The 72,089-nt window shown below is 36.1% G+C and overlaps 1 protein-coding gene and 1 long non-coding RNA gene across 22 annotated transcripts; one reads left to right on the forward strand and one right to left on the reverse strand.

The window, feature by feature from the left end:
- The first annotated feature begins 13,994 nt into the window (after positions 1–13,994).
- LOC120079637 (uncharacterized) lies at positions 13,995–21,771 on the forward strand. Its single transcript, XR_005482290.2, has 5 exons — positions 13,995–14,417; positions 14,549–15,875; positions 18,020–18,195; positions 18,284–18,372; positions 21,240–21,771. It is a non-coding gene; the product is annotated as an uncharacterized LOC120079637 (long non-coding RNA).
- A 336-nt stretch (positions 21,772–22,107) lies between these two features.
- Positions 22,108–32,073, reverse strand: LOC120080050 (TMV resistance protein N-like). 21 transcript variants are annotated; one of them, XM_090314707.1, is made up of 11 exons: positions 31,894–32,018; positions 31,061–31,277; positions 30,865–30,941; positions 30,130–30,266; positions 29,360–29,884; positions 27,563–28,661; positions 27,181–27,462; positions 26,006–27,073; positions 25,222–25,923; positions 23,837–24,520; positions 22,108–22,813 (listed from the first exon to the last, which is right to left on the reverse strand). In XM_090314707.1, the coding sequence occupies exons 5-11, from the start codon at positions 29,872–29,874 to the stop codon at positions 22,262–22,264; spliced, it is 4,902 nt and encodes a 1,633-aa protein (XP_090170833.1). In that variant the 5' UTR covers positions 29,875–29,884; positions 30,130–30,266; positions 30,865–30,941; positions 31,061–31,277; positions 31,894–32,018; the 3' UTR covers positions 22,108–22,261. The 21 variants fall into 21 exon arrangements, with proteins under 21 accessions (XP_090170833.1, XP_090170830.1, XP_090170839.1 ...); XM_090314704.1 differs by lacking the exon at positions 31,061–31,277 and having other exon boundaries at positions 31,894–32,073; XM_090314713.1 differs by lacking the exon at positions 31,061–31,277 and having other exon boundaries at positions 27,563–28,239; positions 31,894–32,061.
- Positions 32,074–72,089: the final 40,016 nt, after the last annotated feature.

Here is a 72,089-nt window from a genome sequence, read left to right on the forward strand (position 1 = left end):
TATGAAACAGAAATAGAAAGGATAATTAGTACAAACATCGCAAGTTATTAATTGCGTTAAAGATATAACTAAGGTTCTGCTTTCCCTTGGCGTACACCTCTTGGTGATCGGCCGTGTTCCCACATCTCTATGGTGAAACAGGGATGAACGTAATGAACGCGAGGTTGCTTCCATCTCTAGACGTACTTCTCGTTTTAGTTAACGCATTCTTCTAACCTTCTCTCGACAGGAGGAATGGCATCTTCAATTCTGCTCTCACAGGTGAAGATGCCGTCTAGCATGCTTTAGCTAAACATATTTATTTCCTTAGCACAGATTAATTTTCTTGCTTAATTCTTACTAATTACCAGGGGATTAAGAAAACATCATGGAGAAAGCGATTTACGGATGAACGGAAATAGACAGAAAGATGGAGATGGAAATGATCATGACATTCAATACTAAGATTTAGCGTCTGATACATGGTGTGAATGATAGAGATTAAGAAGATGAATACAATTGATGATAAAGAGATAAAAATGTTGGCTTTTTGGCCCTTAATCTCAAATTAATTAATTTTAATTAATAAATTGCTTCTTCTCTAACTCAATATAAAAATTACGGTGTCTTCTCCTCTAACTCTTTCCTTTTTATTTTTACAATTAATTTAAGCAATGTATTGCATGTTTTAGTTTGTTCTTATTTGTTTAATTTGATAGAATTAAATTATCACACTTTTTGTCATCTTATTTGTTGCATAAATTGAATTTTTCTTATTATTTATAAAAAGTGTATTAATTATTTTAATTGGGTTAATTTAGAAAAAAAAGTTTAATTAAACTCTATTCACCCCCCTTCTAGGGTTGTCATATCGATCCAACAATTGGTATCAGAGCGGGTTGCTCTTCTTAAAATATTTATTTTTTGATAAACTTAATTGTTTTTTAGCTATGGTAACTTTAGGTTTTATCCCTTTTACCGATAGTCAATCTATTACAAAGCCTCCTTTCTTTAATGGTACTAATTATAGTTATTGGGAAAATAGAATGAGATTTTTCTTGCTTTCTATTGATTATGATTTATCGGATATTGTTGAGGAAGGTTTTAAAATTCCAAAAAAAGATGTTGATGGTGTTAGCACTATAAAACCTAAGGAAGAATGGTCAATAAATGAAAAGAAAGCATGCTCTTTAAATGCCAAAGCTATTAATTGCTTATTTTGTGCTTTGAATGAAGTTGAGTATAATAGAGTGTCTATTTGCAAAACCGCTAAAGAGATATGGGATAAATTAGAAATTACTCATGAAGGAACTAGTCAAGTAAAAGAAACAAAGATTGACATGTTAGTTCATCAATATGAAATGTTTAAAATTGATGAAAATGAAGCTATTTCCGATATGTTTATTAGATTTACTAACATTGTCAATGCTTTAGAAAGACTTGGGAAAAAGTACTCAAATCTTGAGAAGAAAAAGAAGCTATTGTGGTCTTTGCCTAAACAATGGGAGCCTAAAGTCACCGCCATTCAAGAGGCAAATGATCTCAATTCTCTCTCCATTGATGAACTCATGGGCTCGTTGTTGACGCATGAGATAAAGATCAAGAAAAACATGGAGGATGAGAAGAAAAAGAAAGAAAAGAGTATAGCTTTAAAGACCATCTCTTTAGAAGTTGACTCCCAAGATGAAGATGATGTTACCTATCTTTCACGTAAGTATAAGAACTTCATCAACAGAAAGAAGCAATTCAAGAAGCATCTCTCCAACCAAAAAGGGTCAAAAGGTGAAAAGAGCAAAAAGGACGAGGTAATATGCTATGAATGCAAGAAGACGGGTCACATTAGAACCGATTATCCTTTTCTCAAATCATCCAAGAAATCCAAAAAGAAAGCAATGAAAGCTACTTGGGATGATAGCGATGAAAGCGAAAGTGGGAGTGATAATGAAGAAGTGGCCAATTTTTGCTTCATGGCTCATAGTGACAAAGAGGATGAACAAAATGATGAGGTGACTCTAGAACCTTTTTCTTATAATGAATTGTTTGAAGCTTTTGAAAATATGCAAAATGATTTAAAAAAAACTTAGTTCCAAGTATGTTGTGTTTAAAAAGAAATACAATGTTTTATCTAGTTAAAATAAGTCTTTACTTGAAGAAATTGCTTGCTTAAAAGAGAATGAGCATGATGCTATGCATATTGATGAAATGAATATCTCTTGTGACAAGCATGCTTTTGATTGTGATGAGAAAAATGCCTTGCTTGACAAATTTAAATTTCTCGAGCATGATAGTTGTGAAAAATATAATTTGATTAAATTACTCAAAGAAAAGGAATTTAGTGCTTTGCAAGAACTTGATAAGGCTAAAGAATCTATTAAAAAGTTGACAATAGATGCTCAAAGATTAGACAAGATAATTGAAGTAGGCAAGCCTTTTGGTGATAAAAGAGGTTTAGGCTATATTGATGAATGTTCTACTCCTTCAAGTTCTAAAACTATCTTTGTTAAAGCATCTCATAATATGCCTAAGCTTAATATGCCTAAGGTTGTGTCTAAGCATGTTAAATCTAACTTTGTGCCTATATGTCATTATTGTGGTGTTGAAGGCCGTATCATGCCTAAGTGTTTTAAATTGAAATATGCTCATACTACTTCTCCAAGAAGAAATTTTTCTCAAAGGGCAAAGTTTCACAATGCTCCAAGGAATAATTTCTCCAAGAAAAGTAGAGTGCACAAATTTATTGTAAGAGATAAATCTTTGCATAATGTTGTTTGTTTCTCATGTGGCAAGTTTGGACATACAATTTATTCTTGTTACTTGTCTAAATCCAATGCCTTAAATGTCTATGCAAAAATGAAATGGATTCCCAAGTTTGTCCGTGCTAGCCATCTAGGACCCAAACAAGTGTGGGTACCAAAGAATCAAACTTGAACATTTGTGTTTGTAGGTTTGTTTGAAAGCCTCTAAGAAAAACAAGTGGTACTTAGATAGTAGTTGCTTGAGGCACATGACAGGAGACCCATCCAAGTTTGTCTCTCTCTCCAAAAAGGATGGAGGTCTTGTAACTTTTGGTGACAACAAGAAAGGTAAAATAATTGGTAAAGGTAGTATAGGTAATGAATCTTCTATTTTAATTGAAAATGTACTTTTGGTTGATGGTTTGAAGCATGATTTATTTAGTATTAGTCAATTGTGTGATAAAGGCTTTAAAGTTGTGTTTGATAAAAAGAATTGCATCATTTGAAAGGAATAAAGTTTGGGGGTTAGTCCCTAGGTTCTCTCATGCTTCTATAATTGAAACTAAATGGGTCTTTAGAAATAAAATGGATGAAAATGAAAATATCATTAGAAATAAAGCTAGACTTGTAGCTCAAGGTTATTGTCAAGAGGAAGGAATAGATTATGAAGAAACTTTTGCACCTATTGCTAGATTAGAAGCTATTAGAATGTTGCTTGCTTTTGCTTCTTATAAGAATTTCATTTTGTATCTAATGGATGTGAAAAGTGCATTTTAAATGGTTATATCATGGAGGAAGTTTATGTAAAACAACCTCCGGGGTTTGAAAGTTTTGATTTTCCTAATCATGTTTATAAGTTGAAAAATGCTCTTTATGGCTTAAAACAAGCTCCAAGAGCTTGGTATAATAGACTTAGTAATTTCTTGCTTGAGAATGGATTTAAAATGGGTAAAATTGATACTACTCTTTTTATTAAGACTAAAGAAAATGATATGCTTTTAGTACAAATATATGTGGATGATATTATTTGTGGTTCTACTAATCCATCTTTGTATGAAGAATTTTCTAAGTGTATGCATAGTGAATTTGAGATGAGTATGATGGGAGAACTTAGCTTCTTCCTTGGACTCCAAATCAAACAACTCAAGGATGGTATTTTCATAAGTCAAGAAAAATACACAAAGGATTTGCTCAAAAGGTTCAAATTCAATGAAGGTAAAATTGCAAAAACTCCTATGAGCACATCCACTAAGCTTGACAAGGATGAAAAAGGTAAGTGTGTGGATATAAAAACTTATAGAGGTATAATTGGATCTTTACTTTATTTAGCCGCTAGTAGACCCGATATTATGTTTAGTGTATATCTTTGTGCTAGATTTCAATCTTGTCCTAAGGAATCACATTTACAGGCCGTTAAAAGAATTTTTAAATATTTGCTTAGTACTATTGATTTAGGCTTATGGTATCCTAGAAATGTTGAATTTAATTTGGTAGGATATTCCGATGCGGATTTTGCGGGTAGTTTACTTGACCGTAAGAGTACTAATGGGACTTGTCAATTTCTTGGTAGTTTCTTAGTTTCTTGGTTTAGTAAAAAGCAAAATTCGGTTACCTTATCCACTACCGAAGTGAAATATATTGCAGTTGCTAGTTGTTGTGCTCAAATTCTTTGGATGAAACAAACTCGTTGTGATTTTGGATTAAAGTTTGATAATGTGCCTATATTTTGTGATAATACTAGTGCTATTAATTTGACTAAAAATCCTATACATCATTCTAGAACTAAGCATATTGATATTAGCCATCACTTTATTAGAGAGCATGTGCAAAATGATAATATTACTCTTGAATTTGTAGGCTCTAATAATCAATTAGCGGATATTTTTACCAAGCCTTTGAATGAAGAAAACTTTTGCAAAAATAGGCTTGAGCTCGGTATTATTCGTTGTGATGCCTCTTGATTTTATAATTTTACTTGTTAAATCTTTTGAAGGCATTTTGATAGGGGGAGATATGGAAAGCATGTGTTAATATTCTTAGGGGGAGGTGTGTTTAATTTATGTTCATGTTTTAAGGGAAACATTTATGTAGTTCTAAATTTTTCTTAATTATTCTTTTTGATGATTCCAAAGGGGGAGAAGTTTTAAGAAAAATATGCTATAAATTTGTTATGATTTTGATTGTATTAATTAGGGGGAGAAATTATTTTTTTGAGTGAATTTCAAGAATGATCTTTATGGTGATATGTTGAATTTTATTATGCGCTACATATAGTTTACATGTATTTCAAGCTATTTTTCTTGAATGGTTTGTCATCATAAAAAAGGAGGAGATTGTTGACTTTTTGGCCCTTAATCTCAAATTAATTTATTTTAATTAATTAATTAATCAATGTTTTGATGATAACAAACTCAATTTTTAATTACTGAAAATTTTAGTATTTTAATATGTCTATAACTTAGAGCTCGGAAAAACGATTCCAACACCTCTTGAATCACTCAAATCGGAGCTAAAACGAAGACAATATGATCGAAACAAATCTATAGAGAAAATACCGTGGTGGATAACGTGGCACAACCAGACCATTTGCACAGTGGCAGCATATTGGTTGAATGGTGGATGGACTTTTGATTTTTGGATTGATTTAAAAAAAATAAAATTTAAAAGAAATTTAAAAGGAAAATAAATTTAATATTATTTTATGTTTGTGTCTAACGGTTAGTTTTTTACACATAGTATGTTTTTTTATTTTTGAATTGACTTTAAAAATAATCAATTTAAAAAGAAAATGAATTAAAAGAAAAATAAATTTAATATTATTTTATGTTTGTGTCTAACGGCTAATTTTTTTTACACATGGTATTTTTTTTTTTTTTTTTTGGATTAATTTTAAAAAGAAAATAAATTTCAAAAGAAAAGGAATTTAATATTATATTTTGTTTGTATCTAATGACTAGTGTAGATTAAAATCTCCACCATTCTTTTCCAAAATCCAATGGTCCAAATTAATTGAGGTTTCTAAAAAAAATTTCCATCTCTATATAAATCATCTTCCTCTCCAAATTTGTACTAACAAATTTTACATTTTATAATCTTCCAAAACTCAAAAGTTTCCATTGTTGCTCTCTCTAAGCTCCCAATTTTTTTTTTCATCTTATTCTTGAGATAGTATTATTGTATTGTGAGGATAAATTTGTTGAGTGCTTAAACTTGTAAATCCACTATAGTGAGAGTTGTATTGTGTTCTTCAAAAATTCCAACATTTGTAACGATTTGATCCTAAACTGTGGAAAGGATCGAGTTTGCTCTTGAACCCATAAAAGAAGCGGTGGTGTAACGGTTGGGCTTTAATCCATGGAAAGAGTCGGAAAGATTTTATTCAAATTCCCAATAGGTGCTTGGGGAGTGGAGTAGGTCGAGTTTGACCGAACCACTATAAAAATTACGGTGTCTTCTTCTCTAACTCTTTCCTTTTTATTTTTGCAATTAATTTAAGCAATGTATTGTATGTTTTAGTTTGTTCTTATTTGTTTGCTAAAAATTGATATAATTGAATTATCACACTTTTTGTCATCTTATTTGTTGTATAAATTGAATTTTTCTTATTATTTTTAAAAAGTGTATTAATTAGTTTAATGGGGTTAATTTAGAAAAAAAAAAGGTTTAATTAAACCCTATTCACCCCCCCTAGGGTTTTCATATCGATCCAATAAGAAACAAATACAGAAGAGTGTCGTCTTGACACAGATCTGGATGGTGGATTTGCTTGTCGGCGGAATGGATGAAGAGAAGAGCTTCCCTCTTAGGCTTGCTCGTCCGGTAGAAGTGACCTTGGTACAGATCTTCAACAGCGGGGATTGAAAGGATTTGCCCTGAGACTCACCTTTCAGCCTTGTCTCTTAAATCTTCCCGGATCTTCTCCGATCAGGCTCTTCAGACCAGTCTCTCTCTCAATATACAAATATCAAAATATGCCCGTACCAAGTATATCTTCTCAGTGGAATGGCCGGAGCTATTTATAGGCTCAGCTTTGACTCTCTGACTTGTGGACCCCACTGTATTGTTAAGGCAGTTCAAGAAATGGTGGAGTGAATATTTCTTCTGTTACGCAATCAATCCCTTCAGAAATGCACAACGATTAGCTGTACATGCGTCAGAATCCTCCGCAATTGCATTGCTCTTTACATCTTCGATTGTTTGCCCGCATGCGGTGTTATTTTTTATTACCGCATGCGGTTGAGATTGCGTTGATCGCTTAGCTCTTGATCGATTGTCGCATGCGCCATCATTGTGTTGATCGTCTATTCATTCCTGAATGATGGGCGCAATGCGACGTAGATGCATTGTTCTTTTTATCTTGACCCATGAACGCATACGATAACTTGATTTCCTGCAAAACAGACTTGAAATATTCTTTTCTACCATCGCAATGGTGTCAATGGGTGTATTGACGATAATTTATAATTCTTGCAATTCTTAGCTAATTTCTATACAATTGATGCAACTTTCCTTTCTTTTGGCCGCAATATTTAAATAAAAACAGTATAAATAAATTGTATTTCTACAAGTTATTACACCCCCAAATTTAGATATATACTTGTCCTCAAGCATATCTTCTACTAAGGCAATATTGCTCAATTCCCATCCTAAATTTTGCGTCGATTGGTTGCTCTGAATGCTCCACCTAGGCACATTACTTAACATCGTAATTTCTTTCTATCCTTGAAAATTCATAACAAAGCCCTACTTTATTCTTCTATACTACAAATTTCTGCTTAAAAATGCTTTTCTAGTTTTTTTAAAAAGAATGTTTACCTTTTCTTGTCAAAACAAATTGATGCGTCTGGATGTGGTGGTCAAACTTTGCGTCATTTATTAGAGACTGTTGATCATGGTGACACCCTTCGTTTTGGCTTGTTCCCACAGGTGTCATGCGAACATCCAACTACGGTTGAGTGCCAATCTCAACTTTAACTCATGAATTTCAGAGGAGTTGTCTCTTGTTTCTTTTATTTTTCGTTCTCATTTTTCTCTTTTCATATTGCGTTGTTCTTGGAAACTCACCTTCGTTTCGGCTTGCTCCCACGGGTGTCATGCGAACATCCAACTACGAGCAGGCTCCTTTCACAACTTAACTCTTATCAGGTTGAGATTGTTTTTTAGGTTTCCTTTGCGCTAACATTGGAGTTTATATGAAATTATTATTTTTTTTCGAAATGATGAACGCATTTTTCTTAATGATCGCATCACTTGATCTCATCTACTCAGACCTTCCCCACCCTCAAATTTAGAGATGCGCAAGGTCCTCATTGCGTTGTTTGGACAGAATAGACAAACACTTAGACAAAATTTCAAAAAGAAGGTTTGAGCAGAATTTTGAAGGATAAAAGGTAAAGTTTGCTATAGCTACGAATTAACTAAGTGTTAGTCAGAAAATACAAAGTGTGGAAATGTTACTAAGTGTATGCATATTATACATCATGGCAACGCAATGAATAACACAAAACAAAAGATCAAGAATATCGAAAAATTGATAAAGGATGATAAAGAAGAGACTAAGGCATATGGATAGAATTGTTACTTAATTGTATTGAAAATTAACTAAGTATACAAGGAATTACAATTAATGCAATACAAATTTTTTTTTTGCATGTACGAACAAAGAATCAAAGAATTTAGATAAACCAAGAAAAATAATGAATTGCAGTTATTTGAATTTGATTCAGGCGGGTGCCCAATTAAAAATTGCACCGCACTTCCATTAACGCAAATACATTTTTGCTGAGGACGGGCAACAACGCATGTATTCTCACAACACACTCCTTAACTCAATGCGTTTCTGGAGGACGAGCGCACGGTATTTCTACCAGTGCAACACTTCCTCAACATAGTGCATTTTTGCTAAGGATGGGCTAAGAACACATACGAGCACAACACACCCCTCAACGCGATGCATTTGGGTGTAATGGACGTAAAGTGTACCTGTTATCAAGGAATGCACCCATCATCGCGTTACATACCAATTTTTATTTTATCTTTTTAATTCATCAACGACGCAAGTTGAAAAGACTTTGCGGTGTTCAACGTTTCATCCAATCATTCACAAAAATTCTAAGAACATCGCTACTAATGCATATGAATTAAAGGAATTAACATGACATGGAAAGACACTAATGAATTAAATTGAAGGAAAATACAGAAAGCATTAAAGGCTAATTCTAATAAGCAGTAAATAACGCAATTTAGGAAGCAGTAAAGAAAGCAATTAAACATAGAGATAAGGATGCTGATTGGAAGAAGTTTTCAGAATTACCACAATAGCATCCCCCCACAAGCGATTAATCCTTCTTGCCCAAGTCAATGGTATCCATGTGTCGATCCACGTCACCCCCGTAGTAAGGCTTAATCCGTTGACCATTGACTTTAAATGCGTTGTTTCCGTCTTCAGTTGTCAGTTCCACTGCGCCGTGGGGAAAGATAGTCTTGATTCAGAATGGCCCAGACCAGCAGGACTTCAACTTCCCTAGAAACAATCATAACCGTGCGTTAAACAATAGTACCTGTTGACCTTTGACGAATGTTCGGTTGTTTATGCGGTCTTCATGCCACTTCTTAGTTCTCTCCTTATAGATCTTGGCATTTTTGTAGGCGTCCTTTTGCCATTCGATCAGCTGGTTCAGTTGCAATTTTCGGACTTTCCTCGCACTTGCTAGATCAAAGTTCAGCTTTTTGCATGCCCACATCGCCTTGTGTTCCAACTCGAGAGGCAGATGATAAGCTTTTTCGAAGACCAGGACATATGTGGACATACCAATTGGAGTTTTGTAGGAAGTCCTGTATGCCCACAGTGCTTCGTCGAGCTTGGGTGACCAATCCTTCCTGGAGGTACTGACTACCTTCTCCAAGATAGTTTTGATCTCTCGGTTAGAAATCTCTGCCTACCCATTAGTCTGTGGGTGATAAGCAGTTGCAACTCTATGGCTGACGTTAAATTTAGTCAACAAGTTGGTGATTATGCAGTTGATGAAAAGTGAGCCCTCATCGCTGATTAAGGCCCGTGGCGTTCCATATCGAGCAAAGATATTCTTCTTGAGAAACTTCGCCGCTGTGGCCGCATCATTTTTGGCACATGCGATGGCCTCAACCCACTTCGATATGTAATCAACCACGACAATGATGTAGTGATGACTTTCTGACGGTGGAAATGGGCCCATAAAGTTGATTCCCCATACATCAAATAATTCGACCTCCAAGATTGACATCAAAGGCATTTCATTTCTTTTAGACATATTCCCCATTCTCTAGCATCTATCGTACTGAACAACGTGGGCATGGGCATCCTTAAACAGTGTTGGCCAGAAATAGCCACTCTGTAGGATCTTTGCGGCGGTCTGCTGCCCCCCCAAAGTGTCCTCCGTAATGGGACTCATAATAAAGCTCCAGAATATGCTTGACTTCATGCTCAGGAATGCATCGATGTAAAATGTGATCAGGTCCAAGTCGATATAGGAATGGTTCGTCCCAAAAATAAAATTTGATGTCATGTCTCAACTTCTTCTTCTACTGGTAAGTATGGTCCTCTGGTACTTGGCTGCAAACGATGAAGTTCTCAATGTCCGCATACCAGGGAACATTAATGCCTATCGACATCAGCAGCTCATCGGGGAATCTTTCTTCAATATCTCTTTCTTTCTCTTGAACTTAGCAATTTTCCAATCTTGACAGATGATCAGCGACTTGGTTGTCGGGGCCCTTCCGGTCCTTGATTTCTAGGTCAAACTCTTGCAGAAGCAACACCCACCGTATCAGTCTCGGTTTTGCATCCTTCTTTGTCATCAGATATTTGATTACAGAGTGATCAGTATACACCACAACGTTTGTTCCGATTAAGTACTGTCGGAATTTCTCCAGTGCAAATACCATTGCGAGCATTTCCTTTTCTGTGGTTGTATAATTCTCCTGCGCATCATTCAACGTTTTACTCGCATAGTAGATAGGATGCAAAACCTTGTCCTTGCGCTGACTCAAAACTGCGCCCACAACATACCCACTAGCATCGCACATCAATGCAAATGGTTGCGTCCAATCAGGCGTTCACAACTTATAGACGTTCACAACTCACTCAGGATTAAGGTCATGTTACCTATGGTCATCCTTGTGAAATGAAAGTCTCAATTATGAACGACGTTATATAACGAGACTAAACATTTCGTGTTCCGGTCTTATACAAACTCCTTTGTATAGAATATCCCTGCTCGCATGTCTAATACATGAATGATCAGGATCATATCATTTGTAGCACTTTACAACATTTATAACACCTATAGAATGGGTCACACTCGTGGTGTCATCAGGATAAGATATCCCTCCTTATCCATATACTACAGACCATTTAGGTTATCACTTAAAACACGATCCACTTGTATGTCTCCACATACATGTTTAAGTTACAACAATAACCATGGATCTTAGTTTATTGGTTTGTGGTTAATGCAACTAAAATATCTCATATTTCATAGATTGAAGTGAATAAAATATCATATATTATAAATCGCGAAAAATTTGTTCATACAAGTGTTTATAAAATATAAGATCCTACGAGATTTATGGCATCAACCCCAACACTAGGAACAACGCATGGAATCGATTCCTACGAGAACTACAAAAATAGATATTTTGATGCAAGATAACACATGATATAGGGTTAGCGGGAATTTTTAGTGTTGATCGACGCAAACTCATTTTGCCACATGAATTCTTATCAATATCAACTATATTCTGCCCATCAACCCTCATAATTCTAAGTAAAATGCTATAATAGCTTGTATTTCTACAAGCTATCAAAACCGACAGCTGCAGTCTTCATACTACAGATAAATTTTTGTGTCCATTGGATATAACCAATCAATAGTGTGATGACCCTTCATAAATTGCTCGTAAGTATAGCTGGGCTAAAATTATCGTTTTGCCCCTGTAGTTACATCTAACTTCTTAAGTATCACTAATCTCTCTAATGAACAATAAGTCATAGTCCAACTATGATCAAGTCCCTCTCGGGCCAGGAGAGGGTGTGGCCACTGTGTTCAAGACCCGGAATCAGCCCTTAAAGGAGCAATTTATCTACTTGCCCCTACATCGGGGAAGGAGGGAATTCTGTCTCGTGTAGCTATGTTCCCAGCTCCCCAGCCAGACGAATCCCTAAAATGGTAGACTTATTGAGTTGGCAATCTGGTCACTCTCACCCATACAAATCAAAGAACTGCCTTCATGAGCAGGAGTTCACAACTCATTCAAGATTTAGGTCATGTCACCTATGGTCATCCTAGTGAAAAATAAGTTTCTATTATTAATGGCGTTATATAAAGAGACTAATCATTTCATGGTTCGATTTTATACAAACTCTTTGTATATGATACCCCCGCTCACACGTCTCCACATGAATGATCAGGATTAGATCATTTATAGCAATTTACAAAATTTGTAACACCTACAAAGCAGGTCATATTCGTAGTGTCATTAGGATAAGATACACAGCCTTATCCATCTACTACTGACCGTTTAGGTTATTATTTAAACAAGATCCATTTGTATGTCTCTACATACTTGTTTAAGTTACATGAAATAACCCTAGATCTTAGTTTATTGGATTGAGTATATGCTTATAAAATAACACTTATTTTATTAACAACAATATGTTTATACAAAGTTTACAAACTACGAGATTACAAGAGATTTAGGATACCAATCCCCACATACATTGCTTAACCCAAAGGATTTGTGGATCCTACACATCCTGACCATGTATATAGACTCAACAAGGTTCTTTATGGCCTTAAACAGGCACACAGAGCCTGGTATGAACGGTTAACCGAGTTTCTTATCAACATCGTGTACAGTTGTGGAAGAGATGATAAGACTCTCTTTGTAAAAAAATCTCATGAGAATTTTGTGGTTATTCAAATTTATGTTGACGATATTGTTTTCAGAGGGATGCCACAGAAGATGGTCGAGTTCTTTGTGAGACAAATGTAGAAAGAATACGATATGAGCATGGTAGGAGAACTACCCTATTTTATGAGATTTCAAATAAAGCAACTAAATGAGGGAATCCTTCTACCAAAGTAAATATGCCAAGAGTTTAATGAAGAAGTTCGGCTTGGAAAGTGCTAGTGTCAAAAGAACTCCAGCTCCAACTAATGCAAAAATGTCAAAAGACTGAAGTGGAGCTCAAGTCGATGAAAGCCTATACAAAAGCATCATTGGAAGCTTACTCTATTTAACAACCTCTTATCGTGCTGTGATTCATGGACAGCCCTTGGAAAAACCCTTCATACTTCAAGCCTCGAACGAGTTGAAGTTCTGCCCTATTTATGCCATCAATGATCTCTGTTTTCCTCAACTTGACTGGGCTGCGATGGTGGTGATACAGAGGTCACATTACCATGATTGATGGACAGAAATTTGTGCTTCCATACAAACAAGCCTCTCGATTCATTGCTTTATCAATCCCTTCTTACCGGATAAGGCCTTGCCATGTCTATGACCAGCAAATCTCATCTAAACTCTGTGAACTCACTGATAGCCAAACGTTTGGGATTTTTAGAGTTAAATTCCAGGGGACTGAAATTTTTTCATCCTTCCAAAGTTTCTCGACTCCCTCCTATTGTGGATGGATTGAGATTTTCAACTTACCTCCTATTCTTGGAGCGACAAAACTCGTACTAGACGAACAGGGGAATAAATTTTTTGGTGGCAAAGGTGAAGGTCCAATCAAATGAGGTAAGTTTCATCCCTAATTGTCTTACCCTGCTTGTCGACCTTGCTGGAATTCCATGGACAATTCAGATCACGGGTACCGACGCTGGAAGACGCCATAGCCATCGGCCTGAAAATCTGCCCACTGAATCTTTGAAAATCAAGGAATCATTATTGCCGCAATTTTCAAATAAATGTAAATCTCCAGCCATTTCCATAAATGTAATTGTCGGTTCCTCTCAATTTCCATCTTCGCAGCCATCTTCTATCACTCCAAAATTGGTGGAGCAAAATAACTAGAAGTATCTCTCCTCTAAATTAAGTATACCAAATCAGTTGGCCCACCAACCCCTCATTTCAAACAATTTGGCTGCCACATCATCCTCCCCCTTTAACTTTCCCAATTTTAATCAATGGGCCCACCAATTCCCCATCATCACAGCCGTGACTTTCCAAGATCGACCCACCACCCTTACAGATGGAAATAAATTATTTACTAATCCACAAAGCTTAAACTTACCCAATATGGGTTCAGAAACTGAAGCGCGAAGCCTATTTAACCAGCCCACTTTCACCAAATAAAGACTTCAATTCTTACCCATTGGACCCTGGTGTTTTCGGAGACAATCCTGATCAGTCCCACCAACGACCATTATCCAGTCTTCCCCCACCGTCGGAGGACTTGAACAACCATCAAAATCTACCGCTGAGAAACGAAATAAACTACAAAGCGAGCTCCAAAATCTCCATTCCTCAATACATTATGACAAATCGACCACCTTGGCCATTATGGAGGGCACAGATATTGATCAACGAAAATTATATCATGGAATGTTTGGGGCTTGAAACCCTAAGATTGTTCTGATGTGGATTTTTTTATGATTAAGTCCATCTGGAGTTCTTTTTTCATTGGTTGGGCTGCTCTTGATATCACTGACTCATCAGGAGGTATTTTAATTCTTCGGTGTGCTCCTGATTATGCGATTGATGAGCTAATCACGGGCAATTATTTCATGTCTGTTCACATTTCTCTCACTGACGGACCCTCGGATAATATTTATCATTCAAATTATTGGCAGGAGCTTGATTATCTTGCTGGCTTGGGTGGTGACAGGTGGATTGTTGGTGGTGATTTTAATGTGACCCGATGGTCTTGGGAAAAACCTCATGACCATTACATATCTTCTAGTATGTGGGCTTTTAATAGTTGGATCTCTAATTATCAGTCACATGATCTACCTCTGACAAATGGGAATTTTACTCGGTCAAGCTATGGCAGTCCTTTTTATCTTTCTATACTGCACAGGCTTTTGAGTATTGATACTTACCATGACAAGTTTCGGCCCTTGGTTGAGGATTGGTGGAACAGAAACCCCATCTCTAGATTACCTAGAGACAAAACCAAGATAGCATTGCAATGAAGCTCCCATCTCTTATATCCCAACTCAGTCAACTTGATAAATTGGAAGATGATAGACCGCTTACTAATGAATAGATCTCTTTTCATCGCCCTCTTTGAGAACAAATTGAATGTTTAACTGAATAGGAACATATTTATTGGTGGCAGTGGCAGAGGTGTAAGCTTAAATGGCTTCATGAAGGTGACGAAAATACTCATTTTTTCCATCGTATTGTTGTTGCTCATAAACGTAAGAGCTCGGTCACTAAAATTCTCTCCCGAGATGGTCATAGTCTTGTAATGGCCAATGATATTGAGATTGAATTCCTTGATTGCTCTTCACTAGGGATGGGGTCAAACCGGGAAAATTTTTCGGAGCCCCATCCGAGGACGGGGTGGGGACGGAGATGGTATCCCGGACCTCAATTAATCCCCAACCCCATTTGATATATTTATATTTTTAATATTTTATAAATATATATTTATAATATATAAAATAATTTATTTATATGTATGTTTATAATTTATAGATAGTGTTGTGAGTCCAATATTCAATATATAAATTCTAAATCTAAGCCAAAAATCAAGTTCAAATTTAAAAAATTAAAAGAAAAAAAAACCCTAAATTTTGAAAACACAAACATTGTGTTGCCAACTTGTCGTTCGGTGCGTTGGATGAGCGTGCGTCTCAGCGCCTGCCATCTGTCGTGAGCATTGGTCCGTTTGATTTCGAGTTCGTCTGTCTGCATTCGACTTCATTCAGTCCGTTCGTGAGTGTGAAGTTCAAGCGTCCGTTCGTGACCGTGAAGTTCAGGCGTCCGTTCGAGTTCGACTTCAAGTTCATTCAAGCGTTCGTCCATTCGATTTCGAGTTCGTTCTTCCGAGTTCGAGTTATTCCAAATTCGTTCAGTTCGAGTTTGAGTTCATGAAGACCTTTCAGGCGTCCGTTCGAGTTGGAGTCGCTGCCAAGCTCGCCATTCAACTTCCGAGAGAGGAGATCTGGAAAGGTAATGCTAATACATGATATTAGTTTGAAAAATATTTTGATTGTGTTGTTTTGTTTTTCATTTGAAAAATAGAGACTTGTGCTGCTGTCTTAATCTGTCTGTTCAAGCTGCTGCCGTCTGAGATCTGTTGCCGTTCAAGCCAGTAAAAATTTTATAAAAATTAGTGTTTGTGTATGTTTGAATACTTTGAATTCTAGGCTTGAATATGTTTGAAAAGTATGTTTGAATGCTTTTGATTTTGTGGTTGAATACATTTGAAAATACTTTGAGTCTTTGTGTATGTTTGAATTTTTTAATTTTAGGTTAAAATCTTTGGTAGGTTGTATGCTTTGAAAATTAAGTCCAAGTCTAAAGAGAGTTTTTTTTAATTAAATCTTTGGTAGGTTGAAAACAATGTCTTCATCACCTTCTTCAAATAAAGATTCTCCAAGTCCAATTCCAAGTCCAACCCCAGATTCAACCCCAAATTTAACTCCATGCTCCTCGAATGATGATAATTTGAATGTTGATAATTGTATTATTCTTGGTGAGGATATTGAGAAAGGATCTTTAAAGAGAAGATTGACATCGGTTGTTTGGAACCATTTTAAGAAACAAAAAATAGATGGAGTGACAAGGCAGTTTGTAATTATTGCAAACAAAAATTAGAAGGTGAAAGTAAAAATAGAACCAAACATTTGCATGACCATATTAAGATATGCTCATATAAAGGACAAAAGGACATACGACAATCCCTATTGAATCCCAACAGAGAGAAGAACAATACATAGAGTTTATATAATTTCGATCAAGAAGCTGCAAAAAAAGTATTAGCTAGGATGATAATAAAACATAGATATCCTCTCTCAATAGTTGAGCATGAAGATTTTAGGGAATTTTGTAATGTCATCCAAACATTATTTAAGATGGTATCAAGAAACACGATAAAGAAGGAGATTTTGAAAATTTATGAGACTGAAAAGTTGAAAATCATGACATTGTTGAATGAGATCAAAGGAAAAATTGCCCTTACAACGGACATGTAGACTTCCAACCACCAAACAGAAGATTATATGGCTGTCACATTTTGTTGGTGATAGTTGAGTTTTGCAAAACAAAATAATCAGGTTTATATATGTCCCTTCTCCACACACTTTTGAGATGCTTCATTAAGATGTAATGGAATGTCTGTTAGACTGGAATATTGATTGAAAATTGTCATCTATAACTGTAGATAATTGTAATACAAATGACTCCATGATTAATATGCTTGTTGATAGTTTGTGTGGAAACTTAATATTGGATGGGAGTTTATTTCATATGCGGTATTGTGCTCATATTCTGAACTTAATTGTGAAAGATAGGTTGGCAGTGGTAGGAGATGGGATCGAAAGAGTACGTAGTAGTGTGTCTTTTTGGGTGCATACACAAAAAAAAGAATGAGAAATTTGAGGAAACTGCTCGTCAGTTGAATGTTTAGGATGGTCAGATGTTGAGTCTTGATTGTTGTACTAGGTGGAATTCTACATATTTTATGTTAGCCACTATATTGAAGTACAAGGCTGTTTTTTATCAATTAAAACAACGAGAACTAAAGTATAAGTGTTTGCCTTTGGATCAAGATTGGGTATTAGCAAAAGAGATATGTAAGAAACTGAAAATATTTCATCATGTGACTGAAATATTTTTTGGATCCAAATATCCTACTGTAAATTGAAATTGGTTATTTCTGAATGGACGAATTCTGGCATTCAAGAGATAAGAGACATAACTTCAAATATGATTTCAAAGTTTGATAGGTATTAAAAGAAAATTCATGAGGTAATGGTCATAGCTACAGTTTTAGATCCACGTTACAAATTGAAGTTGATTGAGTTTTACTTCTCTAGAATTTATGAGATAGTTTTTTTCTTGAGGTGGAAAGGATTAAAAAAAATTGTTCAAATTTGGAAACAGAATATCAGCTGAAGCATGAAGGTGAAGGTAATGAATATCGCTCTAAAAATTTAGATGGAACATCACAGAATATAGAATTTGATGATTTTAATGATTATGACTTGTTTGTATCAAATTCTAATGATATGAATAAGAAGCAACAATTTGATGCATATTTGGATGAACCTGCCTTACCTCGATCATCTGATTTTGACATTTTGAGTTTGTAGAAATTGAATGGTGTCAAGTATCCCATTTTACAAGAAATTGCAAAAGACATATTAGCCATTCCGTTATCTGAGTACCTGTGGTAGGATTGTAAGCCCACATCATAACAAACTTCATCCAAAGACGATAGAGGCTTTAATGTGCGCTCAAAATTGGATTGCAACCGAAGATTTAACAGGTTAGTTTTTTTATTTTGTTTTGCCTCTTTTTAGCATTTAATATATTAATAAATATTTTCTTTTATTACAAATATGTGACAATATAAGGTACTAACACGGGAAAAGAAATGGTTAAACATTTAGCAACTGTTTTAGAAGACGCTGACGATTCTGATGAAGATGGCGTGGTGACTAAGGTATGCTCAAGGATTAACATTATTTTCTTATGACACTTTTTATTTTTTGTGGTCTAGCTCACTGAGAAAGAGGTACACAGGGCTATCTCCTCTTTGGGTTCTAGTAAATCTCCTGATCTTGATGGATATACTGTGAAGTTCTTTAAATCGTTATGGCCTATTCTTAAAGGTGACATTATGTATATGACAAATGATATTTTTAACTCTAGTATTATTAATGCTTCGCTTAATGGGACCTTCATTTACCTTATTCCGAAGAAAATTGATTCAAAATTGGTATCTGATTATCGACCTATTAGTCTTATTCCATGCGCATATAAGATCTTAGCCAGAGTTTTATCAAACCATTTGAAGAATATCCTTCCGTCCACCATTATTATTAATCAATTGGCTTTTGTGGCTAATAGACAACATCTTTTTTGGCGAATGAGTTGGTTGATGACTGGTTTCAGAATGATAAAGTTAGGGTAGTTCTTAAACTAGATCTTGCAAAGGCTTTTGACATTGTTGACTGGTATTTTTTGGATGCTATTTTATAGATTAAAGGTTTTGGTCCTATTTGGCCATCTTGGATATATGGTTGTATTTCTAGTGCAAATTTTTCGATTATCATCAATGGACGACTTAGGGGTAAGATCATCCCATCCCGTGGAATTCGACAGGGGATCCTCTTTCACCATTCTTATTTGTTCTTGTTGCTAATTGTTTGAGTCGCGTTATGAATTATAGCTCTTCGTTGGGCCTCCTTACTACTCACTTTATTGGTAGATCATCTTTTATTTTGAATCAATTGCAATTTGCTTATGATACATTGCTTTTTTCCACTGCTGATTGTGTTGCTTTATAACATCTCTTTGATGTGGTTTGAATTTTTGAAAGGGCTTCCGGTCTGGCTATTAATTTTTCAAAGAGTGAAATTTTGGGGATACATATCAATGATGCTGATTTGACATGGTTGTTGAATACCTTTGGCTATAAGCTTGGTATTTGGCCTTCTACGTATCTTGGTTTGCTTTCAGAGGGGGGACTCGCATTCTATTCACTTTTGGCAACCGATTGTTAAATGGATTCAACACAAATTGCATAGTTGGAAATATGCTTACATCTCTAAGGGAGGCCGCCTGGATATATCCAACATTCTTACATACTACCTACCTCTCTTTCATGTCCCGCATGATGTCATCAATATTCTGGAAAATTTATTCTTGATTTATTGTGGGAAAGGATCTCAGGGAGATGGTGGTATGCATAATGTCAAATGGGAGGCTATTCAGAGGCTTAGATTGATGGGTGGTTTGGGTGTTGGAAATTTCGGTTGCATAATTCTGCTTTGTTAGCAAAGTGGATTTAGTGTTTTCTTCATGAGCCTAATGCTTTGTTGCAAGGTTTTATTGTGGCTAAACATTACTCCCCCTTTTGTATCTCTGGCCTTCTACTGTTCGAGGCGGATCCACACGTTCTCCTTAGAAGTTTAATTCACAGACTCTTGGATTGATTTCCTCTCGAACTCGAAATTGTCTTGGTGATGGTACCTCTATCTCTTTCTAGAAAGATCCCTGGCTAGATTGTGGTATTCTCTGTAATATTTTTCCTCGATTATTTCGTCTTGCGTTTTCAACCTGATTTTAAGGTGGCTAATGTCTGAGTCATTGAATTTGAAGCTTGGAAATTAGATCTTCGTCATAATCTTAATGATCTGGAGACTAATGAGTGGGCTTCTTTGCCTCATATTTTATCATCAATCAAGTTGCGTCCTATTCCTGATTCATGGTCCTGGTCTTTGGACTCTTCTCCGTCTTTCTCTGTCAAATTTCTATTAAATGATTTTGTCGAAGTGGTTGAAACTGTCCAGGACCTCTACTTAGTTGGAAAGATTTTTATCCTAAGAAGATTAAGCTCTTCCTTTGGGAGCTTAGTCTTGGCGCTATCAGTACTGTGGATCGTTTATATGTCCATACATGTCCCTTTCTCCTTCTTGGTGTATCATGTGTCGGTGAGATGGGGAATCTCCTACTCACCTGTTTGTGCATTGCCCTTTTGCTTCTCGTTTTCGGCACATTGTTTTGGATGCTTTTGGCTGGTCTCTGATCGGAACTAACAATATCTTTGATATTTTGGCATTCCTTCTGTTGGGACATCCATTTGGTGGTACTAAACGATTGATTTGGATGGCAATTACTCGTGCATTTTTTTGGATCCTTTGGTATGAGCACAATTGTTGTCTGTTCAAGCATTCTTTCTCATATTTTGATAGTTTTCTAGTTACAGTTCTATCTATTGCTTTTTATTGGTGCAAAGATAAGCACCCTTTTAATCATTTCAATTTATCTTACCTAGTCTCCAACTAGACATGTTTCTTATAATTGCCTTTTGGCTTTTAGGGTTTCCCCTATTTCATTAATCAATTAAATGTTTCTCATAAAAAAAAACCAAAAAAAAAAAAATTATGTTTCTCTGTTCTATTTTATGTCACTGATTTAGTTGGGAGATAATAAGGATTTCCATCTTATAGTTTGTAACTAGAGTTTAGTCTCTATAGTTTGTTAAAACTAAATTTATTTTTGAGGATTTTTATTATACTATAGGGACCATTTATGAGGTTTTATCAAACCATAATGGCTAAATTCTAACTTTTAAAACCATATGGACAAAATTCTAACTTTCTCCAAACCATAGAGACCATATTTGTAATTTAACCATAATTTATTCATTATAAAAAGTTAAAATTTTATTCCTAGTCCTTTTTTCTTGTAAATGAAGTCTAACTATATATGATGGTGTCTGATAGCTCCCTGAATGAGCTATCTTAGGGTCTCGATTCTCGTTCGTTTAAAATGATTAGTGAGTTTAAATGTCTATATTTGTAGGAATTCGAGTACTACATACATTTTGGAGTATTATGGACCATTCGGGGATGATTTGGAACTATTAGGAGTTTAACAAAGCATCTGAGGCTTCAAGGGACTCAAAATGAGGAAAATACCTCCAAAGGTCCTAGCATCGTGTGGCACTAGGAGAAGCGTGAAACCCAGAAGGAAAAAAAAGAAAAAAAAAATAGGACAACATCGCGAATACTGCCTTGTGGCACCACAACGTTGTCTGAAGTCCCAACAGATGTGTGCGCACTGCAGAAACTCACCCAACCCATAGAACTACATCGCCGCAATGCTCTCGATGGGGCTTATACCTCATTTTTCATTCTACAATTGAAGGAGATTGTCCGTTCTTTTCAGTATTTCCTTAGTTTTAGATTGTATGTCAGCTCATATTGACGAGTCTTGATTACTTCCTTGCGGTCTGTATTCTTTGCTGGTTATGTTTTTAGTGTAAGGAATTTTGGATGAACCCACTTGTAATTATGTGAGAATTCCAAGTTTAGTGCATATTTCTATCCCTCAACATCTCTATCTTTTGCTTGTATTCTTTACGTTGTTTGAATGATTAAAAGGGACACACCAAATCATTTATGCATGCTAATTGTTAGAAAATTCCACTTACATTGTAATCGTTGTGTTGCTATCAATGTAGCAAGGGTCATCTCATGGATGTGTGACGTTGTAGTGTTTCTGGACTCACATAGTTATCAACTAGTTAATTGACATTACAGTTACTATGATCATGGTTTAGTCTTAGAACTTAATGCATACTTGTGTTTGAATATAAAAGAAAATTAAGGCAAATTTACAGACATATATATATAGAAGAAAACAATATATATATATATAGATATAGATATAGATATAGATATATTTCATTTATAAATATTAATTGTTTTAAAGATGATAGCATCTCACAAAACCACAACTAAGTAAAGAAACAAAAAAGGTTATTGATACAAAACCAAACACTTGAAAGATAAAGTTCACAGTTCATCTTTTGTCCAATGTCATCATTGAATTTGAGGCCCCTTTCCTTTGTGGCTAGTGGAGGATGGAACAGCTGACTCCATTATCATCTTATCAATCATCATCCTTTCATGTTTATGTATCAGATGAAGACTACAATTCTTCACTCCAAATAGCTCATAACAACTAGTTTCAAGTGTAATTTGAAACTGGGTGCAATAATGCCAATTGATATCAAATCCATTAAGGGGAATGTAAGAGAGCCAAATGAACTGTGAAGCATATTCACTCAAGAGTTTTTGTTGAGATACAAAGTGACAGTGCTCTTGCAAAATTTGATATGAGTCAACTTTGAATTTGCATATGAGATCCACAACTTTTGTATACCTCTCTTGTTCTGGAATAATGTCATTTAGTTTTCTTCTTTTCTTGTCCACAACCACAAGAGCACACACAGCAAGACCTACACTGTCACGAAAATTTTCCAAATATTGTGGTAACTTTATTTCAGTCATGTTTCCTCTGCTTTGACTGGTGAAAAATTTTGGGATCTTATCACCACGTAGAAGAAGATCAAACTTACTTCCAAATCTTTCCTGTAATAATATGAAATCAACGAAATAAATGTTATGACAGAAAGAAATTCGAAAAACAGAAAATAAAAAACCAAAAGAAATCAATATAGAGATTTACGTGATTCACTAACAGTGTGTTAGCTATATCCACGAACAGAGGGAGAGAACAATTTATAATTAGAGAGAAATATCAAATAATACAAATTACAAATGTACCAATAAAGTTAGAGGGTTTATATATGACACCTCCATGCTTGGTCATTTGGAGCACCAGATAAAAGATTCAACGCATTGCAACAGTAAATACATAATATCTATGTTTTATGAAGAAAAAAGACAAACTATTTGAGAAAATGAAATCGATAAGAAAAATAAATATTGTAGAAGCAATAATCAAACTCTCAATGTTTGTTAGAAAAAGAGAGGACAATGGAAAGTGAGTAAAATGGATGAATAAACTTCATATTCATGTAGAAACTTTTGATGATACAAACTTTACAAGGAAGTTCACCTTTATATATGTAGTATGTAGCTGGGGATCTCAACTTCCTTTAGGAGATCCTAATTTCAGATCTTCACGTTACATCTATTATAATATTCTAAAACAAATATTGTGTTGACAATAAATCAAGGACTGAATTTTTTTGGTTAAATTACAAATTTGATAAGTTAAAATTTAACATTGTTGGGAATGCAATCAAAGTTACATTGGATATATATGAATTTTTTTGGGTGAAACCAAAAACAAAGTTATAAGGTTTATGCTCAAAGTGGACAATATCATACCAATGTGGAGATATTTGGAGATTCGTTGTCCCTAACAAGTCTCTATAGTTTGATAGAGTTATCAAATCATGAAGACTATTTTTGAAATTTTATCAAACCATAAAAACTAAATTCGAACTTTATCTCCAAATTATAGGGATGAAATTTGTAATTTAAATAGGAGACTGTTCGAGAGTCTAGAGAACATAACATAAAAAATATACTAAAGTTCATAACTCAACAGACATAAAAGACAAAGATATAGAGAGAGAAATAAACCTGGATGGACTTATGGAAGAATGGGTGTGGGAAACTTCCATGTAAAAGGTGCTCAACTGAAAGACTTGAAGCAATACAAGTTGAAGCAGTAGTTGGTTTTTGATTCTTCACAGGGTTATTTCGAGGCAATGAGATTGTATACCAATGTGTATTAATCATTTTCAAATGATATTCCACAATTTGTTGGTTGTAATATTCATAAAGCTCATCCCCACTCTTCACTATGCAATTCACGATTGTGTGAATAAGTCCTTCAACATTTTGCTGATAAACTAAACGAGCTCCACATAACTCAACTCGCATTCTTTCACTATTAGTATTGAAATTAATGTAAACATGGTTGGATGAAGAAGACTTTAGTTCATCATAAGGATACCAATTATACCGTGGTTCAAACACAATAAACAGTATTTGATTTGAATACTCTGCAACCTCCTTAGGGATAGAGTGCCTTTGGGTGGATATAATCTTTTCCTTTGTTTGTATTTCATACTCAAAGCAATAACAAGAAGCTTTCTTGGAAATCGAGAAGACGACGAACATTGCCAACCCCATCCACTTCTTGTCTTTGTCTATATTTACAGGAATCTTCACTGCTACTTTGTCTTTCTTGTTCTGATTTTTGAACCATCCAAAAAATTTTGTTTGTGGGAAGAAGTATTTCATGTAGTAACGCTTTTTTTCCTGCAAGATATACAAAAATTGACAGGGTGATAGGAATATAATGAGTTAAAAGAATATTTTTGGGGCCGTTTGGGGCAATAAGTTGAGTTGTGAAGTACAGGAGTTGTACCTCCTAGGACCCATGGTGTAAAGAGTTAATAAATGTTTTTAGTTGTGGGGCCCATGAACTCCTTAGACCAAATAAAGAGTGGAATTCACAACTACTCTCCCAACACATTGAGCCAAACACCCTCTTAAATTTTACATGTACTTCTTATTAAACAAATAATACGATTTTAATGTTAGGCTTTATAACAAATACTTTTGTACTTTTCCTTTTGTTTCAAAAATACCCCTATAGTTTCAAAAGTTGCAATATTACCCCTCAACATTTCGTAAATATTTCAAAACTGCCCTTAAAATATAAGTGCTTTAAAAGTTCAAACAAAAATCGAGACTTAGCTAGAATTGTGTGGTGATAACTTAAAACGATATGGTGATCCAAAATTTCATCTTAGGTCATCTACCACACCATTTTATATCTCAATTTCCATCTAAAATTCTAAAGAATTTCTATTCCTAGGGTGTTTTTGAAACGTTTATAAAAGCTCAAAAGTAATATTGTCATTTTTAAAAGTATAGGAGTATTTTTTTAAAACAAATGAAAAAGTTTGGTTGTATTTTATATAATTTAACCTTAATATTATTCAAAGGAGACTAACCTCGAACATTATCCCCAGTATTGCTCTGAGGTTCATCCTTAGCAAAAATGTTGAATCATCAGATTCAAATGTATAGGATGAAAAGTCATCCTTTGCAACCTCAAGTTCATCACACCTACATTCACTATTATGATCATTATGTTGTCGAATCATGGTGCAGAAATTGCGTTTAGAGCAATAACGTTTAGCGAACAACTTTGCCAAATACTCTGATACATTTGGCCAGGAGAGTAAAGATGAAACACCACATGCTTTGATTTTGACCTTGCTTGCATCGATATGATCACAAAAATAACTAATTGTAGCCTTGATAGAGCAACATCTTTGAACCATCAAACTATGATGTATAAACATCCAAATCGGTATGTATGCTACCCAAAAGAATCTTGTAGCTTTAAATTGGGACATCTCATAACCCATTGTCCCACCAGAACATTTCCCATCAATTTCAAAGCTAACTGAGAATCTTCCAAGTGCAAGATGATCTAAATTTTGTGGAAATTCAATGTTTGTTGAGAGGAAAACTCCACAAACATTGCTTAGATCAACATCTTCATACATGATATTGAGTGGTTTACTGATTGAGAATTCTTGCTCATACTGGATGTTTATCCAATTCCCTTCATTTATCTGGCCAAACCACTCCAACATGTCGACATCTTTATGGATGATAGTGGATGGTTTCTCTTCTATAATATTTAGCTGCAAAAAGAAGAATAATTAGAAATTAAAGTTTTTTATTTATCCAAAAGGCGGTGGTATATTAGATAGATTTTATGCATACCTCAAACGATCTTCGAGTAAATATCGAATGTTGGAACTCGTTCATGGCACATTCTACATTTGCATCCTTGGAACGAATGATAAAATTAAGGTAAAGTTGGTGTCCAGAACTTGAAGGGATAAGCAAAATTTTGTTATAATATTGTTCTGACATTGATCTGCAGTCTATTCCTCCTACATATTGCAAACTGTCTGGAAGCTTTGGTAAGTCTTTAAGCTCAGTGCAAAAATTCAGGTTCAATGTTTTTAACTTATTGAGGTGGCTAAGACTAACAGGGAGTGTTGTGAAGTTATTATAGCTCAGATCTAGTGTTTCTAATGAGGAAAAGAAATGGAGATCTTCAGGAATGTCCTCATCCATAAGTTTGCAACCCATCAAATTAAGAGTTTTAAGGCACCCCAAACCAGTAGATACTGTTTGATGAATGTTGAATTGGGGGAGCATTGACTTCCAAATTCCACATGATAGTCCTTCACATTCTAATGTTTCTAAATTCTTCAAACAATGAATAATGCTTGATGGTAAATGGGTTATAGAAGTTTCACTAATACAAAGTGTCTCCAAGGATTCTGCATTTGCTAAGCTTTTCGGGATTTGGTCAAGTTTTTCACAATATTTCAAAAGGAGGGTTTTCAAAGACTTCAAGTTACCAATTTCACAAGGAAGACTAGAAAGGCCCAAACAGGAGGATAGGTCCAGCAAAACTAAGCCAGTTAGATGCCCAATTGAAGGATGAAGTTGGGTTATATTAGATTCATCAAGATGAAGATGAGTCAAATGTTCCATATTTCCCCCTATCTCTGGAGAAGTTTCAAGACCTGTACCAGAAAGTTTCAAAGTTTGGAGATTTTTGCATCTTATATTTGGTGGAAAATGTTTAAGATCACCACAACCCTCTAAATCCAGTAAAATGAGTTTGCTGAGAGAATTGATGGAGGGATGAATCTCACACAATTTGACACAGTTACTTAGAACCAATCTCTCAAGATTTGGAACCCCAGAAAAATCAGGTGTCACCCTCAAGTGTTCTGAGTTACTAACATCAATTACTTTCAGCTTTGGAAATCTCTGTTAAGAAAAAAGTGTATATAATAAATAAAACTATAGGAACCAAATTGAAATCAAACACAAACTAAAAAGCACTAAAAACTAAAACTTTTCTGAAAAAAGCTAACCTTTTTTCCATCCCAAAGTCGTAAAATGTGACTATGAGGCAAGAGTAGTTCAAACAAATATCGCGATTGAAACATTGGAGGCAAACTCTTTGAAGGATAACCAGGCCAATTAATTATCCGCAACAATTGAGAGAGATATTCAATGTCTTCAGAGAGCTCCACATTATTGATTTCCAATATTCTTAGTTTGGTCATCTCGGAAAAGGATTCGGCATCCAATTCTATGGATTCTTCCATTTCTTTTTCCAAACTTAAAACTATCCCTTGAATATGCATCAAGTCCTAACACACAAAAATAAAAAAAGAACATTAATAATAGTAACTTTTGAAGGAATAGGAGAATGTTAGGCATAAAAATTACAAAGTAAACTGATTTTCTTACATGTTTTTCAGCAAACTTGCAGTAGAGATCTTCATGAAGCCAAATCCTACTCTGTTTTTCTGGTTGAGTGAGAGACTCCTTACGCACTATTTCTCGACCCATTTCAAGAATTAAATCATGCACCAATATTTTCTTATGTGAAACTTCAATTAAACATCTTTGCATCAATAATTGTATTTCACTCTTAGGGCTATAACCAAAACTCTCCAATATTTCAATTACTCTATCTTCATTTTTTCCATTGAAGAAACATGTAATGTCAAGAAAAACTTGTTGGCTTTCTACTCCCAATCCATCATAACTTATTTTCAATACATGAAAAAAACTTCTTTCATCCACTTTGATGAGCCTCTTCAATGTTTCTCTCCATATTGTAATCTCTTTACCATACAAAAAGGATCCAATCACTCTTAAAGCCAATGGAAGTCTTTTAGCCTTCTCAATCATCTCGTTACTGAGATCCATGAAACTGTCATTGTTTTGATGATTACTACCAAAGGCATGCTTCAAAAAGAGCTGAAGAGCACTATCATGATCTAGTTCCTCAACGTTGTATTCTTTCATTTCATCATAATTATGATGGTTCAATATTCCTTTATTTCTAGTTGTAATGATGATTCTGCTTCCAGGACCAAACCACTCGGCGCTTCCAGCCAACATTTCTAACTGCCTTCTCTCTTCAACACCATCAAGAACAATAAGAACCTTTCTACCACTCAGTCGATTTTTTATCATCTCTACTCCATGATTCTCATGCCATATTCTAAAATCTTCTTTATGAAAAATTTGAGAAAGCATTTCCCTTTGTAATGACACTAAACTTTGCTTTGAATCACCTCCAGGTAATGTTAGAAAGCAGCAATCATCAAACTTTGAAAGAATACAATCAAAAACAACTTGAGCAATAGTTGTTTTACCAATACCACCCATTCCTACTATCGCAACAAAGCGTACGTCATCTAATCCTAAACCAAGATGCATGTTCATATGGAGCAATCGAGATGTCATTCCAACTAGATTCTTATTCAATGCTTCCAACTTAGGACGCCATACATCAAATATTTGATTTGCAATTTTATTTACTATGTCTACCTCAGAACTGCAAGATATAATTATACTTCATGTTAAGTGATTACTGTGTATTAAATTGTAATATTTAATTTTCAAAAATTTGATCAATGCATATATAATATTATGATTTTAATACAAATGATAACTGAAATTTCTTTAACATTTAGTCATCTCATAATTTTATAACTCTCTTTTTAGGATCATGCTAATATGAATCTCTTGGAACAACCAACAAATACACATGCACGATCAAGTTCTTGCTACTTCGCAGTCAACAGAAGGACTTTTAGCAACTAGACAAGCATTCATAGTCAAAGTTTCAATTTAATTATAATCATATGGTAAGGAATAAGAATAAAAATCAGCATAATAGCATATAAGTATGCAAACAAAATAATGATAGACACCTGTGACTAATAGACCTCGAACATAGTCAATATTTTGTCATATTTGCAAATAGTTTAACATTGTGTTAGATTTGCAATTACTTTTGGGTTAGATATCCATATATGCAATTGGCCTAGCTAATTTAACCCATTTTTTTCTTTCTATATTTATCTAATTTATATCCTGATAAGCTAACCAAATACAAATATTCAACATATCTTCCATATACATAAGAATGTAGGAACCAGATTAAAATTGATAAGAGATCAAATTGAAACAATTAAAAGAGATGGCGATAAAAGTTGTTTAAGAAATAAATAATAGATGTTTGAAGTTTACCTATTCTTAGTGATGACAACTCCAGTGTGATTGCCAATTTTCTTCATTGCACTTTTCCAACTTTGGAGTTCCTTCAAGCGCTTCTCCTTCTCTTGATCATCAATTTCCTTTAGAGCATTGGCTTCATGTTCATCAAAACTTTTCTTAAAAGTTCCAGATTGATCCTTAACAACGGATGGATCAATATGATAAAACACAGGAAGAACACGATCCATCGTAGTTCCCATGGAATCCATTATCTTAGTCAACTCTCTCAAACACCATTTAGCAGAAGCATAATCTTCAGAAAGAACGACAATGGCAGATCTCGATTCATCGATTATTTGGAATAAGCCATGAAGATCATCTCCAATTAGAAACCTCTTGTCGTCCAGGAAAGCTTTTATCCCCAAACGATTCAAAGCATCATACAAATATCCTGCAAAAGTGTGACGAACATCTCTACCTCTAAAGCTTATGAACACGTCGTAGTTCATCTTAGGACAATCCAAAGAAGATGATGATGAACTCTGCATTTTGTAAGGTCTGAAGATAGAAAGAAAAACAATGTTGACTAACCAAGTATGTGTTTGGTTTAACTTTTGAAGTATCTATCTTTGGGGTAAAAATAATAATTTCGAAAAAAATTGGAGTGTTTGGCAACAACTCAAAATAATTTTTTAAAAAATGAGTTTATGAATTAAGTTGGTTTGAGAGAAACATTTGAAAAGAGTAATCAATAAAAGATTATAGGAAACAAAAAGAGAGGAACAAAACACATTTTTACCCACAGCAGAGGCAACACAACTACAGCGACGGCAGCACACCCACAGTGGCTTGCTCTGACAACGGCAGCAACGACAACCACTTATCTTCCTCTCTTCCTTGGTTCTTTCTCTTCTGTGAATTGTCAGGGTTTTTTGAAGATCTAAAAGAGCAAGCTTATAAGTTGGGATTTGGTTCTTTCATCTTTTCTCGATGAAAGTCATCATATAATAAAAAGGTAGGAATTTTGTATGAATCAATGTGATAGATGATTGAAAATGAGAGAGTAAGGAAAAGAAATGATACGTACTCAGAGGGAAAATAATAAACTTAATGGTTCATTTGGTTATATATCTCAACATACCTTGCCCCATATTACACCACCAAAAACTTAGAATGTTGGAGAGCTGACAATATATCCTAACTAAACTATAGAATCCATTGCAAACTTATAAAAATTAAAACATTTTTTCAAAAATAGTTGGTGGCTAACAAAAACTTGTTGAAACAGTTCAGAAAAAATATATAAACACTTCCAAAATATTTCATATGCATCACCACACCAGGTGTGTGGCTCACTCCACACTATCCAAATTTTGGTCCAAAAGTCTAGAATCTCGACACAATGTTTTTAATAAGGAAAAAATGTTTATGTCTAACATTACAAACCATCATAAATCTAAAGAAAATATAAAATAATTGAAATGATGCTAGCTAGCCACTCTTAACTATAAAAATAAGCATCAGTTCTACATACATACAGAATAATGTAGAATTTATATGCGATTGGTGGCATATGATCTGGGCTTTGATAGTCTCATTGGACACTCAAATAGACCTGGTAGAAAAATTTAAAAGAAAAGATTTGGGTAAAAAGAAAATGAGTGGTGAGAGGTTATAAGAAAACAATTAAAAGAAAATTATGAATTAACATAAACATTCATAAACGGTTGTTACTTGTTAGTAAACAGGCCCACGTCCAAAGGAACTAGGAAGCGGCATGGAGGACCGTGAGTACCAAAAGGGAAAAAGTTAGACCCTCAAGTGTATTAAGTTCAACACCACATTGATGTGAGTACTCTCATATAGGTCAACTTGAACGAAAAGGTCGGACATGAGGAGCAAGTCGACAGAGCACTCAAGGGCCACATGTGAGTTTTCGACACACCAACATCTATAATGTAATGTAATTAAAACCATGAAAATGATATTATTCAAATTCCCTTTATTTTTGTACTCATCCATGTGACTCCCTTACAACCCACAGTAAAATTTCTCCCTCAGTTTCACTTACTTGGTAGTTGTACAACACATTTCCTTTTGATTCTTTTTACTATAATCATTCCTTTATCTTCTTGCTATCCCATGAAATAAACCCATTTTCTTGATCACTTTCACAAAATTCACACTTGCTGCATCATTTCCTTCTTTCCTTCTTTCCTATTATTCATCCAAACAAAAGCTTGGAATTCCTATTTCCTTTTCTATCTATTACTTTAGACAACCTCAAAAAGAATTCCCCACAAGAATCCACACAATTTCATAGGAAACAAATTCAAACAAAACATTTATGAAAAAGGTAAGAAAATCCAGAAAACTATCATTTAATTTAATTTTTTTTTTTCGTCTCTTTCAAAACAATCTTTAAGCAAATACGCTATCAACAAAATCCATAGAAACTTTTAACCAACAGACAATCAAAGACTTGCATTAAGAAGTGTCGTCCAAATCTTTCTATAATTTTATTGATTCTTCTATATTTAAACTTTAAAGAATAATAGATAGCTTACCGGGTTGGAATATTTTCTTAGCGACTCTCCATTATTCTCTTTCTTCTCTGCCGAATTTGCAATCATATCCCTTTTTCGAGATATTTATTTCTCAATTTCTCTCTCCATTTCCCTTTCTTCTTTTTTTCTTTTTCTTTTTCATTTTTCTTTTGAGTACCTCTCTCTCTCTTTTTTTCTTTTGAAAAGTCCTCCTATTTTAATCCTGCTTCATTTATTTAATTTTAGCCCACCAACTTCGTAAATTTCTTTTTTTGAAATATATTATAATTAAAATGGAGGGTGAGGAAATCGAATCTCAGACCTCGAAATCGATAGTACAAATACTATGTCAATTGAGCTACGCTTTTGGTAGCACCAACTTCATAAATTAGTGTTGAAAATTCCAACTTCATTAGTATTTATTATTGAAGTTTCCATATTTATTGAAAAATTTCATTTAACAACTCTACACCTCAAATACATACTTACTTCCTAACTTTAACATAATAACATTAGAATTCATAACTCAACTCAAACAATAGGTTAATTTTAGTTTCTACCGCTAAAATATATAAATTGAAATTAGACAATAATGAGTACATTAACTAAAATTAAATTATTTTTTAAAAAAAAAAACTAAAATTAAACAATAGATAATTGTTTTAAATGACAAAACTGTAGTAAATATTTTCAAATATAACAAAATGTCACTGTCTATCAGTGAGATAATAATAAATATCTATCAATATCAATAATAGACAGTGACAGATGTCTGTAAATGTCTATCAGACTATTTCTATTTATCACTAATAGATAATGACATATTATTATATTTATAAATAAATTGAATCATCTTCATTATAGAAATTAAAATGGTATTTTGTTATTTCTGGCTTTCTCTTTTCCTCTCTCTCCATTTACTTTTCCTTCTCCATAATTGTGGCTTCCCTCCATCCATATCCACACATTCTTTTCTATTATTTCATTTTTCAAAACAGTCGAAGATTTTTTCCCTTTTTTTCCTTTTCCACAAAGTTTCAAAGTTTCCTTTTATATGGGTGTAATACTTTTAATATTGGTTCAATTTTTGTCCCTATACTTTTAAATATCAATTTTAGTAAAAAAAAATTAAATTTACAAATTGAACAATTGTTTTTCAGAATTTGTAAATATAGTAAAAAAAAAAATAGAAAAGCAGGTTTTTGTTTTTTATTATTCTAAATTTACCCTATTGATGTTTCAACATATATATTAGTAGTGTATCTGATGTATTTTATATCTGGTATATCAATCATTTGATATACTTGATATTTGGTATATTATGTGACTAATAGATCAAAGATAAAGTATATAAGTTATACAATGGATATTCTAAAATTATCATTCATAAATCATATTTATCAGTAAAGAAGTATTTGCTTTACTATTATTCATTTGACTTAATTTCAGTCTTTATTCGTTTGTTATAGAATTTTTTTTTTATTACATTATAATCAACTTATAATGGTTCAATCTGTTATGTAAGTAACCATTTTGAATCATCTAGTAATGGTTCACGTGTGATGCACGTGTTTATTAATTTTAAGTTTATTGGTTTATTTTTTATGTTTTAAAGGTTTTCTATTGAAAATTCATTTATATTTATCAATTATAAATTATGTTGATGAAGTGAAATAGCTTCTACTACTTTATACTTTATAAATATATACGATACAATAAAATCTCTTTCTAAAAACAAAAAAAATTGTAAAATAAGTAATAGATGTAGAGATTCGAAATATAAAATTAGTTATACCCAAATAGTGGTGTTCTGTTGACATAAAATGTACATATTCGACTTCAAAGTTAACTTTCACATATAATAAATCTATTTTGTAAAGTGAAAATGCAAAGGAAAACTTTTATTGCTCTAACATCTCTCAACAAATACCTAAACTCGATAATTTGCCTTTAATATGGAACAATCAATAGACACCTAAACTCGAAGAGTCTTATCCCAAAGATTGAAGAGTATCAACAAACATTTAAATTAGAATAGTCACATTTTTATACATGGACCACATTCATATAGGAATGGATACACTAATTCAATATGTGTAACCACTTGCACTCAATGAGTCTGTTGGCTTTTTGGACCTTAATCTCAAATTAGTTAATTTTAATTAATTTATTTATTGATATTTTGATGATAACAAACATGATTTTTTTTTACTAACAATTATATTATTTTGAATAGTTCATAGCATAAAACTCAGAACAACGATTCTGATGCCTTTTAAATCACCCAATCGGAGTTCAGATGAAAAAGTTATAGTCAAAACATATTTGAAAGCATATTACTCGAGGTGGTGACATGGCGGTCAAATCATCAAATTAGACCAATTAGAGAGTATCACTTGAAGCTATAGAATGACTGACACATGAAGCTTAAATTAGGAATTGGTGGATTTTGATTTTTCTTTAAAAAGAAAAAGAAAAGAAAATGATTCTACAATTATTCAAAAGAGTAATTCTTATAAATAGAGAAAAAAAAAAACCAAAATATTTACAATCTATAGCAAAAATATTGTCAAATGGAAGTCAAGTTTCCTTTTTTTCAAATTTCCTAAAATATCCTTGCAATTTGAACTCCGCGCGTCTTCATCTTCGGCTTCTTCCTCGTCATTCTTCCTCATCTTCTTCCTTAGTGTTTTTCCTCATCAATGACAGCTTCTTCCTCGACGTTCTTTTCCTCATCGATGATGTCTTCTCCCTTGGTTTCTTCCTCATCGACGATGTTCTTCCTCGACCACGGTACGATTTCTTCCTCGATTTTTTTCTTCGATTTTCTACTCATGTAGGTCTATGATTCTTCCTCAATTTTCTTCTTTGATTTTCTGCATGCGTCCGTCTATGGCTTCTTCCTTGTCCACGACGTCATGGCTCCTCGACCATGCTATCCTTCATCTATCGTCGATAAGGGATTCTTTGCTCGCACACGGTAGTGCCTCCAAATCGGTAGTCAGTCATCTGCTATTGTCATCTCTTTCCATTCTCTTGCCCCTTAGTTTCAGCAACCTTTTATTCATAAAAAACGAGTGGGTCGCAAATGACGGTGCGTAAGCATTAAATTCTACAACATTTTCCCTCATCCTCTTGAATTTGAATCGAGTAGTGAACTCGCTGCCGTATTTGATGTCGTAATCAGTGCAAGCATAATGTATCATCACATTTCTTGGCCTCTAATCATTGTATTTTGACTCAATGTAGTGTGGATGATATGTTTGTAATCTGAGTAAGGTATGTTCTTGAATGTGTAATTTCATTAGGGATTCCCACCTGCAATTAAGATTCTTCCATCGTTAAAAACAATCGCTAATAAGTGAAACATTCTTGCTATTTTGGTGGATTTCAGGACTGAGAATCTTCTATTTGCTTGCCGTCGTCACATTACATTGTTTTTCTTCTTCTTCTCTTCTCTTTTCTTCTTCTCCTTTTCCTTTTCTTCTTCTTCTTCTTCTTCATCCCTTCTCACTCTCTTCTATGTTTTTAAATCATCGGTATGATGTAGGCTTTCTTCTTCTTCTTCTTCTTGTCTAAGGTTTTCAGGATCTTAGAATTCTATCAATTTGGTTGTTATATTTGTGTTCTTTTACTTTTTTTTTACTTTTTATTATTTTTTGTTTTTGATTTGTTGTTGTGCAGATAGATAGTTTTTGGTGCGAATATGTATGGATGTGAACATTTCTTTATCATTAATAGACAGTGATAGAAATCTATCACTGTGAATCAGTGGTACACAGTAGAGCCCTATCACCAGTGATAGACTATGATTGAGCTCTATCATTGTCTATCACTTATATAAGGTTATAGAACTATATACATATTAATGTTTTCGTACAGAATCTTTTTTTTCTTTTTTTGTAGTAACTTGATACCATGGTTAATGTTCCTATAATTGAATCTTAGAATTCTATCAATTTTGTTATTGTATTTGTGTTCTTTCCAATCTTTTCTTAATTTTTATTATTCTTTGTTTTTTTTATTTTTTGTGTAGACAGATAGTTTTTGGTGTGTATATGTATTGATATGAACATATCTCTACCACTGATAGACAATGATAGAGCTCTGTCTATCAGTTATATAAAGTGATGGAGCTCTACACTGACAGACAGTGATAGAGCTCTATCACTGTCTATTAGTGATACAAAGTAATAGAGCTTTATCACTCTCGATAATAGTGATTGAACTCTATGACCAGTGATAGACTATGATTGAGCTCTATCATTGTCTATCACTGATAGAAAGTGATGGAGTCCTATCATTCTCTATCAATGATAGACAGTTATAGAGCTCTATCACTCTCTATAACAGTGACTGAGCTCTATTGCTAGTGATATACTGTGATTGAGCTCTATCATTGTCATCACTGATATAAAGCTATCGAGCTATATACATATTAATATTTTCTTATACAATCTTCTCTTCCTTTTTTTATCGTAAATTACTATGGTTAATGTTCCTGTAGTCGTTTTTTTTTTTTTTTTTGTGGTGGATAGTGGACTCATTATAATTCTTATGAGAATTATAGTGTTGTTAGAGTTTTTGTTGATGATTGATAGGCTTCGATGGTTTAGTTAGTTTGATATTGGGTAAAATTCAGTTGGATGTTTCTATAGATTTATCAATACTATTGGATTTTGGTCAAATTAATATTCAATATGTATTCCATATAAAACAAGATAAAGATGTTAGTTGGTATTTGTCTTTGGCTAAAGATTTAGGGACTAGGCATCCTTTAATTGCTCATGTTAGTCATCATTCTGTAGAAGGATCTTGTAGTGGTATTAGTGGTGGAGGTGGTGATAGATTGCTATGTTTAGGTTCTTCTTCTAGTTCTTCAAATGATCAAGTTATACTAGATGTTGGTTTTAATGGTGATTTGAACATATATTTGGAAGTAAATTGAAGTGTTTGCAAGAAGGCTGCCAATGGTATGTTCGGGCATCTCAGTACAAGAAGAGTGAGTTGTGGATGCTTAGAAAGTACATCTCCGACCATAATTGTTCAATGAATACAACTCAAAGTTGTCATAGACAAGTTTCTTCATCTATAATTGAGGACTGCTTGAATGAGGATTTTAGGTTTACCTCTACTGATCACTTCCTTCCTAGAGATATTGTTCATAAGGCTCGTACTAAGCTTGGTATTAATATTAGTTATCAAAAAGCTTGGAGGGCAAAAGAACACATATTAAAATCATTAAATGGTGATGCAGCTGAATCATATAGCTTGATTCCACAATTTTTTGAAAGGTTGAAAGAAATGAATCCAAGTATTATTATAAATGAAGTATTCTTCTTATAAAATTTATATCACTGTCTATTGTAGATAGATTGTGATAGATATATATCACTATATATTAGTGATAGTTGTGCATCACTCACTAATAGATTATGATAGACATCTATCACTTTTTATTAGTGATAGTTATGTACCACTATCTATCACTGATAGACTATGATAGATATCTATCACTATCTATCTACCAATGACATACAATGATAGATTTGTTCCCATCGTCACTAATATAATTATTTTCATGTATTTTTTCAGGAACGTGCATTGCTTTAAAGATTGATGAAAATGACAACGATAGATTTATTACCATTGTCACTAATAGAATTGTTTTCATGTATTTTTTCAAGAACATACACTACTTTAAAGATTGATAAAAATTGACATTTTAAACTCTGTTTCATGGCTACTGGTGATCTATTAAGAGGTGGAGATACTGTAGACCTACCATACTTGTTGATGGCACGTTGTTGAAGTCTATATTTGGTGGTACTCTACTATTAGCTTCAGCACTAGATGATAACAATAATATCTTTTCCCCTGCATTTGCTATCGTAGATTCTGAAAATGATGCATCATGGAAATGGTTTATCCAAAACATACAAACTAATTTAGGGGATAGAGAACATTTAGTCATTGGCTCTGATCGACATTTGAGCATTCCAAAGGGTGTCTTAAGTGTGTTTAGCAGTGTTCAGTACTATGTGTGCATTCAGCATGTTCTGGGAAATTTGAAGAAGTCATTCAAGGATCCTTTGATTGACTAGTTTTACTTTAGTTATGCTAAATATTACACTATTGATGATTCGAGTTTAATATGAGATCTATGGAGTTAACTTCTCCAAATATTCGAAAGTTACCTTATTAATGTAGGATTTGAAAAGTGGTCTCGTGCATATTCTCGAAGAAGTAGGTATGAAATGATGACAATAAATCCTTCAGAGTGTGTAAATTCTGTTTTGAAAGAGAATAGAAACTTATCTGTTTCAAGTTTACTTGATGCAGTTAGAGATTTATTGAAAAATGGTTTCATGATCAAAGGAAAGCTAGTTTATCAATGAAAACAATTTTGACTCATTTGACTGAAAATATATTACGCAATTAATATGAAAAATCAAAAAGTTTCACGGTAAGAGTTCTTTATTCTTTTTTTATTTTTGTTTGGTTTTAAATATATAAAATTGATAGGAGAATGATGGTCAGCGATACATTTCTATCATTATCTATCAGTGATAGATTTCTATCACTGTTTATATTTGGTATGTTAATAATGCTGATTTCTTTTTTCATTTTTATTTATAGCTTCATCCTATTAACAACGTTGAATTCTCAGCAAGTGGTGGTGATAAACAATTCCTAGCAAAGCTTAATTTGGGATTTTGGAGTTACCGAGTATGGGATTTTGATGAAATTTCATGCTCTCATGCGCTTATTGTTCTTCATCTGCTTAACATGGATACTTATTCCTATGTATCTGATTATTATTATTCAAGCACATTGTCATCGACATATATGGGTTGTGTTTGACCTGTTAGAGTCCATTCAAATTGGAGGGTTTTAGATGATGGCATTATAGCATTACCTCCTATTTAAAAATGTTCAACAGGAAGACCTAAAATACAAAAGATCCCGTCCGTAGGTGAAGCTAAAAGTAGTTCATTAAGATGTAGTCGTTGTCATTGTAAAGGTCACAACTCCAGGACTCGAAAACTTCGCCAAAGTAATCAATGATATAATTGTTATAGTTGCATTTTTTCCCTTGTATTGTAGAATGGATTGATATTAGAATTTATGAAAGTTATATTTCCCCTTGATTGGTTCTACTATTGAGTTTGTAAATGAATGGAATAATATCTTTATATGAATAAAATTATTGAATTTCTTTGTTTATATTCCTTTTCTGGATTGGAACATGTGATATACACACTTATGCATATTGATAGCTTTAGAAAAGAGCTATTATTCCTAGCTTAGTTTAGGTTCATTAATGGATTTTATGTATTAATTATCTTATTTTGTAGGAACCGAGCAACCAAAAGGTAGAATCGAGCGTTTGGAGCTAAATGGGGTCAATTTGAAGCAATTTGGATTTGATTTGAGCATCCGGGCTATAAATGAGTGGAAATGACTAAACTGCCTCTGTGGAGAGCATCGCAATGCTCGTTATATGCCTAAGCCTAATGGTCACACAATGTTGAATGGCAGTAGTTGCAGATGCAAGGTAGAGTTGCAATGTTATGGAGTCTTTGACACGATTCCTAGCCATCTGCGCGAGTTCTTCAGGCCATACATAAGGCAGCATTGCAACGCCATTCATACGGTTGCGACACTGCAACTTTTTCTATAAATACTCTCTTCGGTTTTTAGGTTAAAAAGAAGCCTAGAATTTATGGAGGCCGAGGAGAGGCCTAATTTCTTTATTTCTCCTTTGTATTTTCAGTATCAATAGTTTATTTTTATGTTTTATTTCGGGTTGTAATTGATGGATTGGATGATCGTTCTTGATTTGTCTATGGATTAAGAGATAAATCCGTCTAATTTCTTTGAGTAAGAGGTTTGATACAATTTTCTTGAGATTTCTTTGATTGAATTTTACGTTCTTCAATTCCGTGCTTTTTTTGAATCTTGCTATAATTTAGATTTGAATTTATGTGTTAGAGTGAAGAACCCATCATAATCGTATGTCTTAGCTAGTTGATTTCGAGCTTGCATGTTTCCTTTGTGTTTATCTGTGCCTGAAATTACCCTAGTGGCAAAAGATTGAATGTGATTGCATAGATTTATAGGCTGTTTTTGAATTTTGGTAATGCATGTTTAATCTAGATTCGAAGAATATGTTTGTTAATTGAATATGGTTATCCAGTTAGTTAATCACACAATTGAATCCTCATTCTTAATGCATATGATTTTTAATTCTATATGATCATTGAGAAACCAATAGAATTAAAAGCATATAGTTCAATTAGGGTATTGGCTTTCCGACCTTAATTGATAATTAGGACGCTTAATTGATTTTGTTTTAATTAGTTGTTGGCCTTTGTAGAGACTAGTTGAATCATATCAATTTTGTAGTTGTGCACGCACGAATTGGATGTTTGTTTAATTAGCGAGGTCTTGATAGAAATTTTATAGAATTCTCCCTCTTGCTCTAGAAATTAGATGGACTTCATTCCTAAGTTACATTTACCCTTTGCATTTTAATTTCCTACAAGTTTTCAAATTATCCAAAAATCAAGACCCCAGTTTTTACTGCTTTTTCACAGTGAAATTTAGCTTAGGAGAGAATTAATTCTTGGTTTTCCTGTGGTTCAACCCTGCACTTACCACTATTGCTATGTTTTTGTGGTGATGAGAGTTGTTCGATGTATTATAAATTTTCTTTTGTTTTACGACCCTTTTCGGGAATTAAACAACACCATAATGGGTTTTGAACAAAATGGAGCTGTTGTCGGAGAGGCAAGCCAATCAATCTCTTTTGGTTGAATTTGACTTGTAACTCTAAAAACTGAAAAATATTTTTCTTTTCTTGTGGCTTCTTGTTTTATCATGGAAGATGATTTGAATATTTATTATGCGTTTCGTGCGAAACAAGCATCCCAATGAAAAGAACAAGAGGTAAGTGAATTTAATGAGCTTAAATATCAAATATCTGAAATAACCTCTCTTGTTTATGTTTTGGCTACTAGGAAATTGTATGAGCTTGAGACATGTCGAATATGTTCATTTCAATGTCATCCATCCGAAGCATGTCTTCAGCTTTTGTGTGGTCCTAAGCGTGATTACTATTTCCTTTAGGAGATGTCTAGCCCAAACTGGACATCGATTTGCGCTTCTTCTACCAATTTAGGTATGTCTTTAAAAGATTTGGTTAGGGAACTTTCTAACAGATCTGGTGAGTTTGAGTAGGAACTTCTCTATAGTCATCAAGAATCCTCCAGTTTCCAGCAGGATAGCTTCCATTCCAGATTCGAAACCATAACTGAATTCCAAAATCGGAGTGACCTCATTACTCAGATTACTAAATCACTTCGGAAACTTAAAGGATCCTTGATGCATCCATCTTCTGGAAGTACCGAGCTGAGTAGTGACATGACTGACATCAACCATTTCGTTGAGCAGCTAGTTCCTCAGAATGCCAGTCAAGGTAAGACTTTGGATTTTATAATGTGTGAACTTGCTGATAGTTCTTCTCAATATGTGCAGGATTCTATTGAGTCTCACCTAGAGACTCAAGCCCCCTGCTTGTTGAGGTCGGTCCTATTCCTCAACTTATACATCTCGTGCTTATGTTGGAGAACCATCCAAAACTTCCCATCGTTCATACCACTGAGGCGAAGTTCGTGGAGGAATTTTATCATTTCAGTGTTGATGACGATGTTCATTCTCCGCCATGTCTAGAACGAGTTAGTAAGGTTAAGTATGAGCTCGTACCTCACTTCGAGGTGTCTCAAGTAAAAGAGTTAGAGGCTTTCAAGCCTCGATCTATTTTTTCACCTGACATTTCTTATATTTTCAATTATTGCTCATCTTTTCCTTACGAGTCGGAGTCAATTGAATCTGTTGAGTCTTTTCTTTATTTCCACTCTTTAGGGTCATTTGGGTCAATTAATTCTTTCTTTTTACCTTTTTTGTCAAAAAAATACAACTTGACCTGTCTGGATCTCTTCAAAAGGTGAAAAACCTTATAGTCTTATTGGGCTATATTGACTCATCTAAGAAAGGACCAGAGAAATACGAGAATTTCTTTGTGCCTTGACAGGGGACAAGTCACGTCGCGCGACCAACGTTAAAAATTTGTGCTTCCTGGAGGCAACCAGGTAATTAATTTTATTTGCTTTCTTTTCTTCCTTTTCTTTGATTTTCTTTTCTTTTTCTTTTTTGTAGGTCTTTCCTTGGTCCTAAAAAGAAAGAAAATTGATTTAAGAGAGTGGTAGCCTAACCACTAGCCCGTGCGCGATATTGTTTTCAAGGGAGGTTTTCTGTTCCCTTATTCCTTTTTACTTTTGAACTTTACTTAGGATACATTAGGGATAATGTATCATTTTAAGTTTAGGGTGAGGTACCTATTGGGTAGTGTTTACATTTTAGCTTGGGGTCTTTAAGCGCTATGCTCGGACAATGTTGTGTGCTTAATTGTCTTGTCTGCTCTGTTGCTTGGTTGTTATGATGAGTAGTTTATGACGCACTCTTCCTATGATAAATTTGCTTGAAATAATGTTAGGAGAGCATGATCATGATTTTTAGCCAAGTTTTTAAAAAAAATTCTTGTCTCTCATGCATCTTTAAGTTATTGTTCTTGCAAAATTAAAGTCTTGCATGCTTAGAATTGGGTTATCTGGTTTGTATTTCTGTTGTCACTCCGAAGATCCACCTTTGGCTTAGGAGTAACTCTACTTGTTTTAGAGAAAAACTAGACAAAGTGGTTAAAATAGGGTCTAGTGTGAGTAATAAGAAAAAAAAGAAAGAAAGAAAAAGAAAAATTAGTTGCTTGAAAAAAATACATAAGAAAAAAAAAATGAGGCAATAGCTAGTTTTCCTACAATTTTTTTTTTTTAAAAAAAAATAGTGTGTGTGTGCATGGATAGGGGTGAAAAGAGTTACTTCCGTTATGTCTAGTTAGGGCCTCGCGAGAGAAGGGTGGATAGGTTCTCGGCAGTTGAGTGTGAAAGCTAGCCCTTTAGGTAAAATAAATGCCTTCTATGTTTTATGTGTGTGAGTTTAGACACCTTTGTCTTAGTGTTGCCCTCTTTTTTGCAAGTTTGGTACGTCCAAGGTTGTTAACTGAGCTAGAATAGATGGAAAACGAATTGAGGGCCTTTTAAAACTTTTTCAAGTCGTGAAAGCTTAACTAACAAGATTCTAGGCTCACTCATGCATGAATAGATTTAGAATCATTCTTAAAAATGTGCTTCATTGATTGATTGTAATTGAATTTCATTGTTGATTGCAAATTTTATTCTAATTGACTACTGAGACTAGAGTAATAACTTTTGCAACTTGAGAAAGCATGTTTTTGAATGATATTGGTTTGATTGTATTCTTTGACCTTGCTCAGGACGAGCAAGAGTTAAGTTGGGGGTGTTTGATAGCTCTAAAAAAGAGCTATTATTCCTAGATCAATATAGGCTCGTTAATGGATTTTATGTGTTAATTCTATTATTTTGTAGGTACCGAGAAACCAAGAGGTAGAATTGAGCGTTTGGAGCTAAACGGGATCAATTTGAAGCAATTTGGAGTTGATTTTAGCATCAAGATTCCAAAGGAGTAGAAATCACCAAAATGCCCCTGTGGAGAGTGTCGCAACGCTCGTTATATGCCTAAGCCTAGCGCTCATGCAACGCTGAATGGCAGTAGCTATAAATGCAGTGTAGCGATGCAACGCTGTCCCTAGCGTTACAACGCTGTGGATTCTTCGACGTGATTCCCAGACATCTGCGCGCACTTTTCTTCAGCCCATCCATATGGCAGTGTTGCAATGCCATTCATAGAGTTGCAACACTGCGGATTTTTCTATAAATACTCTCTTCAATTTTTAGGTAAAAAGGAAGGCTAAAATTCATGGAGGCCAAGGAGAGGCCTAACTTTCTTGTTTCCCTTTTTTATTTCCAATATTAATAGGTTAGTTTTATATTTTATTTTGGGTTGTAATCGGATTGGATGATCGTTCTTGATTTATCTATGGATTAAGAGGTAAATCCATCTAATTTCTTTGAGAAGAGCTTCGATGCAATTTTCTTGAGATTTCTTTGATTAAATTTTACGATCTTCAATTTTGTGCTTTCTTTGAAACTTGTTGTAACTTCAATTTGCATTTATGTGTTGAGTGACGAACATATCATAATCGTATCTCTTAACTAGTTGATTTTGAGCCTGCGCATTTCTTTTGTGTTTGTCTATGGTTGAAATCACCCTAGTGGCAAAAGATTGAACGTGAATGCTTAGATTTATAGGCTAATCTTGAATCTTGGTAATGCATATTTAATATAGATTCAAAAAATATGTTGGTTAATTGAATAATGCTATCCGATCAGTTAATCACACAATTGAATCTTCATTCTTAATACATATGGTTTTTAATTCTATATGATCACTGAGAAATAAATAGAATTAAGACCATATAGTTTAATTAGGGTATTGGCTTTCTGACCTTAATTGATAATTAGGACGCTTGATTGATTTTGTTTTAATTAGTTGTCGACCTTTGTAGAGACTAGTTGAATCATATCAATTTCGTTATAAATTTTCTTTTGTTTCACTGTCCATTTTGGGAATTAAACGGAAAGGGTTTCAAACATACACACCGATAGATTTCGATCAGTGTCTATCATTTATACATACTAATATATTATTGTGTTGATATACATTGATATCTTCCTATCAGTGTATATCACTAGTAGAGATTAATTTCTTTTCTTCCTTTTGGCTATTATGAAATATGAAGATACTCTTGTCATATGGATATTGAACTTGTCTAATGGTAAATTTGAAAGTCAATGTTTCTTCTTTACCATATAATGCAGTGTATCAGTTTTGGTTATTAAAATTTATATATCGATTTCATTTTTTATATAAAAGTTGTTGCAATATTAGGATTATGCATGGTTGATTCGGATTTGGGATCAGGCACTGGAACTAGAAGCATTATAGCACTATAGTAATCGAGTTGAGAGTTGATAGACACTGATAGAAGTCTATCAATGTCTATTAGTTAACTATGGAATCTCTTCCATCAATAACTATCACTAATAGACACTGATTGATTTCTATAATTGTCTATCAATGATAGAATTCATAATATACCTAATACAATTACATTCAATGTATATTTAATAGTGTTTATTCATCATGTACCTGATAGACACAAAAGTTTATAAAACTGATAAAATCACAGTAGATAACATCATTAGTATAAACTTGAATTCTTATAGATGTTCATTGTCACTGGTATTATAACATTCACAAAATAACATAGTTCATTGTCAGTAGTATTGTAGTATTTTTCAATAAAATTCTAAAATCAAGTTCTAACATTAAGTCTGAGAAGGATGAGAATCAGATTGAGAAGGTTGAGATTAATTTTGAGAGTTTGGTTGGAAGATAAGTCAAAGTTTGGAGCACAATCCATCGATAAATTTGCTTACTTCTTTTGCTTCTTTTTAGGAGGTGCTTTGTTCATTTCCTTTGCTTTTGTTGTTTGTTTCCTTTCTCTCTTAGGCCTCTCATTCACAATTTTCATGTCATCATCTAATACTTCCTTCACCTTCAACAACCTAAAATAATTGTAACAAGAAATAAAGTTAAATGTTAGAATGGGAAAATTACATATCATGATATCATTAACTATTTATATCTTCAAGAAATATATGAACATAAGATTCATACATATTGATTTATCATAAAATCTCTCACTATCTACTGTTGATAGACAGTGATAGTGGTCTATCACTATCTATTAATAATAGATAGTGATAGACGACTATCACTCTATCCATCATTATATTAACTAATATGTATAAATATTTAGTGATATAACTGGTAACAACAACTATTTAGATCTATATAACAAGAAATATATGAACATAATAGAAAAATTATTTCAAATGGTAAAACTGTTGAAAATATTTACAAGATTTAGCAAAATTTAAGAACTATCAATGTCACTGATAGACACTGATAGAAGTCTATCAGTGTTTAAAGTCTATCATTGATGGTTCTAAAATTTAGGAGTGTACATAATCTGGATTGGGCCGGGTTGGAAGATTTTTGTGGACCAACCCAAAAATTTGGGTTGGCTAATAATGAACCCTATTAGTTTTTTTTTTGGAGGGTCAATCCAACCCAACCCAACCCAAAATTTTCGGGTTAGGTCACCGGTTTCGTCTTTTTTTTTTAATTTGAATATTTTTTTAACTTTATTTATATATATATATTCGGGTCGGGTCGGGTTGAACCGACCCTGAAATGGAGTAACTCGAGACCCAACCCATTAATATTTTTTAACATTTTTAACCCAACCAAACCCTTGCGGTTTGGGTTGGGTAGTTCAGGTTGGTCAGGTTACCGGATTTGTTGAATACCCCTACTAAAATTTTGCTATATTTTGGTTAATTTTTCTATATTTAAAAATAACCCAACATAATATTAATATACACATTGATTTATAAACAAATATCAGTATCTACCATTAATAGATAGTGATAGTCATTTATCACTCTCTATCATTAATGATAGATAATGATAGACCACTATCACTCTATTTATCATGATATCAAATATCTAGTGATAGAACAGACAACTATTTACCTTCTTTTCCCTTGGTTGTTTTCTTTTATTTTTAAGTCTTTTTTTTTCTTTTAATTCAAATTTTCTTCTTCAATTTGATCCTCAAAAACTTGTTCTTCAACATGCTCTTCTTGTTCAACAACTTTTTTTCCTTCATCAATAGGCTGTAATAAATAAAGTAGTAGTATAGTGTTAGACATTGATAGTATTTTATAAATATCATTAATTAATGATATTTACCTTTTTCTCGTTTTTTAGTTTTTGATCTTCTCCCTCTCTCTTTTTTCTTCTTTGTTAGATAGATCAAATTCTTCTTCTTCTTCAAGCTCAACTTTTTGCAATAGATCTAGAATTCTAAAATACTTAAGAAAACAACCTATCGCTTTATTTTCTTTCATACTGTCTAGATATTTACCTTTATCCTTTTGCTGAACATGATCAGCTTTTTCCATATGTTCCTCAACTTTAAATTCTTTTTGTTGCAATAATACAATGTTATTGGGGTTGGTACTCTTAATCTCGTAAGGTCATGTAGTTTGTAATTGTATTGTACAAACATTTTATTTATTTAATAGAATATTAGATAATTTATTTGACTTTTAGTAGTATTAAACCCACAAACCAACAACTAACATCCAAGGTTATCTTCTGTAGCTTAAACATGTATGTAGAGACATACATGTGGATCATATTTAAGTGATAACCTAACTGGTCTGTAGTAGATGGATAAGGTTAGATACCTTATCCTGGTGACACTATGAGCACAGTCCGCTTTGTAGATGTTACAATTGTTATAAAGTACTATAAATGATATGATCTTGATCATTCATGTGAAGACATATGGGCGAGAGTATCCTATACAAAGGAGTTTGTATAAGACCAGACCACGAAATGATTAGTCTCATAATTAACGCTGTTTGTAGTAGATACTTACATTTCACCAAAATGACTATAGGTGGCATAACCTCATTGGCCTCATTGGCTTCTATTAGGAATGTTATCACTAATAGGCACTGATAGAATTCTATCAGCGTCTGTCAGTAATAGACACTTCCTGATAAAAGTCTACCATTTAGATTTCGACTTAGATATTTACCTTATCATTTTGCTGAATATGATCAGTTTTTTCCTTTTGTTCCTCAACTTCAAATTCCTTTTGTTGCAATAACACAATATAATATGTCATTGTTACATAAGAATTAATAACAACAACAATAACAATATTTTAAAACAGGAAAATCAATTTGTCAAAAAGCCTGAAAGCAACAAAGGAGGCAATGGTGGTCAAGGTCCTCGTGAAAGGAACTTCTGATGTCGTGAATGTAGAGGTTTTTGGGTATTTTCAGACTGAATGTCCTAACATTCTTAAAAGGTAGAAAAAGGGCTTCACGACTACCTTCTCAGATGAGGAAACATACTCTGGCAGTGACTCATTAGTGGGAAGTCTTTCTCTTATCTATCCTGGAGACTGTAAGACATCTTGTCTTGATGATTCTGCTTCAAGATCCTAGCCTAACAAAGCTATTGCTTCTCATGACAAATTGTCCTATGAGGAAGTTTATCAGATGTGGCTTGAAAACTCTAAAGTTTTAGTTCAAAATGAGAGAATCAATAATCTGGTTGAAGACAATTGTCATCTGTTAAGCACCATATTGGACCTAAAGAAAGAGTTACATGTTATCAAGGTTGACCTTGAGACTATGTCTAAATCTATTTGGATGTTCAATTATGGGACAAATGATCTCAACAAAATTCTATCATTAGGAAAGAAGGTCTTAGATAAACAAGGCATTAGATTCAACAAGTCTGGGAATGGTCTCTACAAAGCAGAATCCTCCCTCTTTAAAGGGTTTTTTCCTGCCAAAGATACTGTGATGTCTGAGTCATTGTTTAAAGGAAGTGAACGAACATCAATCTCCCAGAATTTTTCGGTAAAAAGAAAGTGGATTTGTCACCACTGTGGGAAGGAAGGTTATATTCAACCTTACTGTTACTAGTTAACAAGAACAATGAGTGACATGAGATGGTGGAATTATCCCAAGTTCCCTACCCGAGGGAGATATGCTCAGAAATCCAAAATGGAGTGAAGGGTAAAAAAGGATCATCCTAAAACTGATGATAGATACCATGTTACTTTCACCTCTCTTCGTGCCTCATCAAAAGACGACTGGTACTTCGACAGTGGCCATTAGCGACACATGACAGGTGTGGAATCTTTTATTAAAAATATTCAACCATGTAGTTCTGGTAATGTTACATTTGGAGACGGAGTAATGGGAAAGGTTCTTGGTAAAGGTCAACTATCGTATCCAGGTCTTCCCCTCTAGAAAATGTTTTTCTTGTTGAAGGATTGACTGAAAATTTAATCACATAAGTCAACTATGTTATGAAGGTCAATCAGTAAATTTCTCTAAAGAAAAATGTCTTGTGACTAATGCAGACAACGTGACTATCATGACAGTATACGCTCATCTGAAAACTTTTATCTCTGGAGTCCTAATGTTTGTTCTGATGTCTATTACACAACTCAAAACAATTATGCTGCTCTATGGCATAAGTGGTTAAAACATGTTAATCTCTACCCTATCAAGAGGGCTATGTATGAAAAAGCTATTCCTGGGATATCTTTCTTGTTTGAAAAAGCTATTCTCGGGATATCTTCCTTGGTAATTGTCAAGCCAGAATACGAGTAAGAATTGCCCATAAGAAAGTTCTTGCTTGTACTACCAACTGAGGGTTGGAATTACTTCACATGAATTTATTGGGTCCAATGTAGGTGGAAAGCTTAAGACGGAATCTATATGCATTTGTATGTGTTGATGACTTCTCCCAGTTCACGTGGGTGCGCTTTATCAAAGAAAAATCAGACACTTTTCAAGTTTGTTAGACGTTATGTCTCCAACTCAGAAAGAACAAGAAGTACAAATTGTGAGGATCGGGACTGTTTATTGTAAAGAGTTCGAAAACTCTCAGTTTGAAACATTTTTTAACTTAGAAGTTATTCAACATGAGTTATCTTTTTTTATTAACCCTCAACAAAATAGTGTTGTTGAAAGGAAAAATCACACCCTTTAGGAAATGGCAAGGACTATATTGCATGCAAAATGTGTGCCTCTGCACTTTTGAGCTGAAGCCCGAAATATAACTTGTCATATTTACAGCCGACTATTCGACCTGATACTCTAAGCATAAACTATGAAATTTGGAAAGGTCGAAGCCAAATGTTAAGTATTTTCATGTGTTTGGGTGTACCTGCTATATTCTCTCAGATCGAGATTCTAGAAAGAAATGGGATACCAAAGTTGATGAAGGTATCTTTCTAGGGTACTTATCTAACAGTCGTGCCTATCGTATATTTAACAAGTGCATTCAAAATGTTATGATCATCAATGTCATAGTTGATGACTTGCAAGATACTGAGCATCTCTGTAAAGATAATGATACTTCTTATGTTGCTCCTGCTGCCAGTGACATCAGTTCTCCCATTCCATGGTGCATGAATCAATTGATGTTGAGAATGAGGTGTTTCCTATATCCAGTCAGACTCAAAAGAATCATCCTCTCAGTAACATAATTGGTGAGTTAAATTTAGGTGTTTGTACTTGCAAAAAGGAGAAAGTGGACTATCTCAAACTAATTGAGAATGTTTGTTTCACCTCCCCTATCGAGCCAAAGAACATTAACGAGGCTCTGAAAGATGAATTCTAGAGAATGCTATGCATGAAGAGTTAAGTCAGTTTTAACAAAATGAGGTATGGGAATTAGTTTCTCATCCACAATCTGTAAATGTTATTGGAACAAAATGAATCTTCAAGAATAAAACCGATGGACATGGATCTGTTACTCCCAATAGGCTCGACTTGTTGCCCAGGGATATACTCAGGTGGAAGGTGTTAACTTTGATGATACCTTTACCCTTGTGGCTCGTTTGGAGGCTATTCATCTATTTCTTGGAGTATCCTGTTTGCTCAAATTTAAATTATACCAGATGGATTTTAGAATCGCCTTTCTGAATGGTATGTTGAATGAAGAGGTTTATGTTCAACAATCGAAGGGTTTACAGACCCGTCTTGTCCTTAATATGTGTACAGACTTCGAAAAGCCTTGTATGGTTTAAAGCAAGCCCTAAAGGCTTGGTATGAGAGATTAGCATCTTACTATAGAAGGGATATTCTAGAGACAGTTTTAATAATACCCTATTGATAACGGGCAGAAATGTACGTTATCATAACGCTAAGTTATTAAACAATTTTGGATTGCGCTAATAGAATATATTAAATTGCGTCCATTAAGCATAAAATCTATAATATCGCGGTCACATGCGTCCAATGCATTAGAACATTTGATCTTTATATCTTTGTGCAGAATAATGCATAACGCAATGCAAAGAATGCGATCATAGGAATCCATCGGTCGAGCACAACAGACTTTGCGTTGATCGTGCTCGCAAACATCCACCTAAGAAGAATCACCGTAACTTGGTCGGTGGAAATGGTGGGTGCATCCGGACGAAAGGACAATTAAGATCGATGGGACAGAAAGCTGACGACAGTCGAATCTAAATTAAGTTGACAACCGATAACTCACAAGTGCATCCAGCTTTATCGGTGACAAATATCCGATGCATCAGTCAGGAATTAAACCTATCCCATCTGTACAACCAGGAGAGAGAAGTCGCCTTTCACTTTTGATGCCCTTTAAATATCAAGTTCATTCTTTAGAGAAGGGTTAAGCAGTCAATTACTTCAACTCTTTACAAGTTCACACCTTTGTGCATAGTTTCTTTACTATTTTACGGTGGAGCTAGAGAAGAGTGGTGACACCGGAGATCGTCCAAGGCAGCTTGAGAGAGAACCTTGGGGCGTAAGAGCAGAGAGCGGGTTGACTCTCACGAAAGTGAGAATATCTTTAGAGCACGAGTAGAAACAGTGTAACGCCTGGTGGCAAGATATTGCTTCAGGCTCTTTACTTTACTTGCATTGTTATTTTGTACTTCATCTTATATCTATTCCATTGAAGTTCTATTTCTACATCTACTCACTCTTTTAATACGCATGAGTAGCTAAACTAGCTGAATGGATCGAAAGGAACTAAGCTAACATGATCTAGGAAGTTCATTGCCTAGGATTGTCTTATTTTATGTTGTGCAAAATACCCCTTTAGTGTTACTCGAGAGAGAATCTAATGAAAGAACCTAATGTCTCGAGAGAGCTAGGTTAAAATCTGGACTTGAAAGAGCAAGATTAGGCTTGCATAAACAAGAGATAGGGACTCAGAGATAAGCTCTGTTTGCCAACTTGCATCGCATGCATCCTAGGAATAGGAGTGATATTATGTGGTCGCATATATGTGTGGAGGTCATGTTCTCATCGCATAAATAGAGGTAGAGGTTTATGTGTAAACCTTGTAGACTTATCGCATATTTATCGCATGTGTTCTAGCCTTAGAAGCTGTGGCATTCATGTCGAGAGGTGGTTTACTATTGTATGCATGTTGCATGATCGCAAAGCATGAACGCATCCTAGGGAGTGTTAGCCGAATCCCTTCTCAACCCGTTCACTGCATATTCATCGTATTTCCTATTTACCATCTCTTTCCGAACTCTGTCGCATTTGTTATTATTTTCATTAATGCAACAACAACCCAACACTTATTTTTAACTGGTTACCACAAGTTTTCATAAAAGTCTCCAACGCAACTATTTTCACAAGTCCCTGTGTTCGACCCTGGACTTACCAGGAAACTCAGAGGAATTTACACTTGGATTCCACTGGGGAAACTTGAGTGCACAATGCTACCCATCAACACATATCATCCATAATTTTCACCCATTCATAAAAATAAGCATCAAGTTTTTGGCGCTGTTGCCAGAGACTTCGGCAAAATAGTTGTTAACGGCAATTTTTGTGAATTCTTTGTAGAACTCTCAATCTCTGGCGAACTACAACCCAAAGATTGAGAGAACATTTCGAAGGAGACTGAAAGAACGCCAACAACAACCACAATCCGATAAAGAAGAAATGGCGGAGCAGCCTAGGAATGAAGCACCAAACAACAACAACGTCATGGCAAATCCAATTCTGTTGGCAAACGATCACAATAGGCTCATTAGGGACTATGCATCGCCAAACCTCTATGATTTCTCTCTGGGAATTATGAGGCCTGCCTTAGACGGAAGTAGATTTGAAATGAAACCGGTGATGTTGCAGATGATCCAGACTGCAGGTCAATTCGGAGGAAGGCGTGGCGAAGATCCGCACGCCCACCTCCAAAGTTTTATTGAAATCTGCAATACTTTTGTGTTCCTAAGCATCTCTACTGAGGAGGTTCGACTAACATTGTTTCCATTTTCTCTATGTGATCAGGCGAGGAAATGGGCTTATTCGCTCGAACCAGGAGAGATCACTTCTTGGGAGCAAGTGGTGGAGAAGTTTATGAAGAAGTATTTCCCACCTATAGAGAATGCCAGACGAAGAAAGCTCATCATTAATTTTGAACAAGATATGGACAAATCGCTCAACAATGCCTGGGCGAGGTTTAAGAGGTTGGTCCGAGACTGTCTGCATAATGGGCTACCAGATTGCCTGCAAATGGAAATTTTCTACCACGGTTTGAATCTTGCTTCACAGACCGCTGCCAATGTGGAAGCAGCTGGTGGTTTGCTTGACAAGACTTATGATGAGGTGAAGAATATCCTGGATCGCATCTCCAAGAATCATAAAGACTAGAGAGAGCGACCAGAGATTAAGACTCAAAGATTCGGACACAAAAAACGGTGCTATTGTTTCATTGCAAAACCAAATGACCGCAATGATGAATTTGATTCAAGGAATGACGATCAGCAGTCCAACACCACAAGGTGGGCAAATCAACACAATAAGTCAAAAAACCACAAGGTGTGCAACTTGCGGTGATGGGCATGCAATGGAGGATTGTCCACAAAACCCACAGTCTGTATATTTTGTAAAGAATAACCCTTTTTCAAACACTTCCAACCCCAGGTGGAAAAACCACCCAAATTTTGCTTAGAAGAATCAACAACAAAATTTTCAATCTGTGGCACAAAAAGAAGGGCCACCAGGGTTCTTTCAACGCAGCAACGGTCAACAGAGAAACCAAGCAAGTAGTTCACAACAACCACCACAATCTTCTTCCCTAGAAAGCCTATTGAAACAATATATAGAGAAAAATGAGACAGTGCTTCAAAGTCAGGCTACGTCCATCCACAATCTTGAATTGCAAATGGGCTAGATTGCAAATGAGCTCAAAAGTAGACCACAAGGGGCGTTGCCAAGTTCAACCGAGCTTCCACGCAACCCAGAGGGTTCAGGTAAGAAACAATGTCAGGTTGTGACATTGCGTAGTGGAAAGACTGTGGAAGGAAAAAAGAAGGAGCAGAACCAATCAACCTCTATCGTAGCTGAACCTGAGATTGCGAAAACGCAAGAAGGAGAAAAAGAGAATGAAGCAGTAGAACCTGAGGTTGCGTCAACCTCAAATTCAAATGAAATGGGAATCGTGAGAGTCCAGTTACCACCTTTCCCTCAGAGGCTAAAGAAGAAGAAAAACGAAGAGGTACAGTACCAACGCTTCCTGGCTATGCTTAAACAATTACATGTGAATATCCCTTTCAGTGAAGCGATTGAGGAAATGCCTGCCTATGCTAAGTTTCTGAAGGATATGGTAACCAAGAAAAGAGGCGCTGGAAGATTTGCCATGGTGGCACTAATGCAGAGTTCCAAATCTATTATCCCACCGAAGATGAGCGATCCTAGGAGCTTCACCATTTCTTACTCCATAGGAGGACTCTATATTGGGCAAGCCCTGTGTGACCTGGGGACCAGCATAAATTTGATGCCGTTATCAATCTTTCGACAATTAAATGTGGGGGAACTTTTGCCCACATTTGTGACTCTCCAGTTGGCTGACAGATCTCTGGTGCATCCAGAAGGTAAGGTGAAAGACATGCTGATCACGATTGATAAATTTATTTTGCCAGCTGACTTCATCATCTTGGATTATGAAGCTGAAAAAGATGTGCCCATCATTTTGGGGCGACCTTTCCTATCAACGGGTCGTGCTTAAATTGATGTGCACAAGAGAGAGATCACTTTGAGCATAAACGGATAGAAGCTCAGATTTAACATAATTCGTGCCATGAAATTTCCTGATGAGGAAGACCTTCCAGATTCGGAAGACGAATTGAATTTGATTGAAGAAAAGAAGTCTCATTAAGAGTATGAAGAAGAGGATGCCAATGCATCCATAGCTGCCTGCAATGCGATCGTAGCAAAGACAAACAAAGAAGAAGAATCGATCGCAATGCAAGAAGAAGAGTTGAAGGAAGAAAGAAAAATAACGCAACCTTCTCTCGTGGAACCACCAACCCTTGAACTAAAAACACTACAAACACATCTGAAGTATGCATTTCTGGGCAGAATGAGAAGCTACCAGTGATAATTTCCTCTGCGCTCAACGCAGAACAAGAGAATGCGTGGATGAGCATTCTCAAGAAGTATGTGCGACCAATTGGCTGGACGTTCGCTGACATCAGAGGAATTAGCCCCACGTATCGCATGCACCACATCCGTCTTGAGGACGACCATAAAGCAACCATTGAAAATCAACGCAGACTTAACCCTGCGATGAAGGAGGTCGTCAAGAAGGAGATTATCAAATGGCTGGATGCGGGCATTATCTATCCCATTGCAGATAGCATGTGGGTTAGCCTCGTGCAATGTGTGCCGAAGAAGGGCGGAATGATGGTAGTCCCCAATGAAAACAATGAATTAATACCGCAGAGGACCATCACTGGATGGTGTATCTGTATGGACTACCGCAACTTGAATGCGGCCACAAAGAAATATCACTTCCCACTGCCATTCATCGATCAAATGCTGAACAAATTAGTAGGGAATGATTTTTTCTGTTTCTTGGATGGATATGTCGGGTACAACCAGATCATGATAGCTCCTTAAGACTAAGACAAGACCACATTCACCTACCCATTTAGTACATTCACTTTTCACCGCATGTCGCTTGGCCTCTGCAATGCACCAAGCACATTCCAGAGGTGCATGATGGCGATCTTTTCAGATTATCTCGAAGAATCAATAGAAATATTTATGGATGACTTCTCCGTTTATGGGAACACTTATGAAGTCTGCCTGGCCAATCTGGAGAAAATTCTGAAAAGATGTGAAGAGACGAACCTGGTGCTTAATTGGGAAAAATGTCACTTCATGGTGATAGAGGGTTTAGTGTTGGGACACAAGGTCTCCCGAGAAGGGTTGGAGGTGGACAAGGAAAAGATTGACGCAATTGAAAAGCTTCAACCTCCAACCAACGTGAAGGCAGTGCGAAGCTTCTTGGGGCATGCTGGATTCTATAGACGATTCGTTAAAGACTTTTCTAGAATAGCAAGACCGTTGAGTGCGTTACTGGAAGCAGACAGAAAGTTTGAGTTTGACAAAAATTGCCTCCACGCATTTAAAATTTTAAAAGATGCGTTGATTACCGCACTCGTCTTAATTGCGCCGGATTGGACACTCCCATTCGAACTCACGTGTGACGCAAGCGGGTATGCGATGAGAGCTGCATTAGCGCAAAAGAAGAAAATAATTTTGCACCCCATCGCATATGGGAGTAAAACTCTGAACTTTGCTCAACTTAATTATACCACCACAGAAAAAGAGCTCCTGGCCGTGATTTTTACGTTGGAAAAATTTCGGGCATATTTGTTGGGAACTAAGGTACTCATTCATACTAATCACTCGGTAATCAAATATTTGATGACAAAGAAGGACGCAAAGCCAAGGTTGATCAGATAGGTTCTCCTCCTTCAAGATTTTGATATCAAGATAATTGATCGGAAGAGGACAGAGAATCAAGTTGCGGATCACTTGTCCAGATTGGAAAATCCCGAGGTTGACCCCAATGAATCTGAAGTGAGTGCCGTGTTTTCGGATGAGCAGTTGTTCCGCATAGAATAACTACCATGGTATGTGGACATCGTTAATTATTTGGTCTATGAACAATTTCCTGAACACCTACCATCAACGAAAGAAGCTCAAGAATGAATGCAGACACTATTACTGGGATGAGTTGAATCTATATAAAAGAGATGTAGACCAAATCATTCGATTATCCGTACCAGATGCTGCTCAACAATGCATATTATCACAGTGCCACGATTCACCTATGGAGGGCACTTTGGAGGACAACGTACTGCAGCCAAAGTCCTACAAAGTGGATTCTTTTGGCCTTCATTATTTAAGGATGTTGTTGATTACACAATGAAATGTGATCGGTGTCAACGCACTGGCAACATTTCATGGAAGAACGCAATGCCGATGAATGCTATCTTGGAGCTGGAACTATTTGACGTATGAGGGATTGATTTCATGGGACCATTACCTCCTTCAAACAGTAAGCATTATATCCTGTTAGCCGTTGACTATGTCTCCAAGTGGGTAGAGGCAATTGCATGCGTCACAAGTGATGCAGCAGTAGTCTTTCAATTCCTGAAGAAAAACATTTTCACTCGTTTTGGCACTGCCCTTGCCAACATAAGTGATGAAGGATCCCACTTTGTCAACTACAATATAAAAGAGCTGTTGCGCAAGTACAACATCCTCCACAAAGTGGCCACTGCATACCATCCGTAAAAAAATGGCCAAGCTGAGGTGTCCAATCGTGAAATTAAATTGATACTTGAGAAGGTAGTTAAACCTTCGCAGAAGGATTGGGCAATGAAGCTTGATGACGTATTATGGGCGTACCGGACCGCATTTAAAATGCCTATAGGTATGTCCTCTTATGTGTTGGTATTCGACAAAGCGTGTCACTTATCCTTGGATCTAGAATATAAAGCATTCTGGGCGGTCAAGAAATTGAATTTCGATTTAAAGAAAGCAGGGGAAGCGCAGAAAATGCAATTGGTCGAGCTTGAAGAATGGAGGAACAACGCAAATGAAAATGCGAAAATTTATAAGGAGCGCACCAAGCACTGGCATGATCAATGCATATGCGGTAAGAACCTCCAAGTCGGGCAGAAGGTCTTGCTTTTCAATTCACGTCTGCGACTCTTCCAGGGAAAGATAAAGTCTCGTTGGTCTGGACCATTCATAATTCGACAAGTACTTCCGCATGGCGCGGTAGAATTGTCAAATGACAATGGTACCAACATATTCAAAGTCAATGGGCAGTGCGTAAAGGCATACCATGGAGAAGACTGGCATCACCAAGTCGACTCCATGGAATTAAGAAACTTTGAATGAAGAAGGAAGTAGGTGATCCCTGCATTATCAAATGCTCGCAATTTATTAGGGACGCAAGTTTTGGGAACCTTTAAGTCTTCAACTCTTTTCTCCACTACCCAAAATTTTAACTATCTCTTCAGCTATCTTTTCACTTTTCAGTTCTATTGATAAAAAAAAAATAATAATAATAAAAAAAAAGAATAATGCCTTTTTATTTTGTTTGAAATAATTTGACCCTCTCTCTGTTTTTCTTACAACGACCGAGGCGCTGGATTATGGGAACGTATGCAAAGCAACACTTATCTTATTCCATCACCGCAACCCAACCAAGAATGATCGTCGCAAGATGGATGCGTCAATACAATGCGGGTGAAAGGCACTTACCCGTAGTTGGATGTCTGCATGACACACATGGGGGCAAGCCAAAACGAAAGTAAGTCGCCAAGATCAACGCACAAATAAATGACCCCAACTCCACTACCAAATTGGTATGAGTTCAGTCTGAGTAAGAGTGCATTGCCCGTAGTTGGATGTCTGCATGACACCCGTGGGGGTAAGCCAAAACGAAGGCAAGGCACTCGGATCAGCACAAGGTCAGAAAAAATAGAAATGAAGAAAAGTTTTGTGCAAGGATAAACCATTTGACACCCCAGTGAAAAAATTTCTTTCTGAAATAAATCATGCGATGTTTCGGAATTTAGTAAAGTCCTTTTGAAAGTTAAACTTGTAATTCTTAAGTCTTAGAAATACTTTAGGAAGAGATTTGAATAAGATTTAAGGAAATTATGGTATATAGGACTTGAATGAAGTATCCTTGATAAATCTAGTGAAAGAACTTTGCGGTTAACTTGCTAAAGCAATCTTTAGCTTATGCTTGAGGACAAGCATTATTTAAATTTGGGGGTGTGATAACGGGCAGAAATGTACGTTATCATAGCGCTAAGTTATTAAACAATATTGGATTGCGTTAATAGAATATGTTAAATTGTGTCCATTAAGCATAAAATCTATAATATTGCGGTCGCATGCGTCCAACGCATTAGAATAATGCATAACGCAATGCAAAGAATGCGATCATAGGAATCCATCGGTGGAGCACAACAGACTTTGCGTTGATCGTGCTCGTAAACATCCACCCCAGAAGAATCACCGCAACTTAGTCGGCACAAATGGTGGGCGCATCCGGACGAAAGGACAATTAAGATCGATGGGACAGAAAGCTGACAGCAGTCGGATCTAAATTAAGTTGACAGCCGATAACGGTCACAAGTACATCCATCTTTATTAGTGACAAATATCTGACGCGTCAGTCAGGAATTAAAGTTTTCCCATCTGTACAACCAGGAGAGAGAAGCCGCCTTTCACTTTTGATGCCCTTTAAATATCAAGTTCATTCTTCAGAGAAGGGTTAAGCAGTCAATTACTTCAACTCTTTACAAGTTCACAACTCTGTGCATAGTTTCTTTATTATTTTACGGTGGAGCTAGAGAAGAGTGGTGACACCGGAGATCGTCCAAGGTAGCTCGAGAGAGAACCTTGGGGCGTAAGAGCAGAGAACGGGCTGACTCTCATGAAAGTGAGAATATCTTTAGAGCACGAGTAGAAACAGTGTAACGCCTGGTGGCAAGATATTGCTTCAGGCTCTTTACTTTACTTGCATTGTTATTTTATACTTCATCTTATATCTATTCAATAGAAGTTCTATTTCTACATCTGCTCACTCTTTTAATATGCATGAGTAGCTAAACTAGCTGAATGGGTTGAGAGGAACTAAGCTAACATGATCTAGGAAGTTCATTGTCTGCGATTGTCTTGTTTTATGTTGTGCAAAATACCCCTTTAGTGTTACTCGAGAGAGAATCTAAAGAAAGAACCTAATGTCTCGAGAGAGCTAGGTTAGAATCTGGACTCAAAAGAGTAAGATTAGGCTTGCATAAGTAAGAGATAGGGACTCAGAGATAAGCTCTATTTGCCAACTTGCATCACATGCATCCTAGGAATAGGAGTGATATTATGTGGTCGCATATTTGTGTGAATGTCATGTTGTCATCGCATAAATAGAGATAGAGGTTTATGTGTAAACCATGTAGACTTATTGCATATTTATCGCATGCGTTCTAGCCTTAGAAGCCGTGGCATTCACACCGAGAGGTGGTTTACTATTGTATGTATGTTGCATGATCACAAAGCATGAACGTATCCTAGGGAGTGTTAGCCGAATCCCTTCTCAACCCGTTCACCACTTATTCATCGTATTTCTTATTTACCATCTCTTTCCGAACTTTGCCGCATTTGTTATTATTTTCATTAATGCAACAGCCTTGTCTCGTAGTTCTCCCAGATTTACTCTGTAAAGTCGCTTCAGACCAGCCTCTCTCTCTCTCCCTCGTTTCAGTATATCTCTGAATCAGTATCAGTATCTGTCTATATCTCAGCGAATTTGAGGAAGCTATTTATAGGCAAGACCTTGGCTCTTTGAATTTGTGGTCCCCACTGTCTAATTATGGTAGTTCCTGAAATGGCGGAATGGAAAATTCCTTTCTGTTTCACGATCAATTCGTCAGAATTGCACAACAAAAAGTTGTACACTTGTCAGAATCGTTCGCGAATGCGTTTCTCTTCACATCTTTGATCTATTGCCACATGCGGTGTTGTTTTTTTATTACCACATGTGGTTGAAATGCGTTGATCGCTAAAGCTCTTGATCGATTGTCGCATGTGCCGTCATTGCGATGTCATTGCGTTGATCATCTCTTCATTCTTGATTGATGGGCGCATGCGATGTAGATGCGTTGTACATTTTGTCTTCGAGCCATTAACGCATGCGGTGACCTATTTCCTGCAAAACAGAGACTGAGATATTCTATTCGCCATCATAATGGTGTTAGTGGGTGTTTTTACGACATTTCATAATTTTCGTATGTCTTAGCCAATTCTTATACTATTGATGCAACTTTCCTCTCTTTTTGCCTCAATATCTAAATAAAACAACACAAATAACTTGTATTTGTATAAGTTATCACACCCCCAAATTTAGATATATGCTTGTCCTCAAGCATATCTTCAACTAAGGCAATTTCACTCAATTCCTATCCTAACTTTGCATCGATTGGTTGCTCCGAATGCTCCACCTCTACAACATTATCTAACAATGCAATTTCCTTCTATCCTTTAATAATGCATCAACATGCTCTACTTTATTCTTTTATAAAAAAAACCTCTAGCCAAAAATTCCCTTCTTGTTTTGAAAAGAATGTTTACCTCTTCTTGCAAAAATAACTAGGTGCGTCTTTATGCGGTGGTCTGATTTGCGTCATTTTATTAGAGACTGTTGATCATGGTTACACCCTTCGTTTTGGCTTGCTCCCATGGGTGTCATGCGAACATCCAACTATGGTTGTGTGTCAATCTCAACTTCAACTCTTGATTTTCAGCTAAGTTTTACTTTTGCTGGTCGGAGGAGTTGTCTCTTATATTCTTATTTTCTCTCTTTTTTTTTTTTTTTTTCATATTGCGTCAATCTTGGAAACCCACCTTCGTTTTGGTTCGCTCTCACGGGTGTCATGCGAACATCCAACTACGAGCAGGTTCCTTTTACAACATAACTCTTATCAGGTTGGGATTTTTCCTTGCGCTGACATTGGAGTTTGTATGAATTTTTTTTTCTAATAATGAACGCATTTTCCTAATGATGATCGTTGATAACTTGTAGAAATACAAGTTATTTATGCCACCTTATCTAGATATTGCGGCAAAAAGTTAGTAATTATGCACCAATTGTATGAAAATTAGCCTAGTATGACAATAATTATAAATGTTTGCGATTCCATCCACTAACACCAAAAAGATGGAAGACAAGCCAAACTTTACTTTGTTTTGCAGGAGACCAAGTCACCCCTTGCGCTCAAGGCTCATGAGGGACTAATCAACGCATCTTTGTCACATTGCGCCCATCGATCAACCATGAAGAGACGATTACCGCAGTGACGGCGCAATGCGACAGTCGGTCCAGAGCTATGCTTCAACCACATGCGGTAATAAAAACAAACACCGCATGCGAATCTATGATCGAGAGATGCAGCTGAGCAACACAAGAGCAGAGGATTGAGACACGTGTACAACTAACGGTTATGCAGAATTGATGGTCTGATTGCATAACAGAAGGAATAATATCCCTCCATCTTCGGAATTACCAAAACAATCAAGTGGGGACCACAAGGCCAGAGTCAAAGATCTGCACCTATAAATACCCCATTGATTTCAGAGAAAAGGATGCTACTTGATAAGGGGCTAAATGCTGCAAGATTGTAGGGAGAAAAGGCTGAGCTGAGTGCTTAAGAGAAGAAATCTGGGAAGAAAATGAGATAAGGTCGAGAGGTGAATCTCAGATCCGACCTGCCATACACCCGATCGAAGCTCTGTGCAAAGATCCCTGCTACCGGTGGAGCAAGCCTAAGAGAGAAGCTCTTCCTGCCATCAAAACCATCCTATCTGGCAAGCAGATCTCCATCAAATTTGTGCCAAGACATTGGTACTTGTTTGTATCTGTTCTAACTCTCTTTCATTGTGTATTTCATGTTTTCTTTATCTTTTCATTCACACATCATGTATCAAACGCTTAATAGAAATATTAAATGTTTCGATACATTCCATTTACCATTTTCTGTCTATTTTCGTTCACCATCAATCACTTTCTTCATGATGTCTTCTTAATTCCTTGATGAGCAATATGAATCACTAAGAACTTAATCTATATTAAAAATATAAAATACATTTAGCTAAAGCATGCTAGACGACATCTTCACCTGTGAGAGCATAAGTGAAGATGTCATTCTGATCTATCGAGAGAAGGTCAGAAGAGTGCATTAACTAAAGCGAGTAGTACTTCTAGACATGGAAGCAACCTTGCGTTCATTACGTTAGTCTCTATTTCACCACAAAAATGTGGGAGCACAACCGATCACTGAGAGGTGTACGCAAAGAGAAGAGCAGAATAGTATTTGTACCTTCAATTCGATTAAGAACTTGCGTTGTTTGTATTATTTGTCTTTCTCTTTCTATTTTGTTCATAAGACTTGCCGCCGTATCCCACGTCTTTGCACAACTTTCACAGCCAGCCTTAATCCCAGCATCTTGTACATGAAGCCTGTATCTTGTAACATCTAGCTTAGGTTTATTGTATTTTTATGTTTTATCACATCTTTACTGAATTCCTATATTTTACTGCAATTTACATACTTGTACAAACTCAGTTTGAAAAGATTGAAAACCTGGTCGCATATACCATGAACATACCACAATAACATAAACCATTTCCCCGTGTTCGACCTCGGATCACACCGAGAAACTTGTGGTGGAATTACACTTGGTTCCATCGTAAGGAAACTTGTGACAACGCATGGTATACTACATGAACATCCATAATTAAAATTAACTAGAAGTAGTATCGCATCATTGCGAGCACATTATATCACACATCCAAATGAGTTGCAATCGCATCCGCTTGATCGCATCTGCTCAGACCATCCCCACCCCTAAATTTAGAGATGCACAAGGTCTTCACTGTGTTGTTTTGGACAGAAAAGACAAAACACTTAGTCAAAATTTTGAAAAGAAGGTTTGAGTAGAGTCTTGAAGTATAAAAGGTAAAGCAGTGCTATTGCTATGAATTATCTAAGTGTTAGTCAGAAAGTACAAAGTGTGAGAAATGTGGGTATGCATACTACTCATCATGGCAGCGCAATTAATAACGCAAAATAAAAGACAAAGAACATTGCAATAATTGACAAAGGATGATAGGTAAAAAGGCTAACGCATAGGGAAAGAATAGTTACTCAGTTGTATTAAAATTAACTAAGTATACAAAGAATTACAATTATCGCAACACAAAATTTAAGCATGTACAAAAAAAATCAAGGTATAGCTTCTATACATAAAAATAATGAATGAAATAAAATAAAAGAATGACCGCAATGAGAAATTGCAGAATTATTGAGAAGGTGGCACATCCCCAAATTTAGAGTTGCGGTGGGGGCTTAGGAGGAGGATTTTGTGGAGGAACTCGAGGAGCTTCGTCAAATTGCAGAGGTTGTTGTAAATTTGGAGGCACCATGGGACCATGTAAATATGCTATCAAAAAGTTAAAGTACTCATGGTTGCGCTCCGCCATTTGTCTTTGGTTCAAGTGGATCGTAAAGATATTGCATTGAATGTTGATCAGCACCTGCTGTGTCATCGCAACACTGCGTTGCAACTCTACATGGCTCTCTTGTAGCTCCATTATTCGTTGGCAGAAGAATTTCTGTTGATGAGAGAGAAGAAAACATATCTATGCTAAGTCAACAGCTAGGGTTGCGGTGGTGGGCTTTGCCTGCGATGTTTCGCCATCAACATTTTGAGGTTGAGCAGAAGTGCCTTCACCCAAATCGTGTGGGTCGTCAGCATGCGGCCATGGAGGGGAAAAATGCGGTGGAGATGGAGGGGAGGAAGTTGCTACTGGAAATGCGTTAGGTGAATCGGGAGTAAGGAGGAGATTGGTAAAGTGTTCAGGGAGTGGGAAAAGGGGTTTAGTAGGTGGGCTCGGAGGGCGAATAATCAAAGGTAAGGGGTCTAAGGGTATTTGATCTTGTGTTGATGGCTCTTGGACTTTTTCCTTGCCTTTGTCAACTTTGCGCTGCTTCTTGGGCTTTGGCTGCTGCGGTGCATTCAAATTGATAATGGGCCTTTTAAGTGGAAGCTCGGGGAAATGAGGAGAGTCTTTGAGAAACATTCTCAAGATCTTTGTGTTGATGAGACCATGGACTTTTGGCATTGGCTCCTCTTCAATACCTACACCCATTAAAAGGCATAAGCTCGATACTGTCCAAGGAAAGAAATACTGGCCTCTTACACGCCCCACAAAACCTCGAATTTGCTTTGCGATCAGTTGGCCCACGTTGATTGGAATACCGCACGCTATATAGTATGCGACCATTACTCGATTCCTTGAAACTATTTTTTCATGTGATGTAGGGATGAGTCGCCTCTTCACCAAGTAAACCCAAAGGCGCGCTTCCGGAAGCAGTTTCTTAGACGCAAGGGTTTTGATGCGTTTTAAAGATACCGACCACTGAGTGCCTAATTGCATTAATGTTCTCAGCGCATCTTCCATTTGTTCTTCTTCAGAATCATCAATAATTTTGTTACCCGGTGCATCCGGGATGTCCTTCATCTGATATAACTCGTTGACGTCCCTTACGCTGAATGGCACTATTTCCCCTTTCATGATCATTGCATCTTTGGTGCCATGAAGTCGTCCATTGTAGAAAGCTCTCACTACCATTGGAATTATGATGGATGAGCATTAGCAGAATGTTTCCCACCCATGTTCCAACACAACACTTGCAATTAAATCTGGTAGTGGTGTTGGCGCAGGAAAGAACCCCATTTCCATTATCATGTCGTCATTCTCCTTCTTCTTTGATGGGCGTCCATTGGTCAATGCAGGCTCACTACTTTCAACTTTCGCTTTGCCCTTATCTTTTGCCAATGCAAGGTGGGACCTTTTCCTTTGTTTCCGTTCCCGTTCCTTGCGTTGTTCTTCCCTTTCCCACTCCGCAATTTCTTTACTTTTCTTTTCTCTAATGTGCTGCACATTTGCTTTGTGCCTTTTCTCCTTCTCTTCCTTCCTCTTCTTTTCTTCCTCTTATTCTTCTCTCATTTCTCTTTCAAATTGCTCCGAGGCCAGTAATATGCGTTGTTCCTCCTCGAGCCTTATTCTCTCTTCTTCTGCCGAAATTGCGTTGTTACGGCGTACTTCCTCATCGTGTAGTTTTCTTCTCAGATTGCCTTCTGCGATGATTTGTTGCGCTCATAACATCTTTTCTTGTTTTTCTTCTTCCTCCCTTTTTCTCCTTTCCTTCTTTTCTACTACACTTTGCAAAAATTGTGGGTCGCTTGTTGACCCTTGCGGTGCATTCTCCTTGCGACGCCGCATAAGAGGGGTGATGTCTGAATCCTCTCGGTCGTCAGTCATAACCGTTCTTATTTGTATTAATGCCTCTTGAGGTTACACTGATTCTCTTTCTTGTGTTGACATCCCTTCATCCACCCTTGCGGTGGTGGATTCTCTGTCGACCTCCGGGCTTTCAGCCCTCTTCCTCTTTTCTTCCTTCTTCAGGTGCTTTTCTTCTCGTCTGCGTTCCCTCTTCTCACTTGATTTCTTTTCTTTTTTTTCCTTCATTGGCGAGGCTTCTTCATCTTCTCCTGCCCACTTCTCCTTGTTTTTCCTTTTCTTCTTCACTTCAGTCGTTTCAGGCTGCTTCTCCCCATCCACCTCCTCCAAAACAACCTTGGTAGGTCCCTCATAGGATTCTGTGTGAACAGTTTCCTTAGGATCCAAAATGGCCAGGGCGCTTCTTCACGAAGCTTCTTCCATCTCTTCCTCCGAAGGCAAGGGCTGATTAACAACTCCAGCTTTGGGTAGCCCTCCCTTCTTCTCCATATTGCTCAGGATGCTCCCAAACATTTCTTTGTCATCTCTTCTCTTCTTCTCACTTTCGGATGACAATGTTGGGAGTGGGGCACTCTCCGTGCTCTGCCCCTCTCGGATTTGGAGTGGTTTGGCTACTAAAGGTTTTCGCCGAGGTTTTTCGACGATTCTTGGGATGGGTTTCGACTGGGCGGCGAGGCGGCGGCTTGCTACGAGGAATGCCGCCTCTCTTGCGATTACTTGGGCTGGGGAAGGTGATGAAGGCAGGGAAGATGAATGAGAGGATTGATCGGCCATGGCTGTGGTGAGTGAAAGAGTTGGGAAAGTTCTTAGGACTTAGGAAGAAATTTCGAAGGTTTAGGTATGCAGAAGATTCGCTCAGGGTTTTCTTTTTCGCAAAAGATTCAAATAAACGTCCTCAGATAGAGAAGGAGGGAATTTATAGGTTGGGCCTTGATGGGCCCAACGCAAATTCTGCGTGGCAGGCTTCGAGGTACTCAAAAAGCCTACTCGAGCCTGCCCGCCACGCTCCTCTCATTTATGAATTAGTAGAGAAGTACGTCCTTTCATCTGCTAAGTCATCATTTCCTTGGAAGCCTAGACGATTGGACTACTCTCTCACAAAAAGGAATTTATCTTTTATGTTTTATTTGGATGGGCACAAGGTTAAAGATTAACGTAATGCGTCCGTTAAAGCAAATGCATATTTGCAGAGGACGAGCAACAACACATGCATTAGCGCAAGACACCCCTCAACTCAACGCATTTCTGGAGGATGGGCACACGAAATTTCTACTGGCACAACACAACCTCGACATAGTGTGTTTCGCTAAGGACGGGCGCAAAATACATACACGATTAACATACCCCTCAGCACAATGCATTTATATAAGATGGACACAAAGTGTATCTTGTCAGCACAAGATGCACCCATCATCGCAATGCATCCCAATTTTTATTTTTCTTTTTTAATTCACCAACAACGCAAGTCGATAAGACTTTGCGGTGTTCATTTTCTTTTTATTCTGTCATTCATGGCAATTTTAAGAACAACGCAACTAATGCGGAAAGGTAAGGAAATTGAACAAGACATGGAAATAATGCAATTGAATTAAATTGAAAGTAAATTCATAAGGCAATAAAGGCTATTTTAGTAAACAGTAAATAATGCAATACAGAAAGCAGGAAAGGAAAGCTGTAAAGAAAGCATTTAAACATAGATTCTAGAGATGTGGATTAAAAGACAATTTTCTCACAATTACCACAATCCACACCCCTGCAGGCGATCAAACTTGCTTGCGCAATGTCATCAAGGAAATTTTTCCTTCCCATGAGATCCCGGGGCTTCTGAGTTACTTGGTAGCATTTCCGGTGTTTTGTTGCGAAGCTCGGCTGCCAATTGCCCGACTTGGATCTCCAAGTTCCTTATTGAAGATGCCTGCGACTGCATGACTGCGTCATTTTTCTCAATATACTGTTTCAGCAAGGACTCCAATGATGACGAATTCACAGAGGTATTCGACGAGGACGGTTGGTTATGCGGTTGCCTTTGATGACTCTGATTCTGATTCTGGTGAAAAGATGGAGGATTTTCTCGATTCTCAGAATTTTTCTGATGGTTACTCTGACCCCCTTGGTTGTGATTCCCTCCCCAACCGAAGTTAGGGTAATTTCGCCAACCTGGATTGTAAGTGTTGCTGTAAGGACTATTTTGGATAGCAAACACTTGTTGCGGGTTCGATGGGCACATTTCTGCAGCATGGCCCCCTCCGCATTGGATGCAACTTATTGCGGCCACTTGTTCCGGTGCATTGGGTTGCACTGAACTTTGAGATAGAGCACCTTGATTAATTGCCATCGTTTGAAGGAGAGAGGTCACCACGGCCATTTGTACAGCCAAGGTTGTCATTGTATCTGCTGGTACAATGGCGTTATCATTTATTCTTCTTTCGGGGCCTCATCCCCCATACCCATCATCCACCCAGTCATCCGTGTTTCGCAAAATGCGATCAACGATGACCTTGGCTTCCGTGTAGGTCTTAGCCATGAATCCTCCCGCTGCGGAGGCATCAGCAACGACTTGCGTTGATCGATTCAGGCCGTTATAAAAAGTTTCCATCAAGACGCAACCGGGAATCCCGATATGCAGACAATTTTTCACCAACCTTTTGAAACGCACCTAAGCAGTGCTTAGAGTCTCATTATCCATCTGCTCGAAATTCAGCACATCCTTTTATCTCTTTCATTGACTGCTGGAGGGAAAAATTTCTTCATAAACCGTTCTACCAACTGGTCCCATGACGTTATTTCATTTGGCTCCAACGAATGAGCCCACCTATTTGCCTCATCCCTTAGTGTGTATGGGAAAAGGTAAAGTTTAATTCCTTCAGGGGTGACACCAGGGATGGAGAAAGTGTTGCACATCTCCACAAAGCTGGTCAGATGGGCGTGCGGGTCTTCACCTTGTAGACCTCCAAATTGCCCTACGTTTTGTATCATCTGGAGCATGACCGGCTTTATTTCAAAACGTGTGTTCTCCTCAACCATTGGTCATGAAATTCCAGGTGAGAAGTCATAAAGATTGGGCGCCACATAGTTTCTCATGGGGATATTGCGGTCAGCAGCAAGAAAGACTGAATCTTGTGCTGGCCAATCCACCCCTTGATCTCTTTCGGGCCTTTCGTTGTTAGCCATATTTACTCTTCTTCGCCTAATTCTGTTCTGGCGTGCCCTCCCGTGAAAAGTAAGCTCGATCTCTGGGTCAGCTTTGAATTCTGGATCGGTTCCAATACTCATAAACCGTTAGCCTGCTCTTCACGATAAACAGTCAGTACAGTAGAGATCTGTCTTGCAAAATACCACAAAGTATTCAACACTAGCCGTTACCAATCCCCAGCAATGACGCCATAAACTTGTAACGATAATTTTTATAATAATGATAATATTCTTTATCTAACTCTAACGCATGGTTTGTGAATGAAATGAATGATGTGCTATATGCGCTCAAGTGTTTTGCGATAAAGATAATTTTATGCGATACTACGTTCTAAGTATATGCATTGATAGTGATATGCTCGTAGTATGCGATGAAGTAGTGCGTGTCACAAGTTTCCTTGCGCTGAAACCAAGTATAATTCCAATGCAAGTTTCTCAGAATGATCCGAGGTCGAACACGGGGATTGTTGTCGTTAAATGAGATACTTATGTGATACATGCGACCGGTTTTAATAATGAATAAAGAATTTTGGTTTGTAAAAAAATATAAATTGCATTGAAGTAAAAATGCATTGATAAAGTAAAGTCCTAAACTACTATGATACATGATACAGGGGTCGAGGACTGGCTGTGAAGTTGTACAAAAGTGTCGATGAATGCGATGGCAAGTCTTATGAATGAGGCAGAAAGAGAGAGTAAAAAGTAAAAACATTGCAAGTTTGTCAATCGCGTTAAGGACGCAACTAAGGTTCTGCTTTCCCTTAGCGTACACCTCTCAGTGATCGGTCGCGTTCCCATATGTCTATGGTGAAATAGAGATAAACGTGATGAACGCAAAGTTGTTTCCATCTCTGGAAATACTTTTCGATTTAGTTAACACATTCTTCCACCTTCTCTCGATAGGCGGAATAACATCTTCACTTCTACTCTCACAAGTGAAGATGCCATCGAGCATGCTTTAACTAAACTTAATTGATTCCTTGACATAGATTAACTCACTCACTTAATTCTCACTTTTTACCCCGGGGATTAAGAACACGTCATGGAGAAAATGGATGATGAATGTATGGAAAGAGACAGAGAGATGATGATGATGATGATGATAACATTTAATTCTAAAATTAAGCGTTTGATACATGTTTGTGAATGAAGGATTATAGAAGTTGAACATAAAAGATGAATTAGAGGATAGAAACAAATACAGAAAGAGTGTCAACGTCTTGACACAGATCCCGATCGGAGACGTGTGCTTGCCGGCGTATAGATATGGTGGAGAGGAAAGCTTCCCTCTCAGGCTTGCTTTCTCGGTAGAATTGACCTTTTGTACAGAGCTTCAGCTTCGGAAATCGGAAGAATTCCTTGCCCGGAGACTCACTTTTCAGCTTTGTCTCGTAGTTCTCTCGGATTTACTCTGTAAAGTCGCTTCAGACCAGCCTTTCTCTCTCTCCCCGTTTCAGTATATCTCTATATCAGTATCAGTATCTGTCTATATCTCAGCAAATTTGAGGAAGCTATTTATAGGCAAGACCTTGGCTCTTTGAATTTTTGGTCCTCACTGTCTAATTATGGTAGTTCCTGAAATGGCGGAATGGAAAATTCTTTTCTGTTTCATGATCAATCCATCAGAATTGCACAACAGAAAGCTGTACACTTGTCAGAATCGTCCGCGAATGTGCTGCTCTTCACATCTTCGATCTATCGCCGCATGTGGTGTTGGTTTTTATTACCGCATGCGGTTGAAATGCATTGATCGCTAAAGCTCTTGATCGATTGTTGCATGCGTCGTCATTGCGTTGATCATCTCTTCGTTCTTGATTGATGGGCGCATGTGATGTAGATGCGTTGTACATTTTGTCTTCGAGCCATTAACGCATGCGGTGACCTATTTCCTGCAAAACAGAGATTGGAATATTCTATTCGCCATCGCAATGGTGTTAGTGGGTGTGTTACGAAATCTCATAATTTTCGTATTTCTTAGCCAATTCTTATACTATTGATGCAACTTTCCTCTCTTTTTGTCGCAATATCTAAATAAAACAGCATAAATAACTTGTATTTCTACAAGTTATCAGTATTCTTTTCTTATTGATGGCAGATTTGTTAGGGTGATCCCTTCCTTATTTGGGATTGTTGCCTTTTGTGGCTCTTTTGCCTTATGAGGCTTGCTTTTATTTGTATCTTCAATGTGGTTTTTAGAATAAGTCGTATTCTTGTCAGTGTGGACTGAATGATAGTAATTCAGAAGTCTTTCGAGTGTTCAATGTTGTTGCTTAATCAGAGTAAAAAGCAGGGCAGTTCTTTGAAGCTTGGGCTGACCAAGTAGATTCTTCATAGTGTTGTGGCAGAGTTATGATTGAACTTCTTTCAACTAGTAGGTGAAAAGGGGGGTGAATTCATGTTGTGGCATCAGATTTAGGGGGAGCCTAAATCTGCAGGCGCATCATAAGTAGTATCAGTGTTAGGGTGAGCCTAACTTGTTTGCTAGTATTCAATTATGAGTAAACTAACTCTATGTAATCTTAGTTGAAGTGTATGTTTTAAAACTAAGTTACATTCTAGTGGATCTTTTTTCATCTAGGTGGAAAGCCTCTAGATGTAGGTGTGATTTCACTGAACTGGGTTAACAAGTCTCTGTGTGTATCTCCTTTACTCTTTACTTCTGTCTATTTGTCTTTACTTTTGTTAGTAGTATCTTTACTGGCTTGTGGTAGTTTTGTGATTCATTCTTTTTTAAAAGCATTTTGGAAAAGGTCATTGGTAAAAAAAAAAAAAAAAAAAAAAAAAAAAACTCATATGGAAGAAGTAGGTATAGAGATGAAGTACCTCAACAGTGGAATTTTCACTACTGTTAAAGATGTACACTTTTGTCTAATGGATTGGAGTTGATGAAAACATCTAGTCATAATTTTTTTTATGACAAAAAATGATGGGAGCTTTTAGGGGGAAGATTAATCTTCTAAGATGTTAGTTGTTGTAACGCCCTAGACTCAGGATTCAAAATTTGGATTCGACACCTAATTGTCCCGACATTTTTTTGTAATCGTGCTACATCATCCTTGCTTGTCTTAAATGCTTTTAAGAGTGCGACCTAACTATGTTAACCTTACGTGTCCTAAGTGAGGAAAAATCATGTTAAAAGGACCTATGTTGGT

Source organism: Benincasa hispida, chromosome 6, assembly GCF_027475165.1.
Source record: "Benincasa hispida cultivar pf3 chromosome 6, pf3_genome.v1.1, whole genome shotgun sequence".
Classification (NCBI taxonomy): Eukaryota; Viridiplantae; Streptophyta; class Magnoliopsida; order Cucurbitales; family Cucurbitaceae; genus Benincasa; species Benincasa hispida.

Bases quoted from the DNA above. Each gene is read 5' to 3' on its own strand.
- LOC120080050 (XM_090314704.1), bottom strand. From the start codon at position 29,874: ATGCAGAGTTCATCATCATCTTCTTTGGATTGTCCTAAGATGAACTAC. The intron at 28,662-29,359 runs GTAAACTTCAAA...TATATCTTGCAG, and splicing joins GTTGTCATCACTAAGAATAG to TTCTGAGGTAGACATAGTAA. The intron at 24,521-25,221 runs GTTAGTCTCCTT...TATATCTTGCAG, and splicing joins TACTGGGGATAATGTTCGAG to GAAAAAAAGCGTTACTACAT.